Here is a 72,089-nt window from a genome sequence, read left to right as displayed (position 1 = left end):
TATAATAGTTTTTTTTGGGTCACATCTAACACATACAATTCTGTTGTTCAGTCTCATAGAGTGGGGTTATACAGTCATCAATGAAATCAGTTCCTCCTTGCTCCTCCCTTCCCCCCCTTTTCCTCTACCCTCAGGGATCCATTACTCCTCTTAATGTTTCTGAAGGATTGTTTATCTTGACTTTCATGTACCAAACTATCTTAAATATTCAATTGGACATAAGCAAATCTAACATATGTAATGAGTTAAAAAAGTAAAAACTGCAGCAGGAAAGGGGGGGATATTAAAGAACTAGCGGATAGTTATGTGGTATATCAGTCCCATAACACACACTGGATTTCTCATTCCTTCTGTGTGGCTCTTCTAAGAGGTACTGTCCAATTATCTTACAGGTGGGTCTTTAGTCTCCACTACATCCATGCCCCTTCACTTAAAGTTGGTTGCTTGCTTTTGAACTTCTGATAGTTTTTCCCGTCCACACCTCATGATCACACAGACTAGTGTGCTACTTCCATGTGGGCTTTATTGCTTCCCTTCTAGATGGTCGCTTGTTTACTTACAGCCTTTAAGACTCCAGAGCTATATCTTTTAATAGCCAGGCACCATCAGCTTTCTCCACCACATTTGCTTATGCACACATTTTGTCATCAGCAATTGTGTTAGGAAGGTGAATATCATATGTTGCTGCATTATTAAACTATTCTTGAAATGAATTAAGGTTTAAGTAGAGGCCCAAAGTCCATCTTTTTTGCATTTGCATATACATACACATCTATAAACAAATACACACACATGCACGTGTGTTCACACATGCACACACATGTTTTTCTTCTTTCCTCTTTTTTCCTCCACCTACCCTACTATTTTGCTCACCCATTGTTCACCTCTCAGTAATTCCTCTCAGATACAATTCAGTTTTAGAACACTTATTATTCACCTGTATTTAAGAAACTATCACTTGTCATTTGAAATAACAAGAAGACCAAATAAAGTCTGAGTGTAAGTAAGGAGAAGTACTATGAACAAGAGTGTGTTTAAGCTTTCTTCTATCTCCATATGAACCAGTGGATTTTAGACCCTTCATTAATTCAGTGAAACAATTATAGATTTTTTTGTTACTTCAGCATTGCAGACTTCATAAATATTTTCCTAATCTTTATGGTTGTCCTTATTTGGCGGGGCAGGAGTATCACCTGGAGTTGACTAAGGATGTACACTCCTGAAGGCAGCAGAGAAGGAAGAGGGCTAGGAATGCCTATCATTTAATGTAGACAGTATCTTAATGATTAGGCCATTTTTCTTTGGAACATACAATTTTACTCAGTTAAGAGACATCTACAGAGATGATTCAATTATTATTTCATATAAGAATAGTTTCATAGTAAATTTTGTAATTTCAAGATGATAATTTCTTAGTTAAAATGGAACATACTCTTTATTCTTGAATATTAATATTGCAAATAAACCTTCAACTTAAAATTTAAAATCCTGTGAAAAATCTAGATTTGATTTGTATGCACTTCTATGTATACAAGTCTTATTCAATTTCAAGAAAGATTACTTAGGTTTACAAGTGATTAATTTATTTCTTGCCAAAAAGTCACTATGTGTCTTAAATAGAAATCTTTTATATATTCTTTAAGGAAAAAAATTTTTGATCCATTTACTCCTCATTAAACTTGTTACCTTTATGAGGTTTGATAGAGTATGATGATATCAAGTTCCTGTAGTTGTGAGTTTTACTGTTATTTTTTGAATATTTGTTTTAAGGTTCAATAGCATTTGATCAATGTGTTGTATGCATTTGCATTTTTTCATGTTATAAATTTTTCAGGTCGTTTTCATTTTTCTATTATTTCCTTTAATTAGTACTCGCTTAAAGCAAAATGAGAATTACAAAAGAGTTTTATGTTATCCAATGGTTGATTTAATTATTTATGTTTTTCAAAGTAAATATGTGATCATATGCTTAGAATATATTTCAAGTTTAACAATAATACATTTCAAAGTTTCTGATAAGGTAAAAAAAAAATCAAAATCTTCCTACCAAAAGTTATTGGGAAAAATGAATCTTTGAGGCACTGATGTTGCTCAGGGTGAAGTTTAGCCACTAGATGGTGTATCTAACCCAACAATCCATAATTTCCACACTGCTTTTAATCCTCTTTAACATAGTCAATTTAATTTTTGAATCAACTTCTATTTTTTCTTTAATTTAGCTGAGCAAATTAGCAATTTCTGGTTGTATGTTTCCATTCATTCCACTCTAATTAGTAAGCTTTTAATTTATGTACCCATGTAAAATAAATTGAGAAAAATAGAACAGTATTTTTATCCATTTCAATTCATATCATTCTCTTACACATTAAAACTGTGTATAAGAACGATGAAACTTTTGTTTAGCTTTATTTATTTCTTTTTCCTTTAGAGAAAACTACAATGATCACTAAATAAGAACAAATATTTATAAAAATTATACATAATGTTTTTATCCTGCTTAGCCTCCATATTGCATATAATTCAATTTGCTATTCCAAATGCATAACAGATTGAAAACACAGATCTAAAAATAACAAGCATAGCATTTTACCACGTGACCAATGTAAATAACTACAAGACCATCATCTAAAACAAATATTTGTGCTATCCCATGAAGAAATGGTTTCAGCATTAATTTTTACATGTTTTGTAAGCATACATATTACAAATCAGTAAATATAATGCACAGGATCAATGCAATGACATTAGTGACATTATTCAGGACCTATTGACGATTGCTCTTTATTATGAAACTGAGTTTAGGAGCACACATACTAAAAGGCTTATCACAACTTATCAGAAATCTACTCTTCACAAGACCAGATTAATGAAGAAGAAGAAAAAGAGAGAAAGAAAACTCTACATACACAATTCAAATCACTCCTTCAAACTACCTTCCAAACCAGAGCCTTACAAACACTCACTGCCAGCAGGTCGATGCTGGCACTGGGGTAGAATTGCCCTAGTAAGTTTCCAAGACTGCATCTCTAGCCTTTTTCCTGCAGAGCTGCTGGTGGTTTTGAACTGTTGACTTGCAGCAGTCAGTGTCCAACCTGTAACCATGAAGCAACCTAAATGGTTAGTATCTAAAGGGTTAGTAGTTTTGGTGCTACCTCTAAAATGAAATTTGGATATAACTTTCAACTGTGCATGCTAAAGAACAGTGGACGTTGCAATATTTGCCTCTAATAACCCTGTCTTTGTTTCTAGCCACATACAAGGATGCTTATGTCTACCTAAAATTCTCAGCAAATTAATTGGGTACTATCTGAGACATTGGCAGACAAATAAAAATATAGCTTGTAGCTCTGTTACTCAATTTTGTAACAGAAATGAAATGAACTGTTCACCTTAACTTGGGACCCCAGTCTCAATAGTTTGCTATAGTGTTTGTTCCAAGAGAACGAGAATAGGACACCTCTAGTTGTTACATGTCGTACACTTGACGTTTGATACCTCAAGGTAAATTTTTGAAAATTGTTAAGTACTTTGATAAACCTACTAAAATATTGCTGGAGTATCTGTTTTAAGATTCTAAAAGACCCACAGTATTTATCTGATTGCATCTAGACTTTAGAAAAGATGTAATTCAATTAAGCAGTAATATTTACTGTAATGTTAGAAACAAAAAAGTTTTATTAAAATTTTCAAGTTTTAAGATTTAGTCCTAACACATAGGTGAACTGAAAATCAGGCAGTCAAACAAGAAGTCTGATTTGATTCTCAGCCAAGTTAATCACATAACCTAAAACTAAGGGGAGCACGCAGATGAGGAAGCACGTGATTCACAACACTAGTCTGAAGGAAATTCTCAATCGACAGAAATTCCTTTTTCTCTTACCACTCTTACCACTACTGGGGGGACAGCATGCTTGGGAAGCTTTCTTGAGCTGATAAAAGAAAACGCACAGAATTTAAGAATAAGTGGACACCCAGCTCTATTCTGAAACAAGGCATGTGATCGCTGAGTGATGGCTTTTCCCAGATGGATGTCGATTTGGGGTGGCAGGTCCCTTAGACAGGTGTAAAATCATCGATTAGTCAGAGTATATGGCGACAGTGTCAGAGAAACTACTTTGTCAGTCAAAGCTTAAAACTGTAAATTGTTACTTTGTTGTCATCTGTATGTTCTCACAGCAGCTTCACTTAAGACGGTTATTTAAAATAGATTATTTACAAGTAAAATAGTGGTACTTCTTCACTAGTTGAGATCAGGAACTAAAGTGTGCTCATGCTCGATTTTATTGTCAATTTTGAGTTCACTACTTCTGTTGTTAGCTGCCTTCAAACCGGTCTCACGTATGTTTTTAACCTCACAGCAGAAACATTTATAGAGGAAGTTGAAGAATTTTGCACTTTATTTTGCAATGAGATCATGCTGGTTTTTTCATAAGTAAATATCCTAGAATTTAATTTTATTAAAGTATCTTTAAGAAGCTTGGGGAAAAGTTATGTACAGAAATTGTCCTTTCAACCTTCCTTGGGCCGCACATATGAATTTCAATAGCAGCAAGAGGGAAATTAACATTTATGGATGTTGAGAAACAGCCCTCAAGAGATGCTTTAAAGCACTAAGGACAAAGGAAAAGAAACCTTTACCCCAGCTCCCTCCTTGTAAGATAGCTAAAAATAGTTGGCTGTTTCAAAGAGAAGCATGAATTCAGCCTTTCTTGTGGAGTTGATAGAAAAAGCAAAATATATCAGTGATCGCTAGGTAAAGGTAAAATCTAATCTCCTTCAGCCAAAGGTTTCAGTTGTGCAGGGGGTCGCAGACAGTGTAAAGGGGTAAGTGAGAGGAAAAACACTTGAAGGATGCAATGAATTCAGGGAGTCATCTCTATCCACTGACTTCTGTTTCTTAGGTTGTTGTTTTTTTTAATCCATATAAATTTGAACTTCTTTAGTTCTTTAGGTGGCTCAAATGGTTTCTCTCATCCAAATGAGATAACTTTCAGAAAAATCCACGCATCATTTTTATAAATATGAATCCAATTTTCAATATTTCAGATGCTTTGCAGCTTTAAGTAAAATCACCCCAATCTAGTTAGGCCTCCAACTTACTTAATTTCTCACACGTAAATCTTATTTTTCTCAAGTTATTAGCTATCTCGTTTTTTAATGTTGTGTATAGTTACACAAGGATAACATAAAATGTGTTGCTGCCAGGGTTATAGTTCATAAGTGCACAGGTTTATTGCAAACTAAACATATCTTCTGATCAGTGGAAGGTGGCAAACGCGTTTCTCAACAATACAATATTTCTAGTCTCTAGGTGCATTCAAAAAGAAGAAAAAAACAGTGCTTTCTCAAGACTGCCTTTTAAGGTCTTCTTCTAGGAGCGTTAACTGCGGAGCATAGAGGTCAACTCAGCAAATGTTCTGAGAAATTCCAAAGAGGTAACCTTGACAAATGTTCTCCAAAGACACAAAATGATCCAAATCAAACCAAACTCACTGCCATTGACTCGATACTGACTTACAGCAACCCCAGGTCAGAGTACAGCTGCCTATGGGAGTTTCTAACACTGTAGCTTTTTATGGGCGTAGAAAGCCCAGTTTTCTCCCAAGGAGCTGCTGGTGGTGTCAAACTGCTGACCTTGCAGTGAGTAGCCTAACGTATCACCAGGACACCAGCAGGGCTTCTACAGAATGATCATGGGGGCATTTCAAGAAAATAAAAACCTCATTGGTAAGAAAAAAGCTGGAAAAGTCGCACTAAGGATCTTTACTTTTTCATGAAGACAATGCACCTACCTTTTTATTCAAGGGCAGCAAGGGCGGTCTATTAGAATCCAGTGAAGACACTACGTCCCACACCCCTGATTTGACCCCTTAGTCTGCTTTTTGTTATCCAAACTCAAGGAACATTGGAAAGGAACATTACTTGAGTCTCCCAAGGATGCCAACGCTGTCGTTTCGATGCGATGCAAGTTGAAGAGAAGAGAATTTCCCTGGGAAAGATTCCAGAGGCGGGTGGAAGCACCACCACTGGAGGAACGAAGGCTGCAGGGTGGCTGCTGAGGGAAACAAGGAGCAGCTTTAGTTTGGATAGTTTTCTTTAGTAAATCTTTTGTAGCAGTTGTTCTCCCCTTACCCTAGTACATACTGTGGGAATAGTAAGTTGACATTTTTCACCAGCTAAAATATATGTATATGACTGTTAAATAAACACAAACAAATGTGCATCTATTTGTCCACCGAGTGCTGGTCAATCTAAATAGATCTTTGAAAAGTTCATTCAAAACTAGAAAATATAAAGCTTACATGTTGAGTTGAATCCTCTCCAAGAATGAATGTTTTCTTCCGTGTTAAAAAAAAAGAGATTGCATGATTTCCAGTTTAGCAGATGTTAATTATCTAATTACCAAAGTAATTGTCAGATTCTGAAAGAGCTCATAATATTGTTAAATTGTTGTTATAATGTACACCTCTCCTGCTTGTGTTTCTAAAATCAGTTCCCTTAATTTCTGATTGCAAGTAGATGGGTGTGAGGAGGGGTACCATTTATGTTTTACTTTGTTTTTAAAGCTCTGGGAAATATTTAATGCTCTCTGTATCTATATCTAAATATGGTTCAGAGTTTGAAATTGCAGAGTTTTGATGCTATCTAGATATAGATAGTATTACATTTGTATCTCTATATAGGAGGCCTGGTAGCATAGCAGTTACATATTTGGGCTTTGATCCCAAAGCTCAGCAGTTCGAACTCACCAGCCCACTCCTTGGGAGAAAGACAAGGCTTTCTACTCCCTCAAAGTCTTACAGTCTCAGAAATCAGAAGGGGCAGTTCTACCCTACCACAGGTTCACTGTGACTTGGCATCGACCCAATGGCTGTGAGTTTGGTCTTTTTAAAAACAATATCTATATCTATCTATTTATCTTTGTAGAGAGAATTAGTATGCAAATTATAGTCTTACTCTTGAAGTTACCTAATAGAATAGAGAGGGCAGGGACACCGTTATGTCTTTATTTATATTCACATGATTCATACTCAAAAAAGGAAAATCTTTTAAAAAGTTAATATATCAATATAGAAGATAAGACTAGAAAAATCACGTGAGGCCTTGAATTATAGTCACCAGGGATTATATTTTTAAAGCATGTTCATTTAAGAATCCTTATGGAATCTAAAGTTTGAATAAATAAGGTAAACTCTTTAATTTTAGGTTTAAATTGAACTATTCTTTCTGTTTTTGTAATTATATATATGCATGTATACAGCAATTTATCTATCCTATCTATCTATCTATCATCTACCTATCTATCATCTCTTTCTCTAACTTATCTATCACCATCTATTTATTCCCATGTCTTCTCAGAATCTTTTGTAATTTCAAACTCTGGACATTAGATTTGATTAGAGGAAGAAAAAATTATATGTTGCTTTAGCCTGAATTTATTTTATGACCCTGGGAAATGGAGGCAACTTTATCACCGAGTCCATGTTTTTAAACCTGACGCTCATTCTAGAATAACACTTTCTGTTTATTGCAGTTCTTCAGTGAAACCTTTGCCCTCCCACTCACTTTAACCATTTCTCATGGTTTTCTGCATTTTTCTATTTTCTGCTTGTTGGTTTCAAGATAGAGATTTATCGTTTTCTTCTAGGTTGGCTCTCCTTAAAGTTAACTGAAACAATTTCAACTTTGTTATTTCATGAAACCATTTTTTAAAGAAAGTGTTGGTATTGCCATTTTTCAACTGTTATGATTCGTATGCTTATCCCACTACTGTGAGTTGCAGTAAGCAGATTGTGATCGGGGACAATATCTCACTCCTCTGCGAAAATGGTAAACGTAATATCCTGTTCTACTTATCTTACAATTTTATTGGGAATAACAGTGCAAAATTACTTTCTAACCTGCAATTCAGTATTAAAGAAAATTGTTGCATTCGCTGCATTGATTAGGGTCAGATGCTAGTGAGAGATAACTTGTTTCAGCTCTTGTATTTTCTCTAATTGCTACAGGATATCAAAAGCCAGTCACAAACTGTCTTGCAAACAGCTACCATTCAGAAGAGAAGGAAGACAATGCTAAGTTGAAATCTCAATTCAGCTTCAAAATGCTATTATCTTCATTGACAGAACAGCAATATTTACCACAGAGAACTGTGATATAAATGAAGTGAGATCAAACATAAGGAAAAATATAGAGAAAATGATAAACATATGATTAGATCAGTCCTTTATTCCTTCCTGTTCATTGTTTTCTTTTGTCTCCAAAATCATAGATGATGATGATGCGTTTGAAAGTAGCCTGTCCTTCACCGGTAGCATTCCTGCACGCACCCCCTCAGTGCCCAGGAGCTCATGCTGACTCACAGGGATTTACATGGAGGACAGGGTAGCACTGCCGCTGGGGGCTTCCAAGAGTGAACTCTTTAAGGGAGTAGGAAATACCATCTCTCTCCCACCCAGCTGCTGGTGGTTTCGAACTGCTAAGTTTATGGATCACAGCCAGTGTGCAACCACTATGCCATCTGAAAATACATTTCAGAGTGAGTAACGGCCACACTCTTCTGACCTGTCCTGAATGAAAAAGAAAGACAAACTCACTGATATGGCCTTCATTTGGAGGTTCTACAAATGAACCCATGGTTTACACTCTTTCAAACAGACTCGTTTTTAAAAATTATATTTTTATTTGAAGATCATACACTTACAGAATTGCTTCCTACTGCTGGTTGAGTGACACAGAACCTCTTAGTATTTTTTTGTATAATTGATTCCATGGCAAAGAATTTGGATTTTTTAGATTGTGGCATTTCAAAGTTTCGAAGTCCACACTAGAAGAAATTGCTTTATTCCTACATCTTTCTGGAATGTGTGCATTTTTGAAGGCAACAATATATTTACTCTATTTAAATAACAAACCCACAGTTGTTCTATAGCTGGCTGGCTAGCCATTGGAAAACAATAAATCTCCCTGCGTTGCCAGAGCAGGCCTCCATCACACACTGGTGCACGGCAGGGAGGTGGTTGCTGCCTGGCGTTAGTGTTCCAGTGCTTTCTAGTCAGCTGACATGTGGGCCCTGCAGCGTCGGACTTCCTCATTTTGTGATAATTCTGGAGACTGTCAGGTGGACGGGCGTTGTTTACAACTTCAAAACACTGGGCATGTTGCTTGCTTTAAAAAGAGTGGATTGAATGCTAACATAAATGTTCTGCATGCAGAACAAATACCTACAACGAACGTCTGAGACATATTTTGTTGGGGTGGGCGTTGGTTGCTGTTTTCATTTCAGAGAGTGAAAAACAGTCTGGGGATAGTACTAAAGAATAATGGAATGATGTGTTTTAAATTGTAGTGAAGAATACAGATTATATTAGTATGTTTTAATTTCACTCCCTAATCTACAATCTCTCTCCATAACGCAAGTCTCCCCACCTTCTCTTTTTCTCATTACAGTACTTAGGAATTATTAATTTAGCAGAAATTGTACAAAATTCATCTTAACAAAATTTTATTTCAGTTACAAGAACAATCCAAGAACACATACCAAACATTTCTTATTCATTTTTTTAGTCTCAGCTTGCTCAAATCGAAGTATTCCACATACCAATACACAGGGAGATTTCCACACACCCTTCATTAACTGGCGAAATGATTGCAGATGTTGGTAAACACTAAAGCACTTGAAGCCCAAGGAGTTCTTTGAGATCCTCAAGTTATTCTGTGCTGATGAAGCTCATGGAAGAAGAATTGGTTACGCTTTGTCAAAATTATTCTTCATCATCAAAGCTGATAGTATCTTCACTTTTATACAGTCATTTTTATATACTTGAAGGAGACGTGTGGCCAGGTCCCGCATAGTAGAATGTGCTTATTGTCAACTTAGAAACTCTTAAAAATGTAACATAGAGTACTCCAAAGTCATTTGTCAGAAGAGCCCTTTTAGAGTTACTCAGTCACATGCCCTTGAACTTAATATGCTCCAGCCGGTGTGTATCAACAAGAATGTGGAGGGCTGGGCGGCAGTGTCGTTTCTCAACACAAAACCAGGTTCAAATGTATTTCAGCATATACTGTGTTATAAATACGCCATCGTTGCTTTCGTTTAGAGACAGCAAAACAGAGCCAGGTCTGAATTTATAAATTACTTGGACCATTTTAATTCAAATTGTTCAAATTATTATGCTACTTTAAATGGTAAACTAATGGTACAAATCCTCTGACCACTTGATAAATCCAATAAAGTAAAATTATATAATTATCTAGTAATAAAATATTAATAATAATTGAACATTCACTATTCTCTTTCTAATCTTAAACATCCAACATTAGATATATATTATTTAAAATATTTTATTAATCAAGGAGGCAGTGGTGGTTCTGCTGTAAATTTCTTGCCGAAGAACTGGATGCAACATGACATTTAAGAACATAGTAAAAGCTTGGATGAGAGTTCAAACATTCACTTATTAAGGAATTTATATATACACATATATATTCATTGACATCTGAACCATCAAACTTCCATCAATTTCAACCACCAGAATTCTGGACTTTTAGCTACTCGGCCAAAAAATAATGTCACAATAGTAACTCACTCTGTTTCATTGTGCATATTACAGGAAAAAAAATGATCCCAAGTAAGATACCTGCATTTATTCTCCTGAAGAATTATTCTAAATAATGGAGGGGGAAATGCTACCTTCAAGACATACACTCCAAGAACTAGAGAAACAAACCTACAGAGTAAGAAGCACTAAATATCCTTTGTAGTAGAAAGAAGGTCTGAAGTAAAATTCCTTCAGTGATAGTCTACCTCCCTAGCCACGGTCCTTTCTGTCTCGTCAGTAAACTGAAACTTAACCACCTACATGGAATCCTGGGGTTCTCAATGTGTCTACTGCTTTTGCACTGGTGCAGATCTCTGTGATCTCCTGCCTGAGTAGTGATTCAATAATAGTCTATTCTTTCCTCCCGACGATGACAGCGATCTAGCATGTGCCTTGCTTCTTGTCTTATCTTTCACAACTGAGAATGGGATTAGGAACTCTGCCTTCCATGTGTTTTTCATCACCGAAGCAGTGCGTTGCAAGTCGTCAGCACAGTGCCAGCATCCTCAGGAACCTGACCCGGTCTCTATTTCACCCCAGTGCTCACTGCTTCTCAGGGTTCCTGTCTGTACACACACACACACACACACACACACACACACACACGCGCGCGCGCCTCCCCCCCCCCCCGTTCTTTCTTCTGCCATGCTTTTTAGTCACTTCTTTTAAAGCCATTGTTTGGAATATACATTTTCTTCTCCGTATTCTGATAAAAATATTGCCCTCTTTCAATTCTGACTGAATATGATTGTATCTGATGATTTGTCTTCATTTTGCTGAAAGAGTTAATATACTGCATTTGGGCTCTCGTGTCATTGTACTCACAATATCTACTATAGTTTACTACACTTGTAAACATGCTTTTAATTTATTAGACTTAGGCATTAAAAATTAGAAAATATTTTAAAGCTTTGTTTTCCCATTTTTGAGGGCTGATGAGTCAATCTACTTTTGCCAATGGATGGAGTAAATGAGTGAATGAATTGGAGTAAAATAGAAGATAGAATATATAAATATATTAAATTTGGAATAAAAATTTTCTAATATTTTTTGTAATATTATCCATACATCTCTGCCATCAACTAAGTTTTAGGTAGAGTTAAAATAAAACATTGTTAATTTTATTCACCTTGCAACATTTCTTTAGAGAAATTAACTTTACATTGTCATATTTTTATTTCTGTTCAATTCACTGAAAACCAGATTATTTTTTGTCAGTGACCAACTAATTAAATCAACATGGGTATGTGCTTAGCTGCTTGTCACATAAGTAACTATTATATTTAATAATTTGGAGTTTTTGTTTATTTAGGATATTTTCCTTTTTGATTTTCCAAGGTGCATTACCTAAAAGATAGTATTTATGAGAGTAAATACAGTGTCCCTTTGGCAATGACAGCGTGTCTTAAAAGAATTCAATGAATAATATGTAGGCTTAAAATAATCAGTCAACTTATTAAAGTTTATTTATTATTCATTGGGGAAGTGGCTTTAATAGCTAATCTAGGAACAACTTTTACCAATCACGATTATTTTGGATGTTTTCAAACAGTGTTTGGAGACCATTACAGGACCCCTGGCAACAGAGGCAGCAGTTCAAGTTGACCAGACACTGCCTGGGTGCAGGCGAGTCTTCTCTCGTACAGAAGGACAGTCTCTGACCCGTGGGGCAATGCTCCCTGTCCTTTGGTGTCATCATGAGTCAGAATGCACTCTGTGACAGTGAGCTGAAAAATGTGTTTGTTTGGTTAGTTTATCTCAGAAGCATAGACTGGTATCTAAGGTCAGAGTTTATCATTGACTTGTTAATTGCTCATGATTATTATACAAGTCCAGACTGTTGCATGACTTTGTGTGTGGAACAAATGCAGTGTTATATTTTGGCATGTGTGTAGAAAATATTCTTGTAACATGACTAGCACATGCTCAGCAATTCCTAACCCAGGAGCTAGTGGATCAGATAATGCAAACCACATCACAGGTATTCCAAAAAGAAAAACGATTACACACACATGCACACTACATTTGCTTATAAGTTCAGGACACCTATTGATCTGCTACAGCCTGTGCTTACGTTAACTTTGGGTCATAAATACCAATTTAAAGACCTTTGATTTTTTTCTCAGCAACACTTGCCGGTTGACGAAACATGAAATTATTGACATATTTCGTGCACACAGCTGTCAATGGAATAATTTCCATCTAAAAGCTTCCAAATGATGTTACCAGGGGACAAGATTGTTTAATGGCACAGATGTTATCAATTCAGTTGATGATCACTGAGGTGTTAGATGAAAACTTACTTTAGTAAGTAATCTGGTGTAACAAGTGAAAATACGTGATAAATCATAGAAAAAGTGAAGGCAACAGAATAATTAAATAAAAGTAAATGGCAAGATGGTGAAGGAATCAGTTTGAAATACACAACAAATACAGTCAAGGTAATGAAAGTTACTGGAGACAAGAACAAATAGTGACTGTATAACATTTGTAACAATAGTGCCAAGGCGTAGGAATATTTTGTTTAGTTCTCACATCCTAATTGGAATTATTGTTCCAATAAACCATTCCTGAGGAGACTAGAGAAAAAAAAGTTTAAAAATTCAGTTTGAAAATGTTATAAAATCTATCAAAATATTTGTCAATTATGCTAAAATTTATGAAAAATACAAAATTTGAATGATTAAAGGGTAACCTTTAAAAAGAGGCTAGAAATGGATACAAAATGGTAGCACTGAACTCATATTGTACCTCAACAAAGTATTTATTTTGTAAAATGGAAGACCAATGCTTACTATATTTTATCTATGGTAACATAAATAATGAATGGTAGTATTGGGCATAGAATCATATAATGCTTGTTCAAGTCAAAATTGGAAAATTCTTTTTAAATTTCTTAGGGGAGAGCGCGAACGCAGTCCCCAACTACCACAAATTATGCAGTCGAGTTTCCCACATTTGGGGAAATCGCAGGGGTCAGCACATCCGGAGTGCAATGTATAAGCCTCGCCCTGGGAAAACCACCTTCGTGATCATGGTATCTCCCCTGCCAGGTAAGTATTCAAAATTGGAAATTTTTATAACAACATGAACTAATACTATTCTATTTTCAGACTGTAAGCAATAAACCTAGCATGAGGCAGTGACTTTAAATAAACTATGCTTTTAAACATCGAAGTCCAGGTGAAAAATATTATCTAAATGAGTGAACATCTATCATATTTACTGAATGAAACAAAAAGAACCAAAAAATGACTATTTAGAGAAAAAAATACACTTATATAATGTTTGCCAGAAAAACGGAGCCTCTCTTTAACAAGTCAGGTAATGACTTCTGCCGTCAGCGTGGCTTGGTTTTACGCAGCCACCGACTTATTGTTTTGTTCTTCCCTCTGTCAGTTGTACGGTAAAGGATAATCTATCATCAGTGACATTTATATTTTTGCCTGCAGAATCTGCAATATGGATAAGTAGAGGAATGGCCACTAGGGTAATGTGATCTATTAAGAGTCTTTCATCCTAAAATAGAGATCCCATCTGTGAATTTGTGTTTGAAATTCCTCCCATTACACTAAAATTGTCAGATAAGAGTGCACCTCTTGGAAGCCCTAGAGAAAGCAAACTATAGCAGCTAGTCTCAGACTGTTAAGAGGAGCTGTTTCTTAGTCCCTTGTGATATTGTGGACCTGTCCTGGCATGCAGAAGAAAATGACGGGGGATGTGCAGTCACCCAAGCCTTCGGGTGCAAAATCAAAGAATGATATGGGCAAGAAATTGATTGACTCAAGGGTATCAAAAAGATGGCAGGGATACATAGTGTTTGTACAAAAATAGAAATGGTTCAACAATTTGAGGAGGTTTGATTTTAAAAAAGGGATAGTACTTAATGGATTATCTTAAAATAAGCAATCATATGAGGTGTCAACTAATTCATATGGAAGACGCATATCAGCCTCTGTGATCCAAGGATTAAAACTAAAATCCAAATCAAGAGGATGAAATGGTATCAAAGCTTAAATTCTGAACACCCTTTTTCCAAAAGGCTGAGGATGGCAATTGAAACCCCAATCCTTTGGCAGGGTCCTCACGTGGATGGAGTAAGCCTCAGTGAACCCCTGCTGAACACAGGCCAAGGATGTGGTAGCTTCGCTGACAGAGGTCACGGCCAAGTCTAGTATGACAGATGCAGATGGGCTAGAACATGACAACTCATCATTTTATCATCGTTTGTCCCATCTTAAATTTGTTCCAGTTTTTAAAATATTTTCTGTTTCCTTTTAAAATGTTTTATTTTGTCATTGTTGGTTTAAAAACATCTTTTGTGTGTTTTCTGCATATGAAATTAAAAACAACAAAAACCAACTGACTACCATCAAATAAATTACTATTTAGAGTGACCTCATAGGATAGGGCAGAATTGCCGCTGTGAGTTTCCGAGACTAACTTCTTACTGGAGTAGATAGCCTTGTCTTTCTTCCTCAGAGCAGCTGGTGGTTTTGAACCATTGAGCTTGTGGTTACCAGCCCAATGCGTAATTACTACATCAAGAAGGGAGGCTTCAGGGGATAGGGAGTTAGCAACAGTAACAACAAAAAAGCATTGTTAAATTCCTCTTAATGTGATTGAATTTTTGAATTTTATGATATGAGAATTATGTATCAATAAAAATGATGGTAATGAAAGAAGACATTTAAGCTACACTGAATTCAATATAAAAATATGCTAAATGAACAATAAGTGAAGTTGTCTAGGATTCTATTTTATTTGGAATCACTATCAAAGTCTGGAAATCAAAAAATAAAAATATGTACAGGGTCAACTAGTGGTGCAGTGGGTTATTTTTTGGGCTGCTAACTCCAAGGTCAGTAGTTTGAAGCCATCAGCCACTCAGCAAGAGCAAGGCCAGCCTGTCTACACCCTCAACCCCTTGGAAATCTGCAGGGTCAGTGTCTACCCAGTGCTATAGGGTTACTATAAGTCAGAATTGCTTCTATGGCCATGAGTGAGTAGAAAGTTTGATAAGTAGTTTAAACTATTGAATAAAAAATTGATGTTCAGAAAGGTAAGCCTCTATGTTATTAACAATAAAAATGTTCTAAAAATGGTAAAATGTGCACCTGACTCAAGGCAAGATGTTTTTAATTACCGCAAAAGCATTCCCTAGTTGAACAGTGCTTTAAAAAAATCATAGTGGCAAAGAATATTGAACTGGGAAAGAACAGATCAAGGAAGCAAGATCCATCGCCAGCACATTACTTAGAAGCAGAGAGAGTGAAACTTTGTGTCACATCCTCTGGACAAGATGACTACATGCAGAGAGACATCATAATTGATAAAATAAAAGAGTTGCAAAAAAGAATAAGCCTTCAAAGAAATTTATTGGCACAGTGGGTGTGGTAGATATATACTCATTTGCCAGTTTGAGGATTAAGAGTGTAGGGGTGGAGTCTAGCCTGTCAATCAGATCATAGCCAATGAGGCCGCTGTGTGGGCATGGCCTTCTCCTGAGAATTCTGGGAAATCCAGTACTTCCTCCTCGGAGGCTAGACACCCCCTCTCTGACACTCCCTGGGAGACATTGCAGTTGACAAGATACATGGAACTACCCTAGTGCCCTGAGCTGGAGAAGCCACATGGATGCAATCAGATCTCTGAAGCTGGAGAAGCCACACAGAGAGACCCCTGCCAGTGCCGAGATGTTTATAAAGCCACTGCACTGCACCCAAAGCCTTTCTACACACTGGCTTGCAATCACCTGCATTTGGTTTCATTGTGTGTGTTTCATGAGTCCGAAGAGGACTTTATAGATTGGTATGGGACATATGGACTAATATCAGACCCATGGCCTTGGACTGGACTGGGTTGGGATGTTTTCTTAATGTACAATTGCCCTTGTATATAAACCTCTTCCTTCTATACATGTCTGTCCATGGATTTGTTTCTCTAGTCTGCCCAGACTAACACAGTGGGTGCTACAATGGACTCAAATATGGCACCAAGTATGAGGCTGGTGCAAGACTTTGTAATGTTTTATTCTGTTTTACATGGTGTCATCACACATTGGAATTGATCCATGGGCATCTAACAATAACAGCAAGAAGAAGATCTGTACAAAGTACTACAGTTGACTGGATTGCAGTTACTCTTATTTTTTTTTAAAGGAAATCTTTATATTGTTTGTTAAGGAGCATTATCAGCACTGCCAGGTAAGTCAAATTGCAAGGTCTGTGGGTGGAACCATAGCAGTTCTGTGGAATAAGGATTTACATCTTGAAAGATTTAAGCCCCAGAAGCCCCATAAATGGTGACTATGAGTCAGGGTTGACCATATGGCAGTGCATTTGGTGTGGTTTAATTCTGCAAAATGTGTTAGTAAATTATTCCATTCAACCCATTTCTTTCTACTATGTACCATTTTTAGCCTTACTCTGTGCATTATTTTACCTTTGTTATTAGAATGCACTATTATTTTTTAATTTTTCAAATTTGCCAACTGGGTGACAGGAGCATGAGACTCTGAAGAGAAATAGCAATGATTTACATATCTATTATTCATATTAATTAGGAATAAAACATTGAACAAATTTGATAAATTCTCTATAATTCCAATCTTAGAATCTATCAAGTGAGGGTATCAACTATAAATCCTTAGATTTGAACAGGTAACTACAATCAAGTTTCAATTAGGAAAATGTTATTCATTTCATATGATTCAAAGAAAAGTTTAAAGATGAGAATCAAATATCAAAGATTATCAAAGTATACTCAAACTCACTCACTGCCATCAAATCAATTTCCATTTCTGCTATGACCCTAGAGGACAGAGCAGAACTGCTATTGTGGATCTCAAAGATTCTAACTCTTTACTAGAGTAAAAAGCCTCATCTTTCTTGCAAGGATCTGATTCTGTTTCAGCTATCTGAAATTTGAAAATTTGACAAATACACCTTAAAATACCAATTCCTGGAAAATAGAGGGGGGGAGGATAAATTGGGATTTGGATAGTATGGGCTACAACTTAATGAGGAAAGATATTGTTGAAATTAAAGGACTTATGACAATAAAGCCCAGGAGAAAAAAATGAGTAAAGCTGAACTTAATGGTCATTTTTCCTTTCCGTCTCGAATACATTTACTTAACTTTATAGAACAAGGAAGATCATTCAACTGGCCAATAACAGTGAGTTGGCATCAGCTTTCCTTTCTGATTGAAAATCTCATAGATTTTATTTTCCTGTAATTTAAGTGATTTTAAAATGGCCCAGCATTATGTTTCGCTGATTAATAAGATATATTTACTTTTTTTCAAAGCACACAAACAAAAAGACCAGTTACAAAATTGTTTCCAAAATTCTTCCAGTAGAAACCCACAATGAGAAGGCATTCTAAAATAGGGTGGGGTTTATATTTTTCAGTCCGACATTAACAGAATTGAAATAACCCCCAAATGGTTGAAGTATAACACTGCATAATATACACCATCCCAATCGTCTTCTAATCTACGGCCTTTATAAGTGGAGTATATTGGATAGCTGTGGTGACATAAAGGGGAAGTGCAAGAGAGGAAGAGTCTCAAAAGCCGACTTAACACGGTGACTGCAAGGATGGGCCTGAGCAGAACAGCTGCTCCCGTGTGGCACGGGATGGGTCAGTATGGGTCAGGACTGACTCAATGGACCTCGCCACAACTGTGATATGGTAGCATCTGACTGCATATTCAAATAAGTTGAGACTGTTTTGCTTTTAATTTTGAATACACAGAATCTATAGAAACTTCAGGGTAATCAGGGTAGATTGATGTAGAATTGAGGAATGAATAACTATTGGCGTTAAAGAGCTCCGAGACTTAGAAATTACTGATTTAGATCAACATCAGTAAGTAATTGCACTAAAAGCTCACTACCGTTGACTTGATTCTGACTCTTAGTGATTCTAGAAGACAGGGTAGAACTGTCCAGATGGGTTTCCAAGTCTAGAAAGGGCAATAGAAAGCCTCATCTTTCTCCCACAAGAAAATAGTTTCTGACTGCTGATCTTGTGGTTAGTTAGCTTTCGAACTTGAAATCCATTACACTGTCAGGGCCTTCATATTTTGTATGAGTAATTAATGCACAAAAATGCTGGGCTTAAGGTTCTATTAACAAGATCTGAATTTCAATACATTTCCAGTGTGTGAATTTAAGAAAATGATTTAACTCCAAGCCTGGAGTTCCTCCTTGTTGAATTAGGAATAGCAGTAAGTAGTCACTGCTTCATAGAATTGTTTTAAGGATTTGCTTCAGTGTTTCTGAAAATAAACCAGGTGTTACTGGCATTAGTATTAACTGGAAAACATTAAAAAATAAAACAAACAAACAAAAGAGCAATTCCTGGACCTGCGTTAGATCTTCCAATGAAAATCTGTTTGCAGTGGTCTGGAATAGACTTTTTCAAACATCTGCTCAAGGATCCTTTGCTTAATTACTTATGATAGCAGTGACTTCCGTCGCTAGTAGAAGTAGCCATTCAGAGAATACCTCATGTATGCAAACTTTTCAATACATATAAGTACCAGTAGCAATGGCTATAGAGTCCACTCTGAAAACCAAATTGGAAATGTGCACCAGAGGGTTTTAGATGGATCATAGAACAGAAGTAGTTATCCAGAACTTCTTCAGGCAACCGCGGGAGGCCTTGAACTCCCGATGTTTAGTTGGCAGCCTAGCGCAATGACATTTTGTACCATTCAGGCTTTCAAATCCAGATCATAAACTGGCAAGTAGAACTTTCCAGGGAACTGGTCTTTTCTTACCTCCTCAAAATGCTCGTTTTAAAATTTAAATTCCGTTTAAAATTACTTGCCTCCCATCCTGGAGCTTCTCATTGCGGAATGAAGAGTAACCAAACCTAGTACCATCAAGTCCACTCTGACAGAGGAGAACTGCGCCCGCGATCTCCTAGACGGTAACTCTGTATGAGAACAGAGTCTGCTCTTTCTCCCATGAGTTGAACAGCGATGGATTTGAACTACTGGCCTTGTAACTACAAGCCCAACGTTTAATCCATTCCACCTTAAGGACTTCTTAAAATCCAGTATTAGATCAGACATGTCGTGTTCTGTGGCTAAACGACCAATTAGCAGATTTGGAACTGGTGTTACAAAAGACCATAATATTGTTCCTGCATTCGGCATTAATGCATGTGTTGTGTGGGTCTGAAGAGGAATTTATAGACTGGTATTGGACATATGGGCTAATATTGGATTTATGAACTTGATCTAGACTGGGCTGGGAAGTTTTCTTAATACAATTACTCTGACATAAACTCTCTTACACACATATGAGTGTTTCTGTTACTCTATTGAACCCAGATGAACACAACGAGAAACACATTTTCTCCGTTAAAATTAAACTAAAAACAAAACTTTAAAATCGCATTTATTTTTACAATTTATTTCACTGAACTCCAGCACAACTTGGAAGGATGCCCACCCCGTCTTAAACATTTTTTTTTTTGTATTTTAAGAAGTGCCATTAAATGTGAGTACAGTAAGAACACTTCAAGAATCAGGAAATTGAATTCTTTGAATTAGTACTCTGCCATCATCATCATATGAGGAGCTTTTAATTCTGACAAGACTTTCACAGAGTAAACAGACCATCATATGATGAATGAATTCAAAACAAAACTCCCAACAATTGTGAATTTCTTGTTACTCTGTTTTTAATGGAAAGAAACCCCTTCCTTGCAACCTACTATAATTGTGCCTCCTCTATATTCAGAAGAGGCTATTTATGTGCTGGGCACTGTTCTAGATGCTGAGGAGTCAGGAGTGAACAAATCCTCCGTGCTGCCTATAATTAAAGGGTATGTAAGTGGGAGGAATGGTGTCTTTGGGTCTGGACTTCTATCAAGTTGTCTTTTCTTTGGAACTAAGTAACTTCGTCTCACTCCCTAGCCTCCGTTTGAGTCTGTAACTATAAAGGGGCTGCAGTACTGAGGGCAAACCTCAGAGCCATTGTGAGGATGGCATAGGACCAGGCAGTCTTCCACTCTAGCGCTGCCATAAGTTGGACACTTCTCAATGGTACCTAATAACAATAAATATACATAATTAATATAGTGATTTTGTTACTCAGTTTAAAAAGTAAATATTAGCATATCCAGTCATATAATTAAATTCATTTTCTAGGGCAATCAAGGTCATTACATTGGAGCAAATTCAGTAATTCCTCCGGTGTTTTTTCCTTCTGTAATGACTAATACATAATGTTTCACCTTTTTATTTTTCCCTTAATACATCAATTGTCAGTTTACCTACAGAATGAATCAGCTGGTAAATTCTAAATCAATTAAATCCACTAAAAAAATAAGCTTTTTACAGAATTGACAAACAGCTTTTTGTATTGACTTGGAAATGTAACCTAAATTATTGGGTTAAGACAGTGAAAGTTATTAAACTATATAGACAAAATTTAAAAAAAAACTCTACTGTAAAACTTGTGAATTCTTTGATGTTATATCTGGACTATTGCTAAGTTTTTAATGGGTTGAAATCCCTTCCTTGCTAATACTATTAAATTATTTGCTATTGTATATAAAATATTAGCAAGCTCCTAACTATATTTGCTGTGCTTAAGTTATTCCAAATCCCTAAATACAGATATTCTTTCACTTTAAAATCATATCAGGCAACGGTGTTCAATTGAAAAGAAAGTCAATGTTTTTTTATTATACTTGAAAATGCATTGCCCCAAAATTAACTAGTTTTCTATAGTAGAGTTGGTTTTCTACTTTTTAAAAATGTGTTGTATAAATATAAAATTTTACCTTCTGTGAAACATCAAAGGTAAGTGCTTTAAAAAGAGAACCTTAATCACATAAATGATAAAAGCAGTGGTACAGGTATTTCTTTTGTTTTGAGAAATACCATACCTTGAAAAATCTTACACTGTAAGAGTAATATTCAAGTTTAATTGATATAATAGTTATTAAATTTACTCATATAATAAAAATTTCAAGGAATATTGAGCTTGATAATATAGTTTTATAACAATAAATAAACATTTATAATGATGTAAGAATAAAAGTTATTATTAAGAATAAATATGTTTACTATAATGAAATACCTGCTATCAAAATTATTTATCCAATATTACTATATTTTTGTAAAATAACTTACTCGATATATTTAGGTGAACCACCATGATAGTATTTATGGTAGCCACTTTTACTTGTGCACCAGAACATAATTTTCATTAAGTTCCTAGATTTTTGTGTAATATGCTGGTAAAACATACTAAATTAGCTATATTAAAACTAGTTTGCTTAGTCGGGACATCTAATATAAAAAGTATACATAATATGAAATTTGCTATTACTTTTAAAAGATGATCAGTTTAATTTGCTTTTATTGGAAGGGCAGTTACACTTTAGGTCCATTTGTAGAAAACACATGAATAAGAAGTCATTGCTCAAATAAATTAAGAAATCTTGTTGATAATTTCCCATTACAAAAAGTAGTATCCACTTAGAAAAACAGAATGCAAAATAGAGAATCATGACTAACTTTTAATTCTGAAATTGCTGTTTTTAAATTAAAATGAATAAATTATTTGATTAAAAAACATGCTCTAAAACAAGATTTGTACCAAAATTGTCCTCTGATAACCCTCCTAAAGAGAAATAAAACTCATAGTAACTCTATAGGTAAGAACAACACTGCCCTTTTGCTTTTATTTATGATGCATTGAACCTGTATAATAGACACTCTCACATCACACCTGCATAGTGGCTAAGAGGTTTGAACAAACAATCCTGTGGTTAGCAGTTCAATGTGTAATCCACTATGCCACTGGAGTTCTGCATCTTTTGTTACTTTCAGGTAAATAAATTTTGATTTGCTTGAAAATATATTCGAGGATTACTAAAATTATGAAATAGAAGAGCTGAACATAAAATTTCAAAGGGCAAATTAAGAAGATAAAGTAAAATAAAATGTGCAAACGCCTAGAATTAGAAGACTACAAAAGGAAAATCATACTGAATAAAAAACTGAAATATGTAAAGAAAAAATTCAAGTGTGGAATTGCAACATTGTAAGTTTCTATGGGGAAAATATACTAGGAGGCACCCCACCCCCAAAAGGAAAAACAGCTATGCTGGACAGAGCTATTGTAGTGCTCATTTTTCCCGGTAGGTGAGCATCAAGCAACTCGCTCTCAATTAGTGCACCCAGTGGCATCACCCGAGAAGGTTCTGTCTGGTCAGAGTGATTTTTTTTTTTGGCAAAAGCACTTTTGCTCAAAACTTGCTTTTCTGTGGTGGCCCTGAAATTTTATTTCCTTCTCAGAAAAAATGCTGCAGAACTATTATGATGTTGAACACAGCTTACGAAGAGAGGAATATTGGGAAAAACTCAGTGATTGAGTGGTTTTCTCATTTCAACAATGATGAAATGTCCATTGATGACAAACTTCATTCTGGACATCTACCAACTTTCCAAATGGACTACAATGTAGACTCTAGTGATTTGGAATTTGTTCCACCAAGTCAGACTGTTCATCCAGCTTGATTTGTGGCCAACGAGGTCTGGTTTTGCTACCACAACAATGCACCTGCTCATGCAGCCATCTCAGTGCACCACTTTTGGGCAAAAAACAGCATGCCTCTCTTGCCCCAAACACCGGACCCACCTGTGCTCACTCTGTACCACTTCTTTTTGTTTTTGGAAAATGCACAGGGTCATGAGGGATACTGATTTGATGACACAGACAGGTGAAGGGAAGAAAAAAAGAGGGTGGTGCTGTCTACCATCCAAACAGGGGAGTTTGAAAATGTTTCCAAGAATGGGATTGCAGATTTGACGATTGGATAAAGTGTAATGCAGTGTTTTGAAGGTGATAAGGTTATTTTGTAAAAAAAATTTAAATACATAGCTTTCAAAAAAAATCCCATAGTACACCCTCATCCATTGATGTAGGAAGCATTGAAAGAAGACAGGAAAATATAGTCACTATACCGAAAAGAATAGTGAGCATTCAACCATTTCAAGAGATAGTACATAAGCAAGAGCCGTGGGCCTGACAGACAAAGTTCAGACTGTACTGCAGGCACTAGCTGAACACCAGGCTTCGGGAATGTACAGATAGATACCAATTAAAATGTTTCGGCAAGTTGATGAAGCACTGGAAGCACTCACTTGCTTATGCCAAAATGTCTTACAAGACAGCTACTTGGCTAACTGTCTGGAAGAGATCTATATTTGTATCCAGTCCAAAGAAAGGTGGTCCAATAGAACATGAAAATGTAGAACAATATTATTAATATACCACGCAACCAAAATGTTGCTGAAGATCGTTCAAGAACCATTTTAGTAGTACATTTACAGGGAGCTTCTGGAGGTTCAGGCCAGATTCAGAAGAAGACACGGAACAAAGGATATCATTGCTAATGTCAGATGAATTTTTTGGCTCAAAGCAGAGGATACCAGAGAGATGGTTACCTGTTTGTTATTCACTCTACCAAGACACTGACCTGTGCGGATCCCAGCAAACTATGGATAACCTTGAGCAGAATGGTAATTACAGAACCCTGAGTTGTGCTCTTGTAGAACAAGTACCTGGATCAAGGGGCAGTTGTGCTAAGAGAATGAGGGAATACTGCGTGGTTTCCAACCAGCATCCGGGTTATTGTTCTTTGGTGGGGGCCACCGACTTGCTTCCACCGCATAGACCCTATGAAAACAGAATAAAACGCCGCCTGATGCTGTGCCACCATCGCAACTGGTCTCCTACTTGAGCCTCTTGTTGCAGTCACTGTGTCCATCCTTCTTTCTTACCAAGGGCCTTCCTCTTTTCGCTGGTCTCCCCTTTACCAAGAATGACGCCCTTTTTGGGGAAATTGTCTCTAAGGATAATATGCCCAAAGTCCTTGAGACAAAGCCTCACTATCCTTACCTCTAAGGAGCATTTTGGCTGTACTTCTTCCAAGACAGATTCCTTTGTTCTTTTGGTAGCCCATGGTACCGTCAATGTTCTTCTCTAGCACCCTAGTTCAAATGTATTGATTTTCTTCAACCTTCCTTATTTAATATCCAATTTCCATATGCATATGTGGCAATTGAAAATACCATGGCTTGGACCAGGTGTAATGGAGTCATCAAGGTAACATTCTTGCTTTACAACAAGCAATGTTCTAGTGCAGCGGATGTGCCCAATGCACTGCTTACTTCATTTGACTTCTTGACTACTGTGTTCATGAGCATTGATTGTGGGTCCAAGCAGGTTGAAATCCTTCCTTGACAAGTGGAATCTTTTCTCCATCTACTATGATATTACCTATTGATCCAAGTTGTGAGAATTTTGGTTTTCTGTAATCCACAGTGAAGGCTGCAGTCTTTGACCTTCATGAGCAAGTCCTTAAAGCCCTCCTCACTTTCAACAAGCAAGCTTGTGTCACCGCATACTGCAGGTTTTTACTAAACAGTCCTCTAGTCCTGCTGCTCCATTCTTATTCATATGACCCAGACGATTTATAATGTTAGGTATACGGATTGAACAAGTGTGGTGAAGGATACACCCTGGACACATACCTTGCCTTATTTTAAATGATGAAATATTCCCTTTTGGGGTGAGTACAACTGCCTCTTAATCCACGGTCAGGTTCTTCATGATCAAAATTAAAGATTCTGGAATGCCCTTTCTCTCACAACTATTCATAGTCTTTTTTATGATGCCCACAGTCCAATGTATGTCAATGAAACACAAGCACAATATTTGTAGTACCCCTTCTTTCAGCCAAAATCCACCTGACATCACCTATGATATCCCTTGTTCCATGTCCTCTTCTGAATCTGACCAGAACCTCTGGCAGCTCCCCATTTGTGCATTTCTACAAACTTTGTTGGAGGATCTTCGGTAAAATTTTACTTTCAAGTGTCATTAATGATATTGCTATACAATGTACATAATTCTTTTTAAAAATCATTTTATTCGGGGCTCATACAACTGTTATCACAATCCATACATTTGTACATTTGTTGCCATCATCACTCTCAAAACATTTGCTTTCTGCTTGAGCCCTTGGTATCAGCTCCTCACGTTCACTCCCTCCTTTCCCACCCCCCTTCATGAACCCTTGATAATTCATAAATTATTATTATTATTTTGCTATGTCTTACACTGTCCAACAACTCCCTTAACCCACTTTTCTGTTGTTCATCCCCCAGGGAGGGGATTATATGTAGATCCTTGTGATTGGTTCCCCCTTTCCACTCCACGCTCCCTCCACCCTCCAGCAATTTATACATTCGTTTGGTGGTCTTTCTTTGAAATGAAGGTGTTTTCCTGTCTATTGCCATGTAACTGCCCTCTCATGTCCTTGAGAACGAGGACTGCGTGCGTATCAACCTGTGATATGGAATGACTAAACAGTGCTGGCTGAAAGTGAAGCAGACTTGAAACACTTGTTGATTAAGGTCAAGGATTTTAGCCTTCAGTATGATTATAATTCCATAAAAATAAAACAAAAGTACTCACAACACAACCATTGGGTAACATCATGATAAAAGGGGAAAAGAAGGAAGTTGTCAAGGATTTTGTCTGGCTTGGAGACACAATCAATGCTCATGTTAGCAGCAGTCAAGAGACCAAAGGATGCATGCCACTGGGCTGCACATGACCTCTTTAAGGTATGGAAAAATAAGGGTGTTACTTTGAGGTCTAACCTGTGCCTGTCCAACGTCATGGTATTCTCAATTCCCTCGTGTGCACAAGAAAGTTGGACATTGAAAATGGAAAACTGAAGGATGCATTTGAATGACGGTGCTGGAGAAGAATATTGAAAGTGGACCGTAGACTGACAAAAGAACAGACATTGGGAAACATTGAAGCAGCATTCAAACAAAGATGTCTTGGAGGAGCACATCCAGAATGCTCTTTAGCGGCAAGAATGGTGAGTCTTTGTCTCAAGTACTTGGGACTTGCTGTCAGGAGACACCATTTCTAGGGGAACGACATCATGTTTGGTAAAGTAGACGGACAGCCAAAGAGGAAGGCCCTAGATAAAAGGATTGCCAGTGTCTGCAGCAACGGCCTCACACACAAAAACTATTGCAATGAGGGTGCATACCTGTCATCGCCTCCTCCTCAGAGGACCCTGTGGGACTGTGAGTCCAAACTCGAAGGCCCCTCAGAACAACAAAATCCTAAAATGCCGCCAAATGGAATTTGCCATGTTGAGAGGAAAGGGAATTACTTTCTTCAGGGAAAATCATGAAGTAAATCCTTGCTTTCTAATCCTTCTAGGTCAAGTATGTAGCATTTGTGATGGTTGGTGCTGTTCTGCTTTTTTAAAACCAGTGTGAGCTGCTTTCTCCCGTAAGCAGCTCTGAATAACCAACCACAACTCAACACTTAGCCAAGGCCAGCACCTTCAGTGATATATTCAGTTCTGAATATTTATTCAATACCATTTTCACCTGTAACTAACAACTAAATAAAGTTATAATCCTCGGCCTATTAATGTACTGAGCATATACCTCGTGGAGATTTTCATTTAGTAGAAAAAAATGAAAATCTTATCGCTGTATCTTTGACTCATTTACTTTGAAGGGATGACTCTTTAGGCCAGGGTATCGTTTTTCCCCTCAATAAGACGTGAAAGTTTGAACACTCTTATATGACCATGACACTTACTTGCTGTAGGTGAAGGAGAATAGAAACACTGACAAAAGTCAAATATTACAATTTCCATGTAAATTTTACATCAACATAATGAAAAAATATCACAATTGGGACACTAATCAGCATCATGATAAAAGAATATTGAATATATCATGGACTTTCTGAAGAACAAAGAAGTAGTTCTTATTTTTAAAAAGTATGGCCAGAATTCTCCTTCAAAGTGAAGGTGAAAAGGTTTTATTTCACATGCTTCTTGACAAGCTATCAGGAAGGATCAGTCCATGCAGAGGCTATAAATCTTGGAAACCATAAAAACCCACTCACTGCCCTCGAGTCAGTTCTGACTCAAAGTGACCCTGTAGGGCAGGTGAGAAAACTGTCTCTGTGAATTTCCCAGACTCTAACACTTTATGGGAGTAGAAAATCTACTCTTTCTCCCAAGGAGTTGCTGGTGGTTTTGAATTGCTGACCTTGCAGCTAGAAGTCCTACATAGAACCGCCATGCTCCTTATGCTTAGAAAAGTTGAGGGCACAAAAGAGGATTTTCCATGTAATAGATTGACACCGTGGCTGTAACAGGGCCTCAAACATAACAAAGGCATTTAGGATTGAGCAGGTTCGGACAGTATTTCATTTTGTTTTACATAGGGTCTCTGAATCTTACCCCCCCTGCATGTAACAATGACAACATACATTTGCACAAACATCTCACATGAGCCCTGGTTTCAGAGACCATCATATTTAAGATATGTAAGTGAAGTTATCAAGCTCAGAAGGAAATACGTGACCAGAAGAATTTGCGGGGAGACAGCTAGCATCGCCTACTCATCTCTCTTTTTAAAATCATTTTATTGGGGCTCATACACCTCTTATCCCAGTCCATCCATCCATCCATCCATCCATCCATCCATCCATCCATCCATCCATCCATCCATCCATTGTGTAAAGCACATTTGTACATTCATTGCCTTATCATTCTCAAAACATTTGCTCTCTACACCTACTCATCTCTTAAAAGACGGTATCTTCACTCAACACTTTACATTTATGACAGAAATGAAAAACAAAAACTTGGAAACAATGCCTGCAACAACAGCAGCCAAAACAACTAATTTCAAAGCCAGGTAAGGAGCCATGTGCTTTGACTAGCTCCCTTCTAATACCCAAGTTCGTTGCCTTCTGTGTCCCTGGCCTCCTCCCTCCCTCTAGTGTTGTATGTGAATTAAGTGATAATGGGACCGACATGGGACCCCTGGTCATAAACAGCATGAATGTTCACCAGGCTCTGGGAATAAGATTGGGTTCACACTCTCTCAGCAGAGATGTGCCTTCAGGACTCAAGGCTAAGATAAGGGAGCAGAAGGGCTCAGATAAGACAGGAGGCAGTCCCTTGGCCTGAGCTATCTGTTTAGATGCTGGAGGGTTGCTGGGCAGGAAGGTTAAGGTCCGGGGTGAGAGGAAACCAGGAACTCTAAGGGATTGGACAGAGTCGGGTCCCCTCCTCACTGAAAATGCTAACCAATTTACATCTGCCTATACTTAAAATAGGGCGGCCTGGTGTAGTGGTTATGTTTGGGCATGACTGGCAGTTTGATACCAGCAGCTCTCTGCACAAGCACAGTTCACCCCAGCCCTACAGGGTTGCTATGAGTCAGAATCTACTGGATGGCAGTGCATTTTGAGTTTGATAGCATAAAATTGCACAAGCAGAGCTGACCAAAGTATGCGGTGGGACTGGTGTGTGGAGCATCCCGGCCAGAATACCTCCAAAATAATTGCTGGCACCTGAGGGCCTTCCCTAATGCCACTGTCACCTGAGGGCCTGGTCCCGATGCCTAACAATACACCAGGTGATGTGTGGGTGGGAGTGGAGACTAAACATACAGAAAATTCTGAAGATTTTCCTCTTCTGCTCTCTCTCTCTTTCTCTCTCTCTCTCTCTCTCTCTCTCTCAATATATATATATATATAACATATCTCCAAATTTGGATAGTTATATACAATTTGGAAGTAACGGTAACAAATTCTTCTGGTTGGAGCACATTAAAAATGTTACAAGCTAAAAAAACTAAAAATAAAGCGCAAGAACTAATAAATTGTATGTTGTTACTCTTCCTTCTTAGTAAGAATGCTTAGAATTGGAATAAAGAGGAAGTTCAAGATAGTGGGCATGAAAAGTCAACATAGAAAAGGAGATACACTACCTTTTGTACAACATGGCTTCGGTGTTTGATAAGTCAGGGTACTGACAACTTGGCATGCCGATTTTTTTTTTAAGCAAGAGAAAAGATACAGAGAACAGGAAGCTATTAAAAATAAAGATTCTGAAAACTGTATCTCAGTGACTCTGACACAGATTCTGAGGAAACCTTTAATCCTGCCATCAGATCCATGCCTGGGGAGTAAACCTTTAGAACCTTAAAGAATAAAAAGAGAGAGATTGTTCCATGTGATTTAAAATACAAACAAACAAACAAACACACTACCATCTAGTCTATCTAACACATAGAGACCTGACCTTACACCCCAAAGAACAGAGTACAACTGTCCCGGTGAGTTTCCTGGGCTGTGACTCTTAACAGGAGTAGAAAACTTAATCCTTCCCCCATGATCGACTGGTGGTTTCAAATCAGTGGCCTTGCAGCTAGCGGTTCAACTCTTAACCCCTCTGCCACCAAGGCTCCTATAAATGGATTTAGAATCCTTTCAAAAAAAAGAAATAGGGTTATAATGGGATCATTAAGAATCAATTATACATTTTGTAATGTTCATGGGCAATAAATTAGGTTAGAGTTCTCAGAGTGAAATAAACCCTGATTTTGAAAGCTGTTTACACCATTCTGTGTGCTATTCTTTTGGGCGAAATATTTTAAAAATGGGTAGGGTTATATTTCTAATGATCAGTGAATTATGTGATTATTATTAATCAGGATAAGCACCTCGGTAGTGTTTATGGGGCCATATTGTTTTTAATATAATTTAAATGCATTTTAATTGTGGTCCTGATGAAAAGTAGTGAAAACACCATGGACTGCCACAAGGACAAACCAATCTCTCTAGGAAGAAGTTTGGCCAGAGCGCTTCTTAGAAGCAAAGATGGCGAGACTTCACGTTACATATTTGGATATGCTGTCAGGAGAGACCAGTCCCTGGAGAAGGACATCATGTTTGGTAAAATAGAGCGGCAGCAAAAAAGAGGAAAACACCATTGCGAAGGACTGGCCCAGTGGCCGCAACAATAGGCTCGGGGCTTGGGAATACTGCTGAGGGTGAGTCCCGGAGCGGGCAGAGGTCAGTTATGTTGCACAGAGGGTTACTATGGGTCAGAACTGATTCAAGAGTATCCAACAACAACAATATCAAACAGTACACTGGAACGTGGATTACTGCAGGTGCAGTACGCTTAACAGCGAATGAGTTCTCATTTGATCTTTCTTTTGACTGATTATATATTTCTTCTAGTTTTTAACATTTTCTGCTTTCTCTTTGATTGAAGTTTTCCTATTTTACTACGTCATTGTTAGTTTTTGTTGCCTTTTTTCTGTTTTGTATGAAATCCAGGACAGGTCAATCTATAGATACGGCAACAGGATTGGTGGCTTCCTAGGGTGCGGCAGGAGAACGTGGGGAGAAATGAGAAGCTAATAACAGTGAGTACAATAAAGAAGAAACTTTTCTAAATTGATCATGATGATCATTGTACAATTCTTCTGAATATGACTGAACTATTTAATTGCATGATATATGAATATTTGCCAACAAACATATATTTTTTAAAATGACAAAACAAAAAAAGAGCTCCAAAGCAGAACAGATTGACCAGAGAACTAGACAACTCCATCATACTAGTAGGAGGCTTTAGGCACACCACTTTCACGAAAGGGCAGAACTAGGAAGAAACTCTGAACAAAGTTATAGAAAATGTAAACAACACAGTTGTGGTAGTTACACAATTTCGTGTCAAGTGAAGTGTAAGGTCGGAGCCTAGCCTGTCAATCAGGTCACAGTCTGATGGTGCGTCCCCCGCCCCACCCCCACCACCACCCTCGCTGACTTCATTTTCCTGCTATGGAGTCACCTGGAGAGCTGCCGGAGCCATCGCCATTGGATCCCTGGGACTTTGCCCCACTGGCCAGTGATTCCTGCATTGTGCATCACTGCGTGTGGCTTTGAGAGTGACGAGGGACTGATGCACTTGTATTAGACAGATGGACTCGAGTGGACTGGGCCAGGATGTTTTCTTGATATATACTGACTTCTTGATATAAAGTTCTTTCATACACTTAAAAAAAAAGAATGAATTATGCATTTTGTAATGTTCATAGGGGAAAAGATTAGGTTAGAGTGCTATAATGAAATATACTCTGATTTTGAAAGCTGTTTACACAATTCTGTGTGACATTCTTTTGGGAAAAATATGTTTCAAATGGGTTGGGTTATATTTCTAATGTTTGTTGAATTATGTGATTACTATTAATCAGGATAAACACTTTTGGTAGTACTTATGGGACCATGCTGTTTAAATTATATTTGAATGAAGAAAAAGAGAGAGCTCTTAATTTATAAATCACTAACTGTAAGATGAACTGTAAGTTTGAATCCACCAGCGACCCCTCAGGGAGGAAGAGAGACTTTCTATTTCCACAAAGAGGAACTGTCCCAGAACCGCACAGAGGCTGCCCCACCCCAGCTATGAGGTTGCTATGAGTCTCCATCAACCCAATGGCAGTCAAGTTGGGTTTTTCTAGAGTTTGCTAGCTCAAACTATGCTCCTAACAGCATCGATTGTACATTTTTTCCTATTTCACAATGAAGGAACTGAATTTCAAAAAGGTTCAGTGTATTTCTTATGTGAAACAAAAACAAAACAAAATGAAAACAGCCATCAAGTTGATTCCCTCTCAATAGCAATTCTGACACTATAATTCACCAGTAAGTACAGAACGGGCTTCACTCAGCTCGTCAGCACCTTCCCGCCGCATCTACTCTGAGGACAAAAGGAATACAAGTCATATTTGTGGAAGCAAAGTTGAGAAATTATGTTAAAACACAGGATGGTAGATTCAAAAACTGGAAAAAAAATAGAACCGTGGATTAAAAGGCAGAAATTCTCTTAACTCTGGAAATATCTTTCAAAAAATAAATTACACTGTAAACAATGGTAAATAACTGTTTATCAATAGATAACAGTTTAAATTGAGTGTAAGTTGTTAGTCACCAGTATGATGATAAGAGAATGAATGTATCTTAGTTTGCATCAATGAAAAGTGTCCAGGAAAAGGAACAGAGTTACACTTCACTTATTTTTGGTCAGTTGTTATAATATTGAAAGCAATATATTTTATTTTAAACCTAAGTAGTATATTCTTAAAGAGATTTTGAAAAATTGGCAAATATCAAGTAAACTGTGCCATGTGAAAATTCAGGAGAACAGGTACTTTCCCTACCACAGACAATAGTGTAATTTATTAAGTGATAAATAACTGTTTAATTAATATAAGAAGCACTCACCTGATAAAGGTCAACAGTTTGAACCCACAAGTAGCTTGCCAGAGAAAGATGTGACAGCCTTCTGAAAAGATGGCAGCTCTAGACACTCTATGGGAAGTTCTACTCTGCCCTGGAAGGTTGCTATGGGTCAGGATTGACTTGATAAAAATGAGATTTTCCAGACTTTCATGAATATACCACTGTTATACAGGGCAATACAAAGAATTCAAAAAACGACCAGTCAGATAATAAATAGAATGTCCTAATTTCCCCACTGTGGATAAATGATTTAAATCATTATAAATGATATGTTTGTTTCCAAATGGTATTCTTATACTTGGAAAAGATCTACTTTATAAATTTCAGATGGTAGTAGTTTTTCAATGAAATTGTTAATTGTGCTTTTAGTGATGCACTTAAAAATCTACATTTATTGCTGCTGTTAAATGTATATTTTCAAAACAAATGCGTATCTTCCAAATCCATTCTGCTTTGATATGCTTTTCTTCAATACCCATGAATATGAAATAAATAAAGCAGCTCACTTTCTTCTTAAGAAAAAACATAAATGTAATTAAGTTGGTTTTTCATTAATATATACATTTGATACTCTAATTAATGTATAGGCCTATTCTAGGGGAAAGCTGTCGGCATCATATTATCCTAGTAATTAAATGATAGCTGGCCATTTGTGGCTCATGCCAATGCTTCTGAGAATGTATTTAACAAGCAATGGTATAAGAAAACAGCTTACTTTATAATGAGGAGGATCGCACAATGCCTAGAAAAGGTTGAGCATAGTTAAATACATTAACTGTCTTTCCCACTGCTTCTGAAGGAAGATTATTGGAGTCCTATTCGGAATTTTAAAATACGGTACTTATGTGATTCCACTGGCCATCAGATAGTCTTTTTAAGACAGGTCTCCTAACTGCACCCACCGCTCAGTGGAAGAAACCATTCTGAAGTCTCGGAAAGGTTAAAGAGGAGGTTTGGGCCGGCTTCACAGGGACCACCGGAGGAGGACTAGGCTGCATGGAAGTGAGCTGCAGATTAGAGCCTTCGTGAAAATGCTTTCTTTTGAAGGTGTGCTGCCCCCGCCCCCTCCCAACACACACACACACACACACACACACACACACACACACACACACACAGCTGCCCAATATTGATCTGTAAAGAAAGCAAACACATTCTAAGGGGATTTGCGGGCTTTTTCACAACTCATTTTCGGTATTGATAGATTAAATTTAAGAATTATTCCACAACATTTGCATTTATAGTTTTCTAGCAAACATTAAATTCAGTGTTACCCCATAAAATCTTTGGTGACACACTGCCAAGGACTGGATATATCTGGCCAATGGCTGGTCCTTGGAAATCCACTCCTAGACAGATGTAAATGGTTGCAGCTCACTTTACAGAGTCCGCATAGATCTTGACCTTATTCGTCCTTAATACAGTGTGTACTTTTTTCATTGGAAGTTTAGGAAACAAAGGCTTATTTTTAATTTTCTGAGACGTGTATGATGATGACACTAGCTGAGTGGCAATTCTCAGATTTCCTTTGACTTTAAAGATGGGCACAAAATATTGACCTGATGCTTCTTTGAAACAGATCCATGCTTCGCTCTCTGATATTATTAGACTGCACAGATAGTGCACAATTGTTGTATCAATAAGTCAGCAATAAGATTTACTCATTTTTATCTGCGTTTCCAATATCATTGATTAAGACTTTTCACCTTATTGGGGGTGGGGTGGGGTGTTGTAGTTTACCAGTGAAATATAAGGATTGTGTTTTGAAATACCATGGAAGCAGAAAGAACTCTTCATTCTTTCTCACCATGGGCAGTCCTCACCAGTATACAATTAAGCACACAAATTCATCTATGTCAGAATATTTTTGTTTCAGTACAATCTATAAAGCATACTCCATATTTATTTTCACAATAAAATATTTTATCCATGTCACTCAAGAAGTAAATAGAAAAGATGAGTAAAACTGAGGATGTTCTGAGAACCTATGTCTTCAGGATGCCCCCAGAATGCCCTCAGGTGCCTGTATTATAGTCAAGGACACCTGGCACACACAACACTGTTTAGCCCCTTACCTTACCTTCAAGCAAGGCTGCTTGCCATTAGATACAGAAATGGCAAGAGCATCACTAAGAGTATGTTAGTTTTATTCCACAAGGAGATGATATGCTTTATAGAAGAATTACAGCAGCTGTTTCCAGAAACTATAACATATTTTCTGAGGCTCAAGTAGTAAACAGGGCGGGGGGGGGGGGAGAGAAAGAAAAACTTAAGTTACATGAGTCACCAACTTGATACTTGGGAGCGAGCATTGTCTCGAGTTCAGAACATACGCCCTCTCATTATCACTCTGCTGTCTAAGAATTATTTGTGTTTAAGAAAGTGAACACTTCTGTGCTTCTTACTTTTTGCTCCTGTATAAGTTGATGTATCTGTTTGAACTTCAAAAAAAGTATATGATAATCTACAATTATTTTAATCACATAAATTTTAATACAAAACATATAAAATCAATTTTGAAAGATTTTCTTTTGCATATACTGAGAAGATCTGTAAGAATGAACTAATTATAGATCTTCTCTAACTTCTTCTACTAAATGCAGGTACATGATGTAACCTGAAAATAATCCCTTCACCTCTTATTTATTTATTTATTTATTTTTGCAAAAGGGAAACTAGAAAAGACTGCTTCCCACAGAAACATTATTAACAATAGTGCTCAATTAAATGCTTTAAAATAGTTGACCGTGTCCCCTGTCATATAAATAAGCTGGGGAGACAGTGTTGATTCTATTCTCCCTTCAGAGCCCCACACACGCGTACAAGTCTTCAGCAAAGGCATCATGTCCATGAAGAGGTATTCAGTGTAAACATAAAGACGTCAATGGAAGCTTAAGTTTATAAGGAAAAAAAGAATCAAACTATCATTCTAACCAACTGCATCTTCGCACAGATGCTTAATAAGAGCTACCCAATGATATATTTTTTCTTAAAGAAGTGTGTACAGTTGGTAGCATTTTACAACAATCTTCATCCAACAATATTTATTTTGTCATTTTCGATTCAGTATGCCACCTTTTTAAAAGTCAGTTGCAATTTTCAAACAACCACGATAATATCAATATTTGAGGGGGTGTCTACAAAAGGTGTATTGAAAATGGAATTGATGGTAGAATTTTTCTATGAATTTTTGTATGTGTGTCTGCCATCAACTATGAGCTGCAATTCAACTTCAGAAATTAAAATAATTACACGAGGGGGCTAGAATCAGTTTATGTTGGTGATGTTTAAAACAAAACTGCCATGATGACTAGCATTTCTTTTAATGGATTTTACTCATCGCTTTCCCTCCAAAAGACAAAGGTAGCAAAAGGGGACGGTGGCACAAACGAACCAGGGAGACCTGTTTCTGTAATGGAACCCATTAGTTTAATTGGTTAAGAAGTCCAAATGCTGATACTCCTAATGATCAGCCATTCTTTCTGTGTTTTGGTGACATGTATCCTTATACAATGAATGTTAAATGGAACTTTTTGGTTCACATCTGACATCTCAAAGTTCCCATTTCGGAATGCCCCTAGTCTTAAATAAGTTACACATTGCTTCCCTATTTTGCTAGTCGTAGCTTCTTCCCCAACATCCAGTACTCCGTGATGTAAAATTTCATTTTGCCGGTCTAGTGTTCCAGTGGTCACTTTAATTTTGCTGATTATAATTGGGTTTTCAAACACGATTAAGAAGATGTTTCCTGTTGTTGGTGGTTTTCCCCAAAAGTACTCATCAGCACCACTATAAGCCTTGCTGGCGTCATAGTTCTCGAATACATTCATGTTGGTGTACAGCTTTGCAGGAGGGTTATCAGGAATGTCTAGAGACTCTTCTTCAAAATCATCATCCTTCAGCTTGTTGTCAAAGCCTTTGTAGGATGAATAATAACCCATGTGCTGAAAGAGAGAAGGTTTGAAACGGATCACATTTTTCTGAGCCAACAGAGTCCGAAAATAAGGCATTAGCCAATCACAAGGCATTTCTTGATAAAACATTAATAAAAAATGTGCCAAGCGTGGGAGATCATGAGAATGATAGAGTTTTCCGATGTAGCCCAGCTTAGAAAACTCAAGGGTGACCCAGTATGTCCCTTCTAGGGATGTAATGACTTTCCTGATGGCAGTTAAGAAGTTTTTTGAACATCGGACGTCATCTTCAAGCATTAGGTAATAATCTGATGTATTGGCACAAAAATTAAGCAAAAAAGCATAATCTACATTTTGCTTGGAACGGAATTTGACTCTATCTTCTGGGTCATTGTAATTTCTTTTAAGACCATCCAGGGTTGGGTAATATTCCTCAGGCGCATGTATAACCATTAATCTCCCAGCAATAACATGGTGGGCAAATTTTTTTGTAATTTCCTGGATCATGGTCTCACGCCAGGATGAATTGAAGTCTGATAGAGAAACCACTACTGAAATTTCCTTTAGTTCTTCATAACTTGACTGTTCAAATATTGACTTGATTGTTTCAAGTAAATAGTTTCCTTTCTTTCGTTTCACTGATGAAAGTCCAATTGTAAGGTATCCTAAGCAAAATAAATGAGGGAGAAAAATTAAAAGAGAACTAGGTTTTGAAAATCATAGGGAAAATTATATAATATTGCTCTTAGGGTTGCTACTATATTAATAATTTCTGTAAAAGATAATATGTATTTCAAAAATCAAATGATTAAACTGCATAAATCTTAAGGTCTTTATGTATAATTGATTTTTTGACAAAATATATTTTGTCTTAAATACACTGAAGTATGAGCTTTATTTCTCTAATATTTGTTCATACAATATAAAAAAATGGTAACATGATCTGTAGCATAATGTTGTCATACATGCCCTTTAGAGAATACAGGTATATATTTGGTTAACACAAAAGTTGTAAGAAATAACTGCGAAAGAAAAAGGGAATTCAAATGTAAGGCTGCAAATTAGCCTCAAATTAATTTTAAAAGATAACTCAGTTTTTAATAATCGTATTTTCATATAAATATGTTATATATATATTCTTCTCTTTTTTTAGTTATTACATGCTATTAAGCCAAAATAAGTCAAAGTTTAAATTTTATCCCACGTCTTATATAAGAAGCAATTAATATCATAAAGCATTTCTGATAAGTTACATGATTGCTCAAATGTATAGCACATTGTTTCAAGATTCAGGCATCAATATTTTTCTCAATTTGAAACATATTTTATAATAATTATATTTAAAGGAAGTTTTTTTCATCAACTCACACTAAAAATTTAAAAGTTGGCTATTTTTAGGGACATGATGGTTATCTGGGAAGTGCTAGCTAAATCTTTCTTAATGAAATCATTAACATTTTGAGACTCTCATATCCATCATGATTCAGAACTAAATGGAATTTTTGTATCTCCATTTTGGAAATATGGAAATGTTTATATTCACCTAAACTATTGCTTACACACACACATTTGTGATTTGTGGAATATGGAAACATTCACATCCAAACAGATAGTTCTTAGTAATGTGTCAGAGATTATCTAGAACCTTAAAATGTTAAGCCACTTGAATTCATTAATACTCAGTAGACAAAAATGATAGAGCCTTTTTTCCACCTAAGAGGGAGAAGTCTATGTATGATAGATACATGCAATATACATTTGAATATTCATAACAGATTTTTGGCATAGATTTTCTATTATTATCCTCTCTGTTTTACATTGAGGAAACTTGATGAAATAACATGCAAAGAATCATACTTAGTATGTTGTGAAGGACTAACATTTAACCTCTTTTGCTCTTATTCTCTGTTTTTTACTCTCTCTAGCCTAGAAGAGTTAGTTTGTATGCCAGTAGACGTTAGCAAATTTAGCATGGAAAAGAGAAATTAGTAGCATTTGAACAAAGGTCGTGTAGCAGGTAAGAAATAATAGCAGAAGTTTTACACAATTAGAAATTTCTTTGAGAGCAATATACAATTAAGTTGGTGGAATAAAAGTGAGCTAGAGCTAAAGAAGTCTAAATTAAGATAAGTCATAATTTGCTCACCCCAGAGATCACAAGCTCTTGGTATAAACCTTTCTTAATAGAAAGCTCAAATGTGTATTCTTTATACATTTTAATGAGGACTCTTAATATTTAGTCTTGCAATCACTGTATTTCACTAATTATAAGATTTACATTATGTCATACTAAGACATTTTAAAATCAGTTTGTATGTATACCACTAGTGTCATTTTATTATTAAAATATACAATTGGGTACTTTTCTTAGTGGACCTGCAGTATGACTCGTCTCAGGCCTTACCCTTTATGTCTCTTAGCTTGTATCTTTTGTTTGTTCTTGAGGTAAATCTGCACTGAGTACAGCATACTTGTTGTGGATTCTGTGGGTCATTCAGCAATTTGATAGACACAGTCGAAGAGGGAAAGTTAGGTGGTGTGAAGTGGGGTAAACATGGGGATTAATGAACTTCTGGATAATCTTCGCTGATTTCATCCTGCGAGGCTAGGGTTTAGAGAGAGGAACACTGCTTGCGTAATTTGGGTCTAATTGATCAGAGAAAGGAAAATGAGACTTCCAAATACACAAGTGGAGTATTGAATGGTGTGCATTATCCACCGCACAGATGTCGTGCTTTCAGTCTCCTTACAGGATTGCAAACTTCACTATTGACAACTTGATGTAAAGACCCAAATTCCCACAGCTTGACCAATAGCTAACATCATGATAAATGGAGAAAAGATTGAAGTTGTCAAGGATTTTGTCTTGCTTGGATCCATAATCCATGCTCATGACAGCATCTGCAGAGAGCTCAAAAGATGATTTTCATTGGGTAATGAGCCACCCAAGACATCATTAGAGTATTGAAAAGCAGGGATGTGGAGGACTAAGTGGTGCCTGGCCCAAGTCACAGTATTGTCACTCGCCTCTTGTGCATGTGAAAAATAGACAGCGATGGAGAAGAAAGACCGAGAAGAATCAGTGCATTAGAATTGTGGTGCTGGAGAAGAATATTGAAAGTACCAGGGACTGCCAAAAGAACAAACACATCTGCCTTGGAAGAAGTATAGCCGGAATGATCCTAAGAAGTAATGATGGCAAGACTTGTCTTGCAGACTTTGGACATGTCAAGAGAGACCAGTTCCAGAGCAGGACATCATGTGTGGTCAAAGTAGAGGAGCAGAAAAAAGGGGAAGGCCCAAGAAGAGGGACTGACACAATGTCTTCAAGAAGGGCTCCAAGACCCCTGTCAAAAGGCCTGGACCTCAACCCGGATTTCTGCACGAAGCAGCTTATCCTCTATGCCCACTGGACTTTTTGTGCAAAAGGAGGGCAACAGGGCAACAAGGGGAGTAAAGTAACCAAGTCCCCGAGGGATCCTGAAAATAGCCTTCTGACTTGGGGGAACAGGGCTTGGCACCTCATCAGACTTGATCGGAAAACATACATAAGGGTCAGCAGCAGACCTGGAACTAAAAAAAAAAAAAAAAGGGTTTAACCCTTGGAAAAATTGTGAGGATGATACAGTACCGGGCAGTATTTAGTTCTGTTGAGCATAAAGTCACTATGAGACGGAACCTACTTGATGGTACCTAACAACGGCAATGTACTTGGCAGGACTCTTAGTGACTACAGTCGTAAAATTAGATAATGATCCTTTTTATAATCTTCTGTGTTTTAGAATTTATGAAATATATTACATTTTTTCTTGGCTGAAAATATTTTTCCAAGCTTACTTTCATTTATTCATAACCCATAAAAATTAAGCTAAAACCATGAAACGTATAGAATTCATAATATAGGAATATTTAGATTAGAAATTAACTTATTAAATTTATTTCCCCCATCTCTCTATATAATTCTACAGCTAACTGTTGAAATGTTTATACTATACATAGGAATTTTAATGTTTTGCTATTAAAGGAAATCAATGCATGAGAAATTGCATTTTCACTAAGCTATTTTTGTTTAAAATCTAGGAACCATTAAAGACTTTCCAGAACAATATGAGCAAAGTTCTTAAACTTTTAATAACTTATAAATGCAACACAGTACTATTTTGAAACAAAGCATTTTGTGTGTATGTCATTTAACGTTCTAAGGATACTCACGTTTTCTTTGTAAAGGTGTGACTGCTAGGTAGCGATAGGTGACATTTATGACTCCTGAGAAATTAGATAAATCTTTGAATTTATGTACATAGCGTTCTGGATTCAGTTGATGACTAGAAGTTTCCCTTAAAAGTTGTTTATCTCTTTCCTGAATGCCAAAAAAAAAATAGGCGGAGAAAAAAATGAATAATAGATGATTGTGAGTTAAATAGTTTCTACTTAAGTATGGTTGGGATATATAATATAGGGTATTATATTAGAGAGCTGTAAAAAGCACATGGATAGGTAGAACTAAAAAGGAATAGGATTTTTACATTAACTTTTAAGGATCTCTCACGTAACCCATAAAACATAAATAATCACCCCTCACCTGTTTTCGTATCTAGACTCTTTCAGAATCGCTCTTTTATTCAATTCTTTATACTACAATTACATGTTATTCACTATGGATATTATAATTAGGGAATTTTATTGATTAAAAAATCTCTGAAATGTAAATTTCCTTTGATAACAGTAACCATCCTACACAAGAACTCCAGCACTTTCATATTTTGACAGCAATCTCTGACAGTTTCAATTAACAGTAGTTTTCACCCAATTCTACATATTTGAGCCACAGTACGCTATTTTCTCTTTGCCAAGCACCACCAAAGACATGAGCCATGTAAGTTTCATGAATCAGAAATGTTAAGAATGATCATGAGATGTAGGATTAGGATGATGAATATGGTATTTGCATTTTGAATCAAGAAACGATCTTAAGCCTTGTATATGCCACTGCCATTAAAGACATTGAAAAGGGCCAGACCTTGATAAAAGGAGATATGTTGTTGTTTTAAAATATTTAGAGATGCCATAATTAGGATATATTTGTTCTAAAGCTAAGAAATATGAATACATGAATTTATTTTCCAGTGACAATATATATATTTTTTTGTATATGTGTTACCCTGTTGGAGTGAAGTCTGATTCTTTTATATTTAAGATTTCATACACCCTATTTGATAGTAGATTTATGTTACTTAATTTTCAAAATGATTTGTGTGCAAGAAAATATTACTATTAAGGTGAAAATATACTTACATGACTATTTTTCTGATTTATTTTTCTTTGATATAAATTCAGTTGTGTATCAAATTATTAATTAACAATTGATCAAATTCTTACTGGTTATATGTTATTAACAAAATAAGATTATGAATATAATTCACAATCTTTGAAATAATATGTTTTGAGCTATCTAATCAGGAAGAAATATTCCTTTTTGTTAAGGTGCATTGATATATCTGTACATTTCTACTATTATCAATAGGCTGCTAAGCATATGCAAGCTGTTAAAAATGGATTAATGCTTTGGTTCTGATATTTTTTTGGCCATGGCAAGGGAAATTAATGAATCTCCAGCTCTAATTGATCATAAAAGACTAATATACAAATTTTACTTCCATTTAGGATATTCAATTTTTAAATTAAACTCATATAAAGGAAAAATGAATAATTTATCATTTAAAATCTGTAGCAAGATAGAAATTATTTTAGGAAAATTATTAATTGGAATTAGGGGAGATGACAGGTTATTTACAGGAGTTTTCCATGTGGTTCTTACTAAATCAAGAATCACTCTGAACATCTTCTTTTTAATCAGTTAAAACACATGGACCTACATTTGGTACTAGGTATTATATTTCTGCATACTATGTTGCCTTGGTTATTTGGAAATTGAAATACAATCAAGAGATTCTACCCTTATGTAAAGAAGTATAAATCAAATAATATGGTTACAAAATCATAGGTCTCTTTATTAGTCAAAAGCATCAAAAGGTGAAATTGCTTTTCTTTCTTTTTTTATGTATAGTATTATTTTATTCTTTGGCATATTTCTCATTTGAGTAAATTTTTAAAAAATCATTTTATTGGGGCTCATGCAACTCTTATCACAATCCATACATGCATCTTATCACAATCCATACATGCATCAATTGTGTAAAGCACACTTATACATTTGTTGCCCTCATCATTCTCAAAATTCACTTTCTGCTTGGGTTCCTGAAATCAGCTCCTCATTTTCCTTTTTCCCTTCCCCCTCCCTCCCCACTCCCCCCTCCCTCATGAACCCTCAATAATTTATAGATTATTATTTTATCTTATCTTGCACTGCCCAGTGTCTCCCTTCACCCACTATTCTTTGCCCATCCCCCCAGAGAGGAGGTTATATGTAGATCCTTATGATCAGTTCCCCCTTTCTACCCGCCTTCCCTCTCGGTATTGCCACTCTCACCGCTGGTCCTGAGAGGTTCATCTGTCCCAGATTCCCTGTGTTTCTAGTTCCCATCTGTACCGCTGTGCATCCTCTGGTCTAACCAGGTTTGCAAAGTAGAAGTGGGACCATGATAATTGGGGGGAGGAAGCGTTTAAGAACTAGAGGAAGGATGTGAGTTTCATTATTGCTACACTGAACCCTGAGTGACTCATCTCCTCCCCACTACCCCTCTGCAAGGGATGTCTAGTTGTCTTCAGATGGGCATTGGGTCTCCATTGCGCGCTCCCCTCATTCACGATGATATGACATTTTTTTAATCCTCCACTGATTACTATTTACATTGAAAGGCACTGTTGCTTTTTCTCTAACCCTTTCCCAAAGAAATCTGCACTCTTTGGTTCACATTACATAGAAATGACCAGTGTGGCATCATTTAGAGACTCCTTTTCAATGCAGTTTGAGTTTTGGAGAACACAAGAGAGTTCTCAAGTTATAATACAAGGGGGAAAGAGTGGATGAAGGAAGCTTTCCCATCAAAATTCTCACAATACAGTTCTTGCTAATCTCCAAGGTTGATGAAGTACTTTGTCTTTTGGGAAAATTTCTTGGTACAGCTTTTCTGACCTTTTCCTAACCAACACAGTTTTCCACTTTCTTAAAATCTCTCCTTAATAGGTCCACTGATTGTCTTTTGTTCTTGGGCAAAAGCTCTCAAGATTTTAAGAAATCTCCAAAAAAAAAACCAGGCGCCATAACATCAAAGCTAACACTTCTGCCTTGAATTTAGCTAGACCATCAGGTCCCCTGTGGAGCCATTCTTTTCAATGTACCTCATTTTTAATGTTTTCTAAAATGCATTGTGAAACGTCTTCCCAAGCTTGTGCAGTGGTGGAAGTATTCATTAGTCTATTCTAAGGAATGTGGTAGAGAGTTACCTAACCCGCTGACTGCAAGCGATCGACATTTGTGTTCATTTCAAGGAAAAGTGACCCAACAGAATAGGTGGACAATATAAAAAACTATCAAGATAAAAACTATATATATAAAAATATCAAGTATTATAACTTGAGAACTCCCTTGTGTTCCCCAAAACTCAAACAGCATTGAAAAGGAGTCCCTAAATGATGCCACGTTGGTCATTTCTATGTAATGTAAGTCAAAGAGTGCAGATTTCTCAAAGAAAGGGTTAGAGAGAAAGCAACTATGCATATAGCACATGCAAATAAAATTTAATTGAAGATAATAAAAAATGACTGCATCTGTACATTGATAGGGAACTGCCAGAAATTCAACCACATTCAGAAAAGCATTTGAAACAAGGATTACTATATTGGTGATAGCAGATGGATCTTGACTGAAAGCACAGAATAACAGAAACAGGTTACTAGTGTTTGATTGACTACGCAGTCATTCAATTGTATGTATAACCTTGCGAAGAATGAGAATTCCAGAACCATTAATTTTCCTGGTGCAGAAACTATATAAAAGGCAATTGTTGGAAAAGAACACAGGAATCCTTCATGGATTAATATCATAAATGTGTGCTTCAGAGTTGAATCATTTAACCATAGTTATTAAATCTTTATGCTGTGCAAATTATCAGAGAATCTAGACTGTATGAAAATAATAGGATAACAGATTACACAACTTGCTGAAATCCAGGACTTAAAGCCTTTGCCGAGAAGATCAAGGACTATAGTGTGCAGTATGGATTACAACTCAGTATAAAGAAGACCAAAAACCTCACAATTGGGTTAATAGACAACATAGTGATAAATTGAAGAATAAAAGGATTGAAATTGTCGAGAATTTTCATTTTACTTGTATCCACAATCAATTCACCTGCAAGAACTAGTCAAGAAAACAAACCAAGTATTGCACTGGGCAAAAGTGCTGCACAGATCTCCTGAACGTTTTGTCTTCGGCTGGATTCTCTAGAGAAGCAAAACCAGCAACACTTTAGATAGATAGATAGATAGATAGATAGATAGATAGATAGATAGATAGATAGAAATTTGTCTCAAGAAAATGGTTAATATAATTGTAGAACTGGGAAAGTTCAAGCCCAGGTAGGTCCCAAGTCCATGGTTCAGATGTTAAACTGGAGGCTTTGCCACACTCACATAGCTGCAGAGGACAATAAACCCAAAATCAACAGGAAGAAGACAGGCCTGCAGAGGTCAATGAATCTAAGGTCAAGCTTGTGACTATAGAGGTTAACATATTTAAGGAGGTCAGCTAGCAGGCTGATGTTGACTCTTAGGGCTGGGGGCAATATGGCTGGCCATTGGCTCAAGTCCACAGAACCAGAAGACAATGAGTCAGATGCAAGATATATACGAAGGGGTACCCCCCACCCCAAACTGGTATTTTTTCAAGTCTATATATTTCAATTTTTTAACAAAGCGATTACCTTCAAAATACTCTTCATTACATTTTGTTAAATCTGCAATTCCATTCTTAGAAACATTTTTCAAACTCATCAGTTTGTATGACTGACAGCACCACCCTTGTTTTTTTCTTCACTTCTTTGTCCTTTCATGTCCCTCTTCATTCATGGAGTCAGGTGCTCTGGAGGAGAGGAATGCTGTATTTTACCTAAAACTGGTGCACTGAGATGGCTGCGTGAGCAGGTGCATTGTCATGGTGGCAAAACGAGTCCCCATCTGCCATAAATCAGTCTTTCTTTGGTCACACAGTTATGCAACTGTTTTAGAACCTCTACATAGAAAGTTTGATTTGCAGTCTGACCTGGTGGAAAGAACTCCAAAAGACCTATGAGTTGACATTTTCATCCATTCAGGAAGTTGACGGATATCCACAATGCGGTTACCATCAATGGACACTTCACCTTTTTTGAAACAAGAAAACCACTCATACACTGAGTTTTTCCCATAACACTGTCCTTGCAAGCTGTTGTGTTAGTCTGAGTACAAGGACAAATCCACAGAAACTCATATGTATAGGAGAGAGTTTTATATAAAGGTTAAGTGCACATCAAGAAAACATCCCAACCTAGTGCTGCCCAAACCCACAAGTCCAACATCAACACATATGTCCAACACCAACTCACAAAGTCATCCTCCATCTCACAAAACACACTATGATGCAGACTGCAGGAGGAAAGCCAAATCAGTGAGTGTTTAAGTATCTCAGCACTGGCAGGGGTCTCTACACGGCTGCTCTAGCACCCAGGGCTGCATTGGGGTAGGTACATGCGGCTTCTCCTTGGGGGTGTCTTGCAGGATGTGAGTCTTGCAAGCTTAAGTAGGGAACTGACTAAGGCAGCTGCACCCTGGTCTGAGCATCATTGAACAAGAGACCTGAGAACTCGAAAGGCAAGGCTCACCAAGCCATTTATCTCTTTGCCCTTCAATTAACCTCACATATGCTTATTGGCTAGGTTGTCACAATAAACTTTATATCAGCTGTGTTCAATATCACAACAGTTCAGTGGCAGTTTTCCTGAGCAGGAAACAAAATTTCACAGCCACACATTGTTCTCTTAAATCAGCCATCACAAAAAGTAGTGTGAGTGAAACTGTTTTAATGAAAAAATTCAGTGACCAGAAAGATCCTTCCCGGGTGATGCCACTGGGTGCACTAACTCAGAACAAGTCGCTTGATGCTTGCCTAGTGGGAAACTACATACTCCAAAAGCTCCACTCTGCCAAGCACAATTCTGGTTTTTTGGGGGGTTACCTCCATGTATTTAGCAAGAGCAGAGCAAATGTTTCCACAGTGTCCACTTACATTGGAAGCAAGTCACACTCCCAAGGAAACCTTTCAATTATATCAGGGCTGTGACATAATCTATTTACAACTGATTGGCTGTTCATAGTGGATCTCATTATGGAGGTGATTACATTGTATTACATCACATAATAGGGGATTAGTATGTTTTTAGTGAGAAACCATTGAGAATCCACTCAGCGAAACTGACGCACAATTTAAATTTCAAAAGTGTTAAAGAGCAAAGCTATCACTTTGAGGATTGAGGTGCCCCTGAATCTAGTCGTGGCATTTTCAACCACCTCACATGCATGTTAAAGGTGAATAATCTGTAAGGAAAACCAGAGAAGAATTGATTCCTTTGAATCATGGTGTTGACAAAGAGTAGTAAGTATACTATGGGTTGGCTGAAGAACAAATAAATCTCTCTTGAGAGAAGTATAGCCAAAAAGCTTCTTAAAGGCAATGATGGCAAGAATTTGTCTCACATCACTTGAACATGCTATCAAGAGAAACCAGTTTCTGGAAAAGGACTTTATGCTTCTCAAAGTAGAGGGTCACTGAACTGGCGGAAGGCCCTTGACTAGATGAAGTAATACAGCGCTACCACAAAGGAATCAACCAGAACAACGGCTGTCGGGATGGCATGAGACCAAGCCATGCTTCTTTGTGCACACAGGGTCACTACAAGTTCAACCAACTGGATGGCACTTGCTAACAACAATGGCATTCTAGCGAGACTAAGACAATTATACAAGGTTTTTATAAAAATTAATGATAAGGAGTTCCATTTCATATACACATGGGTTTATTCTAAGCAAAATATATTTAGGCAGGTCTCGGTGACCTGTGGATGGCTGCAGATAATATACTTGTGTTAGTCTTGCTAGTGTGCTTTGAAAAAGGTCTAATCCAAACTGTGACTTCTAAGTTAAATTGAAGACTTGGTCAGTTAAATTTCACGCAATGAGGTTGCCTCAGAAGGTTAGGGCAACCCTTTGGGGCATCCAACCGATGGTCTCCGTCTGTTGTGCCAAAGGTCACCGTGCGTCAGAACCAACTCAATGGCGCCTAAAACAATAATGGGGTGATCTTGATAGAGGTCATTCAAAGGTCACAAACCTTATTAGAAAAAACGTTCTAAGGAAATTAAAACCATCTTGGATGAGGAAGTTTCACCAATGAATGGTTTTGCATCATGAGAGAGCATCTGCTCATTCTTTAATGGAAACAAGGACGGTCTTACAAGAATTTTGCTGGAAAATGTGAAAGGTACATAGTTTGCATCTCTCAAAGGGCCATTTGATGTGATGTTAATCAAAGACTCAGAATTTTTCAGGGGAGGCTTAGAGAAATGGAATCACTGCTACCTAACATGCACGGTCCTTATTTTTATATAGTTTCCACAAATTTAAGATATTGGTCATGCACCAAAAGACACAGATTTTGGTAGTTACCAGGGTTGGGAGAGGGAAGAAGGGAAGGAGACATAATTGGGCTCAGGTCAGACAGGTACAAACTTGGTGAATGGACCGAAAATATCCTATAAAAGGGAGATGGATAAAAAGGAAGGCAGGGAAAAGCTGTTGAAATGTGGATAAAATGTTTAAATTGTAAAATACATAAATGATGATCTAATATGTAAGCATCCTTCTAATTCCCAATAAAGGGTTGTTTCAAAGCAGCAATAGTCTTACATGTTGATTCTTTTAACAATGGTTTCTATGATTTTTATTTTTACCAACACTTTTGGACTTTCACTGGTATTAGTAAGAGAGGGTGTCTGTAGCCATTCACTGATCACACAGATAGGCTTAACCACAGTTTGTTTAGAATAAGCCAGTATGGGTGAAGTGAAACTCCATAGCAATCTTTTTTTGGATTAACTTTGTATATTTGTGTCATCGCATTAGTGTGTGGTTTTCCTTGCTTGTAAGTACTATCAAGTTGGATCGAACTCATCTTGACCCCGTTACAACAAAGTGAAACACTGCACGTCCTTGGCCATTCTTACAATGGCCTGTAACAACATTTTAAAACGTATCCTTACATACCCAAACTAATTGAAAGTGGAGTTCAACACATGATATTGATAGATGCGGAAAAGCATTCGACGACATCCAACACGCATTCCTGTTTAAGACACTCAAGAAGATAGGAATGGAAGGAAAATTCCTCAGTATTATACAAGCCATATATGGCAACACAACAGCCAACGTGGAAATCAATGAAGAAAAGACAGAAACAATTCCAATGAAAAAGAGGACCAGATAAGGATGCCCCTTTTCCCCACTCCTATTTCACATCATACTGGTGGTGCTAGCTAACAACATAAGGCAAAGAAAGACATCAAAAGTATTCATCTAGGGAAGGAAGAGGCAAAACTATCATTTTTCACAGACAATATGACTTTATATAGCAAAACCCCCCAAACTCCACAAGTGGAGTGTTGGAAGTGATAGTGGAATGTGGCAGAGTGGCAGGATGTAAGATCAACAAACAGAAATCTATGAGACAGCTATACACATCAGACAAGATCACAGAAGAGGAAATTAAAAATGTAGTACCCTTCACAATAGCCAGCCACAAATTGAAATATCTAGGGATATAACTGACTTAAAAAACAAAAGATGTATACAAGGAAAATGACAGAACACTATTACAAGAAACCCAGAATGACCTCAACAAATGGAAGGCTAGCCCATGCTCGTGGTGCAGAAGACTCAATATAGTAAAGATGTCAGTTCTTCCTAAGGCACTATATAAGTTTAATGCTATCCCAATATGAATACCATGGTCCTTCTACAAATAATTGGAAAAACTGATTATCAACTTCATATAGACAGGGAAGAAGCCCAACATTAGCAGAGGCCTTGCTCTACCACACTTTAGCACATATTATACAGCCACAATGCTCAAAACTGTGTGGTACTGGTGTAACAACATATATTCAGACCAATAGAAAAGAGCTGAAAACCCAGAAATGAAAACATCAGCGTACAGACAACTGATTTTTGGTAAGGGCCCCAAAAATAACTGATGGGAAGCAGATGCCCTATTCAATAAGTGATGCTGGAAAAAATAATATCTACCTGCATAAAAATGAAGCAAGACCCTTACCTCACTCCATGCACAAGAATAAACTCAAGGTGGACCCCAGACCTTGAGGTAAAACCCCAAACTATTGGGGCCATTTATGAGGCAATTGGGACTAACCTGAGAACCTTGCCACAGGGAATAGATAGGCTATCGAAATAGGGAAGGATACAAAGCAGAGTCACAAATTGACAAGTGGGATACTCTGAAGATATATCACCTGTGTACATTGAAAGGATTCACCAAGAGAGTAATAAGAGAGCCCATAGACTGGGAAAACATCTTTAGCAATGACACATCAGACAAAGGGCCTTATTACCAAAATCTACAATACTTTGGAAGCTTACAAAAAGAGAAAAAACTAACTGCCCACTGAGGAGTTGGGCAAAGGACCTGAACAGAAGTTTCTCAGGGGCAGAAATCCAAATGGCCAATAAACATATGAAAAAATGTTCCCGATCACTATATCTATAAGAGAAATGCAAATTAAAACAACTACAAAATACCACCTAACACCTCAAAGATAGTCTAATTCAAAAAATCAGAAAGTAACATGTGTTGGAGGGACTGTGGGGACATAGGAATGCTTGAACATTGCTAGAGGACCTGTAGGTATGTACAGCCACTGTGGAAATCAATTTGGTGATATCTAAAACATATGGAAACTAAGCTACCATACGACACAGCAATCCCCTCCTGGGCATATACCCAGAAGAGGCAAGGAAAAAAAAAACACGGCCAGGCATCTGTGCTCCAATGTTTTTCACAGCACAGTTGACAATTGCAAGGAGTTGGAAGCAACCCAAGTTTCCATCAATAGATGAATGGATCAAAAAACGGTGGTACATACGTACAATGGAGTATTATGCATCCCTAAAACTTGGTGATGAACACGTGAAGCACATTGCCGCATGGAAAGAACTGGAGGAAATCATGCTAAGTAAAGTAAGCCAAGCACAAAAGGACAAGTACAACATGAGTTCACTGAGGTAAGCTTAAAAAAAAATTAGGCATAGGGGAAAAGCTACTATATACACACATCCTTGGGGTGAGGTCCAGCATCTATGGCAGGGCCAAACCCAATCCAGGGATACATGCAGCAGCCAACTAAATAAGAGGGGGAAAGAAAGATTAAAAACAACAACAAAAAAAGACATGGGTAGGGGGGGAGCAGGACATTAACCCACCCAAGGGAAAGCTATTGTTTATATCTCCACAGGAGAGGGAGAGACCAAGTTTCAACCTGATGATGCACCAAGACATGAATACAACATACAGGCATGTACAAGGGAATAAACAGAGGTCTGCAGGGCAGGCCCCAATCCCTACTATGTGGGCCTCCCTGCCCTTCAGAAGAATGCACTTGAGAGGACCTTACTGAGGCTAGAGCTTGGGGAGAGGGCGCTTCGGATTACAGCACACGGGAGTAATGCAAAGGGATGGAGAGGGAGGGGAAGACATCCTGGCCCACCAAGCCCTGAGGACAATGTTCCTGCTCAGAGCAGACAACACACGGGGAGGACCATAGGGCCGGCCCCGCCATGAGACATGATGACCCGAACTGAACCATGGCGCTGCAGGGACAGCACTGCAGACACAGTGCAGGAATAGTGCAGGTCTGGCCCCATCACGTGGGGCGAGGCACTGAGGGTGTGCAGCAGAGCAGCAGGGGGAGCAGACTGATGAAATTCCCAGGGAATACCAAAAATAGACTTGGGAGATAGGGTGTGGCACCCCATCAGACTCGACTGGAAAACACTCGTAAGGCCAACGAGCAGACCTTGAACTATTGATAGGCCTTTCCATTTTTGTCAGTGGCTTTCCTTTCATTATTGTTATTTTGTTTTTGTTTTGTTGTTGTTGTATTGTTGGTTTTTCACTTCCTTTGTTGTTTTATTTGACTTTGCCTGGTTTTTGCACTTATTAATGTATCTGCATGTCTATCTAGATAACATAGGCGGGATAAATAATTCAGGGATGAAAAGAATGGGACCAATGGTTCCGAGTGGATACATGAGAAGGAGAGGTTGGAGAAAGGAAGGGGGTGGGGGAACCAACCCAGGGACAAGAAAGCAAGTGAACTAAAATCAATGGAAGGAAGGGCATAGGATGCCTAATGGGGCTTAATCAAGGGCAATGTAGCACTTAGGAATTACTTAACCCTAAAGAAGGCCAAACATGATGGTGAAACAAGAGGGAAGTAAAAGGAAAAAGAGGAAAGACCCAGGAGAGAAAGGACATTTATAGAGGTCTAAATACAGGCATGTGTGTGTGTATATATATAAATGAATAGAACTATGTACTCATATCTATATGTTAAGAATTAAGTTTGAAGATGGACATTGGGCCTCGACTCAAGTACTCCCTCAACACAAGAACACTTTGTTCTAACAATTTGGCATTCTGTGATGCTCAACTTCATGTCACAATCGCTGAAGACAAAATGGGTGCATAAGCAAATGTGGTGGAGAAAGCTGATCATGCCTGGCTATCAAAAGATATAGCAGCTGGGGTCTCAAAAGCCTGAAGATAACAAGTGGCCATCTACCTGAGAAGCAACAAAGCCCACATAGAAGCACACCAGCCTGTGTGATCATGATGTGACAATGGGATCAGGTATCTAAGACCCAGAATAAAATCATATCCAATGTGAATGGGGGAGGGAGTCATGGAGTAGAGATCCAATGCCCATCTGTAGACAATTGGACATCCCTCACAGAGGATTCACAGGGAAGAGGTGAGCCAGTCAGGGTGTAAAACAGCACCAATGAAAGACACATAGTTCCTCTAGTTCTTTGGTGCTTCCTTCCCCCACTATCATGACCTCAATTCTACCTTACAAATGAGATTAGACTAGAGCATGCCCACTGATAGAGATAAGAGCCTGAAACACAAGGAATCCAGGATAGATAAACCCCTCAAGGTCAATGATGAGAGTAGAGGTACCAGGAGAATTATGGGAGGCTGGAGGGAGAAGGCGGAATCCATCACAAGGATCAAGCTATAACCTCTTCCCCCAGGGAGACAAATAACAGAAAAGTTGGGGATGGGGGGCAACAGAAGACAATGTAGAGAGATGAAAATAATCATCTATAACTTATCCAGGGTTCGTGAAGGAGGGAGGGTTGGCGAGGGATGGGGAAGAAATGGGGAGCTGATATCAGAGGCTCTAGTGGGAAGAGAACGCTTTGAAAATGATGATGGAGGCATATGTGCTTGACACACTGGATGAATGTATGAATGGTGATAAGAGATGTAATAGCACCCAATAAAAGTATTTTTAAAAAGAAAGCAGAATTTAAAAACACATGTACAGAATTATTGTTGTTTTATTCACAATAGCTAAAAGAAGGAAACCAAGTGTCCATAACAGACGAACAGAGGAGCAAACTTAGATATAATCACAAAATGGAGTGTTCTTCACGTACATGAAGCTCTGGTACATACCAGCATTTGGATAATATTGTAAACATGATTAATCAAATAAGACAGACACAGTAAGACAAGTATAATCCCACTTATATAAAATATATGAAATAGGTAAATCAATCAACACAAAAAATATTGGTGGTTAGCTTGGCATTAGGGGAAAATCATGAACGTTGATTTTTAATTGTTGAATTCTATTTTATGTAATTTCTATATTAACTACTCAAGAAAAATCTTAGCAATGAGCAAAATTAAAGGTAATGTACAGAGATCAAAATCTATGTAATTAAACACATATATAAAAGTTTAGAATAAAAAACTAATTTAAGCAATTAGTCACTCTGGCTTGTGATTATGAATAAACTTTTATTTCAGTAAGTTTGATAAGGTTCCAGTTTTTAAGTGGTTTAGAGAAGCTTATCTTTGTTTTATTATGATTAAAAATACTTATATCTGTAAAATAGGAAACATTATTTATAATATATAATTAACTTTAATGCACATTTAAATATATACTTTCATATTTTCAATAAAATAAGCTATGACCTAGAATATTGCTATTGTTGGTTACTGTCAATTCTGACTCATGGCAATCCCATGTGTTATAAAACAGAAAGGCACTACAAGGGTGTTTCTACTCTAATCTTAATCTTAGGTCTGAGTCTTGAAAAACCACTGAACCATCTTTGTAATCTGGCACCTCTGTTGTCATTCTGAGTCTGGATTGACAGGATAGCAGCTAACGAGATGCCAACACTCTAAACTGAAATAGAGCACCAGGCCTTTTCTTCTGTGGCACGGATGGCTGTGTTGGAACTGCTCATTTTAGTCTAAGATTTGATTGCAAAGTCTTTGCAACACCTAGGAACTTTATGCCTCAGCAGGTAAGCATATATTAGCCTTGTTTTTGAGGTAAATACACATATATTGTATACAGATATGTTGAAGAGTATATGCATGGCCATTGAATCAATTCCAACTCGGAGCAAGCCTTTAGCACAAAGAAAAAATGCTCTATAGTTTCCAAAGCTGTAATGCTGATGCAAGGAGCCCCGCTGGAGCCATGGTCCTGCACTTGTTGGCTACTGAAAGTTATCAGGGTTGGAGACCCACTGGGGTCTGCACTCCGATCTGTAGGGTCCCTCGGAGTTAGAAAGAGCTGGAGGGCAGAGGTGGACTGGGGCATCTTTTTCCTGGAGGTAGCTAGTCAGTCCAAGTCACCATCCTCCTGTTTGCAGCAAAGCCCTTAGCCCCCGCACCACTGAGACTCTTTGATGGGGGAGCACACCTGTAGGCATGTGTTCTAGAAAGATAAGATTAAGGGCCTTTTCTACACTTTTCATAACTAACAAACAAACTAAAAACCCTGGAAATATGTTGCTCTCTTTTATATCTGAAATGATAATGGACTGATTTGTGATTTAAAAGATGTTTAACAATTTATTTTGAATAATAAAAAATATATGTTTAGAGACAAGTTGGCATCTAGTACTCTAATATTCATACTCAACAACTATAAACATGACTGTAGTCCACATGGTGTGTTCACTTTACTATTCTGTGATTGTAAAAATCTTTTTAAGAATGTATCCTGAGATTCTTATACCAAACACGTAAAAATCTAGACCTACTCGCTGTAAAAGATGGAATGTGTTGATCCTGATCGAAGAACATGCCAGAACATAAAATAAAGTATAACCTATGTGAAATCACTTTGTTAAAGTCTGAAGAACAAGCTTCTTTACACTTTGGGGCATAAATAAATAATGCAACTTTCACCTAAGGCAGTCTTGTTGGCTGCTCTCCCGAGGGGTCTACCTGAGCAGCCAGACTGTCCCTAGATCCCTCCTTTTTGTAGCTACTGCACTTTGGTGTATTTCGCAATAATAAGACAAAGCTTTATGGCAATCATTTTCTGGATGAGGATGCAATGCAATGGACTAGCTACAGACTAAATATATACCCTAGTGACTACTTTGAAGATGCACACACCGAGAGGATAAGTTGATTGGGCATGCAGCATCTCCTCCACTTAGTTTGCCTTGTGATGGTATTTATGTCTGACACTGGGTTCGGTTTCCATTCTCACTAAAAGGCAGATATGTCTCTAATAGATAGGCAAATACACTAAACCTGTGAAAATGCCCAGGATTGCAAGCCACAAATGCCTTTTATAATAGAGAGAGCAGAAGAAAATGTGCTAAAATAACGACAGAGCTCTTGCTATTCCTAGCTCTCGTCTGATTTCTCTGAACTGTAAGATTTCACTGAAGAAACAATTTAAGTGGAATTCAGAAAGAGCTACGAATGTGTATGCTTCAAAAACTGCTTGTAATATGGCCATCTGGAATTCGAAAGGAAAACTAAGTCAGATGAGTTTAAGGAAAAATAAACCAGAGATTTTCAATTGATTAAACAGTGTTTAAAGAAATTATGTTAGTGGGGGACTCATTTTTCCATGACTGATACAATTTTAAAAAGTGTTTTCACTAAATTAGATGATCCTGTTGCTGTTGTCATAGAGCCTATTATGGCTCTTCCCAACCCTTTGTGACAGAGCAGAAGCACCAGTGTTTCCTGGGCCCTCGTCCCCGCGGAGCTGCAAGCGCGCCCAAACCACAGGCCTTTCACCTAGCAGTCAAGGACTGGACCCCTGGTGCCTCCAGAGGCCTGTCAAATAATCCCGCAAAACACGGTGTCAAATCTTCACACACAGCAAGTCAAATCTTTAGGCAGCCAGGACTACTTTAATAAGACCTAGCTCATAAAATAGGACTATTTAAAAATTCACAAAACTGGATAAGGAATGTTTGATTTTCTTATTGACATATACTCTCTCTATATGTATATATTTCATCAAAAATTTCAAGTAGTTTGCCTCCAGAAGGATTTATAGAAGTTTCTTTCAGAAAATGATGTTTTGTGTGTTGAAAGTTAAAAACTGAAATTTCACTTTGATATTACTTCATTCATGCAGTAGAGAACTCACAACAATAAGTGACTTACATACACCATATGTTTATTTTTAAAGATACCATTTAATATCTACCTACAACACTGGGCTCCAAGAAATATTTTTGCTACAAAACTGAATCTTTAAATGAGGAATCTCTGTTTATTTCACAATTTTTAATTCTGTAAAGTAAAATAAAAAATAGCTAGGTCTTCTGAACCTTGTTCTCTTGTTTTTAAGTCTGATGCCTTATGATCATGATTTTGAAAATCCAAAGTGTCTGTTGTTAGTGAATTGCTTCTGCTTACTAAAGCATGCTCGTTCAAGTTCTATTAGTCTAGCACTTACAGCCGTTGTAAAATGATGTGGCAAGTAGCATAAAGGGTTTGGAAATCTGGACTCACGGTTAAAGACAAACAGGCATAGGCAGGGGCAAGTCTATACATATGGAATAAGTATACCATTAAGAACATATTATACCATTAAGAAAATATTATACCATTAAGAAAATATGTACAGCAAGTAAAATGCTATACAGGAAACACCTAGGAAGTTCTACACGAGCTAATAATAGATAGATGGTCAATAAGAGGCAGAATAGCATTTGGCACTGACTACAAGGGTACAAGGGTAAGCTTAAACAAGTTTCATTTGCTAAAACCTGTGTGTATATGGACTTCACTTCTATGTCAGTTCATCTTACTGTGGTGACTTTGTGCGTTCACTGTGTTGGAGGAGATCTATATTTGTGTCGAAAAGGGACTTAACAAAATGCAGAACACACAAAACAATATCATTGTTATCACATACAATTAAAATTTTGCTGAAGATCATCCAACATTTGCATTAGGACATTGACAGGGACCAGCCGTTGGTTCAGGCCAGTTGCAGAAGAGGACATAGAATAAGGAATATCATTGCCAAGATCAGATGGGTCTTGACTGAAAGCAGAGTATCAGAATGATATTTACTGGCCTTTTATTGATTATGCCAAAGTTTTGAACTGTGCGTATTCTAACAAGTTATGGATAACCTTGAGAAAAATGGGAATTCCAGAACACTCTTTTTCCTCATGCAGAACTTGTACATGAGTCAAGAGGCAGTTTGCTGGCAAAACAAATGGATACAACATGATTTAAAATCGTGTAAAGTGTGTAAAAGGGTTGTATCCTCTCACCATATTTGTTCAATCTCCATCAGAGAAGCTGGATTATATGAAGAAAATGTGCATTGGGATCGGCAGAAGGCTTATTAACCACCTGCCTTATGCAAAAGACAACAATCCTTGCTTGCTGGCAGCGAGGAGGGTTTGGAACACTTGTTGATGAAGGTGAAGGTTCATCACCTTAAGTAGAGATTATGACTAAATGTGAAGAAGATAACATCCACACAACTGGATCGATAGGTAACATTGTGATAAATGGAGAAAAGCTTGCACGTGTCGAGGATTTTGTCTCACTTGGATCTACAATCACAGTTCAAGGAAGAGCAGTCAAGAGATCAAAAGAAGAGTTGCAGTTGGTAAGTCGGCAGCACAAAACCACTTTAGAGTGTTGAAAGCAAGGGTGTTACTTTGAGGAGCAAGGTGAGCCTGACCCAAACCATAGTAGTTTCAATTGCTTTATATTCTTATGAATTTGGACTTTGAATAAGGAACACCATAGAAGAATTGATGCACTTAAATTGTGGTGTTGGAGAAGAATATTTAAAGTACCGCAGACTGCTAAAAGGACAAACCTATCTGTCTTGGAAGAAGAATAGCCAGAGTGCTCATAGAGGCAAGGATGGCAAGCTTTTGTCTCACATACTTTGCACAGATTGCCAGGAGACACCAGTCTTTGGACGAGTACTGTATATACTTGTGCATAAGCAGAGTTTTTCAGCACATTTAAAAAAATCATTTTTTTACAACTCTTATCACAATCCATACATCCATCTATCGTGTCAAGCACATTTGTACATTTGTTGCCATCATCATTCCCAGAACATTTGCTTTCTACTTGATCCCTTAGTATCAGCTCATCATTCCTCCCTCCCATGAACCCTTGATAATTTATAAATTATTATTATTTTGTCATGACTTATACTGCACGACATCTCCCTTTACCCACTTTTCTGTATCGGTGTACATCCACTTGTCTAGGCAGATTTGTAAGGTAGAATTGGGATCATGATAGTTGGGGGGGGGGTGGAAGTATTTAAGAACTGGACTGAGGAAACTTGTACCTTTCATCGTTGCTACACTGCACTCTGACTCACTCATATCCTCCCTGCAACCCTTCTGGAAGGGGATGTCCAGTTGCCTACAGATGGGCTTTGGGTCCCCACTCTGCATTTCCCCTCATTCACAATGATATGATTTTTTGTTCTTTGATGCCTGCTACCTGATCCCTTCGACATCTCGTGATCACACAGTCTGGTGTTTCAACACATTTTTTTATGCAGTTTTGTTGTAAAATTAGGTGCCTCTGCTGATAGTCGGGCCAGCTTATACCTAATGTATACACGATACACCATGCTTGGTAAAAATAGATGGGCAGTGAAAGGGAGAACCCTCACGGAGATCGATTGGTACAGTGGCTGCAACTATGGGCTCAAGCATAGGGACAATTCTGAAGATGGCATAGGACTTTGTAGTCTTTAATTCTGTTGTGCACAGGGTTATTATGGGATGGAACTGACTCATTGGCACCTAACAACAACAACAGCAACAACATACATGAACTGGCACCCTAACAGCAATACGCTTTGACTCTTAAAGTACTAATTGTTTACATACTAATTTAAATTGAGGTAATCTAGGACAGATGAACCCCTCAGGACCAACAGTGAGCGTGGTGATACTGGGAGGGAAGGGGGTGTAGAAAAGGGGAACCTATCTTGGGGATCTACATATAACCTCCTCTCTGGGGGATGGGCAACAGGAAAGTGGGTGAAGGGAGACGCTGGACAGTGTAAGATAAGATAAAATAATAATTTATAAATTATTAAGGGTTCATGAGGGAGGGGGCAGGGGGGAGAGAGGGGGAGGGAAAAAAGGAAAATGAGCTGATTCCAGGAACCCAAGTGGAAAGCAAATGTTGAAAATGATAAGGGCAACAAATGTATCATGGTGCTTTGCTCAATTGATGTATGTGTGGATTGTGATGGAAGTTGCATGAGCCCCAATAAAATGATTTATAAAAATAATAATAATAAAAAAAAGAAATTGAGATAATCTTTAAATAATAGTAATTTAACTTTTCATTATTTATATATCGATATATGACTACAAATAATGGCTAAAGATTGTGTGATTTTTCAAAATATATTCTTATTGAAAAAAATAAATGCCAACATCTATATTATTCTCCTCATACATGGGATATCATACTTATAAAACCAACAGAAATTAATAAATTAAATTATCATAATTAGAATAACTTATTGTCTGTTTCACTTAAGATTGTTTCATATTTAGTATGTACTCATTTTCTATTTCTATTAACTACTGAATAGTTGATGTGTAAATACTTTTAGTCTTTAACATATTTTCAGTGAATATAATGTATAATATAGTGATCTTTTAGAGGCATTCAAAATCCAAATACAGTCCCATAATTATAGTAAGATATAATTTCCTTCTTAAACACAATAGTGAAACCATTCACTTCATTAGTGAAGTGTTTGAAACCTTGATTATCAAGTAGAAAAGGAGGAAAAGTAAGAATAATAATTTTAATGTAAACTCTTCTTTATTCTATGTACTTCAAATTAAAAATTTTGAAGTAATTATTTTGCATATTAATTCACCATAGTTAAAATTACTAGTTTATTTGCACTTATGTGCAAATATTTAAATTGAAATATGCAAATCATCCACTGCCATTGAGAATTGATTCTGACTCATAGCTACTCAATATAAGTTCTGTAAATCTTTTGAGAACGGATAGTTTCATTTATTTCCCCAGAGCAGCTGATGGGTTTGAACGGACAACCTTAATGTTTAGTGGTCCAACACTTACAGTACCACCAATGCTCCACATTAAAGATAACTGAAAAATATAGGCAATTTAATAGTAGAAATATTTAATGAACACTAAAATATAGACAGGAAATGTATGTGTTATAATTTTGCTCACCCTGTCACAACAATATGCTGGGAGTGAAGTAAGTTTATGATTGGACCAAGTCTCGGCCTAATTTCAAACAAAATATTCAGCTTCCAACACTTACCAGAACATAAGTATCTTCCATGTATAAATTCATAAACAGAAGGAAAATGACAAGAACTCCCAAGAAGGAAACTGCAGAACGTTTCCGCAAGCATCTCATTTTATCCAATATTTCAAAAATATGTTTCATTTGATGAAATGTAAACATTCTCTTCTGTGGAAAAGAGGGACAGACTCACAGTTAATTTCAGATGCAAGTGTCTTTTTATATTGCCTCTATTTAAGCTGTGCTGTCATTAGGTCCCATTCAGTCAGTTCCGACTCACAGTGACCTTACATACAACAGAATTTTGTATAACACTGTCTGGTCCTGGCATATTTCAAAAATAATTACCCATTATGTGTAAACTAAATTTGGTTTCAAATTTCACACATAAATTACAGGCTATAAATTCATTAATGTAAGTCAGCACACTGCTTTATATGGATGCAGAGTTAAATACTATGAAACGTAGGTCTTCGTTCTCTCTGGAAAAGTGAACATCAGAAACAGCAATTTGAGCAGAACATCATTTATTAGACATGGAATGACAATTTGAGAGAAAAACAGAAAAGTCAACTGTCATCCAGAGATATAGCATTGAGGGATTTTTAAATGTAATATTTCACAAATACTGTCTTGACCCACTTTTGAGATCATGACAATAAAATCTCTATTAATTCTCCTTCCCAGGCAGTTTGCAAAACTTACACCCCAACCAGTTTTTCCCTTATCAGACTCCAGCACTCCTGAGTTACAACACTTGCACCCCAACCAGTTTTTCCCTTATCAGACTCCAGCACTCCTGAGTTACAACACCGACGTGTCTCACTGCCCCAGGCCCCGGGTAGCTTTCACTCAGTAGAGTCTTTGTGCCGCAACCAGGGTGATTTTTCAAAATGCCCAGTTCCCAGAATCTCAGAAACTCTTGCTAACCCCACTCTCCTCACAGACATAAGACATTTCCAACAACTTTGTTCCCATCTGCAGCCTACGAAGGACCCCTGCGTTGAAACATCTCTAGTTAGCGTTCCATCTTTGGTCTGTACGGGTGACTTTGTGTTACAGCCTAACGTTCAAAGAACCTATGCGGACTTAATATCTTCTTATTATAAAGCAACCATCTACATTCCCATATTAAAATATTGTAAAATGGAAGATACAAGGAGTGTAGGCTGACATTGGCCCTGAATTGAAGTTTTGGGAAGGAATCGCGGATGACTGAAACTGACAGTGAAATACCTGGGCTCTTGTGTTACAAAAATGCAAATGTGCGTGCCAAAGCTAACTTCATCTATGATAAGAGACTCATAGCCTCTGTGTGTGTGTGTGCGTGTGCGCGTGCATGTGCATGTTTTATAATTGAAGTGAGATGTGAGGTCAATGTGATTGCTAATCTTTAAAGTATTTAATTTTTATTTATTTATTTTTAGTCATTTTATTGGAGGCTTGTACAACTCTTATCACAATCCATACATACATCCACTGTGCCAAGCACATTTGTTCATCTGTTGCCATCATCATTCCCAGAATATTTGCTTTCTACTTGAGCCCTTGGTATTAGCGCCTCATTTTTTCCCTTCCTCCCCACCCGCCCCTCCCCCATGAGCCCTTGATAGTTTATAAATTATTATTACTTTGTCATGCCTGACACTGTCTGACGTCACCCTTCATCCACTTCTTCAATAGCCAAATAAAACTGTTTTGTAAATTAAGAACTGCAGCAGGAAAATTAGGTCGCCACTGGAAGCATATAAAAAACCAGTCGCAAAATAGAACAGTTATTTTGCACCTAAAAGGACAAAGACAGGTGTAACTAGGTCTGCATAGAATCAGAACACAGATATGGTGGAAAGCTTTAGAAACCATGCACTGTGGAGAAACACGTATCTTTGAGTTACTGGCCCACTGCTCATCCTCACTACCTCCTAAATAACTCGCTGCCTTAGAATCATGCTGGCTCACACGGTCACTGCCACAGGAGTAGCAAGCTCGGTCTTATTCCCGCGGAGCTGAGGGTGGCTTCAAATTGCAGACCAGGTGGACAGCAGCTCAACACGTAACCACTGGTCAACCAAGACTCCTCTACCTCACACATAGGAGCGTATGTATTATTCTGTCATCAAACATTGTGAATATATATTATTTATCTCATGCTATTGATCACAGAGGCAGATAAACTATTAGTTATACAAATATTACTTTGCATTTCTTCTTGGGAAAATATGTATGGGCATCGTGTGCTAGTTTCATCATCCCAGGAAAAATGCAAAGGACTGATGCTGATATGAAGTGACAAGGAATTACACCCTAGAGCTGATTACTGGGAATGTGTATGTGTGTGCATATTATCACAAATGCTACTGGAGTGTATGTGGCTAAACAACGAATATTAATGAATTCAGTTCTCTCCCTCATTCTGTTCTTCAGGGTAAAATCACAGTCTATCAATGTAAACGATGGCTCTCTCTCTATAAATAAAAGATGAACTTAAAAAAAGATATAAACCAGTGCCTTGTGTTGGCTGAGAGCCACAGAGATGCTGCATAACACAGCAGGAATATCCCACAGTGTTTCCCAGCCGAGTGACTCATGGGAGCAGCTCGCCGCCTTCCGTGGGCTTAGAAGTGGTGCAAGAGCAGGAATCCAAATTGCTACCCATCTTAATAAGTGTGGCTGTGCTGATCGCCCCCAAGGAAGGCACTAACCTGTGAGTTATATCTTATTTATTAGTTTTTTCTTAAATCAACATGTAGCATGTAGGAGTAAATAATGTCCCCACGTGGGCTTGTCTTCAGCATTTGCTTCCCATGAGGGAAAGCATCAATCCGACAATCAAGGCTCATCTCTCTGGCAGGAGTCGGGAACTGATGTGCTTGGCTCGCCTTTTCTAATGCACGCCCAGTTTGTTTCGCTGCTTTGCTTGGTGAATGGCTGCCCATGCCCCAGGGCAGTGGTCAGCACTCTCTGATGCAGATGCTGACTTAGCAACGCTTCAGGAAGTCGCCAAAGGAAAAGGATTTTACAAAACATGATTTTTCAATCACATCTTGCACAAAACACCTAGAATTTAGGCAGTTTATGTAATTCCTTTATCATATATAATTGAAACATATCTCAAGCAGCTTTGTCCATTCTTATCTATAAAACCCCAAACGTGTTGCCATAAGGTTGATTCTGACTCATTAATACCTTGGAGATAGGGTTTCTAAAGCTACACATCTCCATGGTAACAGGCAACCTCATTTTTTGTCTTTTGAAATAGCTGGTGGATTTAAAACGATGACTCTCCATCAGTCCAATGCTTACCTGACCTCACCAACAGAACTCTTTCTAGCTAAAGGTTACTGGGAGGAAAAAGGGAAAATGATAGAATTTGTCCGATTTTGTAGCATTCACAGTGAAACCCAGCGAGATTTCTCTCCTGGGTCACATTAAGCCTCCACATAGACACAGAAAGCATAGCATTGGCTGGATGGAGGCTTCCTGACCCTGACTTTAAAGAAGTGAAACTCGAGGTGCAGATTTGAAGACGGAGTTTCAACAGTGAAGCTAATACAAGAAATGTTACGCTTTATTTACCAACTTTTAGAATATTAACCAATTACCAATTTCGAGTTTCCTCTCCAGTGAGCTGAAAAGGTCCCAGCTAGAATGAGTTCAGTAACAGCAAACATTGAAATAAGTACCTAAGTTTAAAAAAAATCAGTGCTCATGAACGTTGTAGCCATCAACCGCTTTTGAGCTGCAGTGAAGAAAGAGGACGGTAATGATGGGGATAGCTTAACTCCTTCAGAGAGTGGTCACGTGTAGTTTGTGACAAATATCACTAAAAATGGTCGTATTATTGGCACAGGTATTTTTACTTATTCCCACATTATAGGAAAGCAGCTAAAGGTCAGTTGGGTTCAGTAGTGCACTCAGTCAAGATGGAGCATTTGTAGGGATAATTAGTAGAAGTTATGACTTACGCTAATGGAAGCAGCGGTCAAGAGATCAAATGACAGGTTGTATTGGGTGAATCTGCTGCATGAGACCTCTGTAAAGTGCTGAAAAGCAAGGATGATATGCGGAGGAATCAGGTGTGCTTCATCCAACCCATACTACTTTCAGTGGTTTCATCTGCATGTGAGGGTTGGCCATTGCATAAGGAAGGCCTACGGAGAATCGATGCGTTTGAATTTTGGTGCTGGGGCAGAGCATTGTGACTGCCCAGAAAAGAAACATATCTGTCCTGAAGACATATAGGTAGAACGCTCCTGAAGGCAGGAGAGTGAGATGTAGTTCACATACATGGGACATGTTGTCAGGAGAGACTAACTCTAGAAAAGACATCACCTTGGTGTAGTAGCAGGTGAGCGAAAATGAGAAAGACTGTTGGCAACATGGACTGACACAGCGGCTGCCTCCAAGTGTGAGCATGGCCCAGGGCCGGCCAGGGTTTCTGTCTGTTGTGAACAGGCTCACTGTGAGTCGTGAACAAGTAGATAGCATCCAAGAATAACCACAACATGATTCACTCACAGGCGTTCTGTCTAGATCCATGCCTTTGTGAAAAATGTATACTCCAAGAATTTTAACAGAGGAATGTAAAAATTAGGCACTTTTAAGTGAAGTTAATATTTTCTTTAATCAGTAATATTGAAGAACCTTAGCAATCATATTTCTAACTTTAATACAAATAGAAATTACCCAGATAATTGTTTTCCCCAAAATGGATAGTATTATGGATTAAATTAGCCCCTCAAAAAGATTTGTCGAAGAAGTTCTGCATATTTGAAAGTAATCTTGTTTCAAAATGCAGTCTATAAATATGTAATCAGGTTAACATGAAGTCACACTGGAATATGAAGGATCCTAATATTTTATGACTGTTGACATACAGTTATTTGTTGGGCCAATAACTGCAAGGTCAGCAATTCAAAACCCAAAGCTGTTACTGGAGAGAAAGACAGGCTTTCTACTCGGGCGGAGTTCCAATCTTGTAGGGTAGGGTTACTACGAGTCTTCACAAACTTGACGGCAGTGCGTGAGTTTGAGTTACAACTGGGATCATTGTAAGAGAGTGTCCAGAGACTTGAAAACAGAGGAAGTATGCCATGTCACCCTTAGCTACAATGCTACCTTACTCCTGGAATTAATAGAGGCAAAGAGTGAAACATGTAACAAAATCCACCTTCTTCTACATCTAGAAGTAGTCAACATGGCTAAAACCTTGACCTCAAACTCAGCCTCCATCTGAGACAATACACTTCTACTGCTTGAAGTCATCACCTGGAGTGATTGTTGTGGTTGTGGCTCTTGCTACAGCAAGCCTAGAAAATGAAGAGAGGTGGTACCAGCATTTATACACGATCACTCATATCGTAAAAAAAATAACACACTGTCTCACTGTTGCCATTGGTTCTTGAATAATAACAAAGCAGATAAAGTTCCATTTGAATTCAGTAATACCAGATAGCAAATTTGAATTGTTAACTACAGACACATGAATAAACGCATTTCTATATTCAATGGTGAGCTAAGTCCTTGAAAAAGGAGATCATCTCATTAAAGTAAGGGGACTATCAACAAGGAGGAAGGCCCTCCACAAGATGGATTGACCAAGCAGGCTATTAACAATGGGCTCAAGGAGAGACCAATGGTGAGGATGGTGTAGGGCTGGGCAGTGTTTCAGTATCTTGTTAATGGGGCCGATAGGAATTCAAAGCAATGAGATGGCGCCTCACAGTAAATTCAACGCACATTCTGTTAGTAGACTAACTGCAGACCTTTAAGAGCAAATATTGCTTTCCTTAAGCTTGATATTAACTTCTGAGAGCAAAAATAACCCATCGGCCTTTATTCATCCTTTTATTTAGGGTATGTTAGTTACCATTTTTATTAGTCTGGGTACTTTGGAGAAAACAAATCTACAGAAACTCATGTATAAGAAAGCTTTATATAAAGGTTGAATGCACATCAAGAAAACATCCCAACTCAGTGCTGCCCAAGCCCACAAGTCCAACATTAACCCATATGTTCAACACCAATCTACAAAGTCCTCCTCCATCTCACAAAACACACGCAATAACACCAACTGCAGAAGGAAAGCCAAATCAGTGAATGTGTAAGCATCTCAGCGCTGACAGGGCTGCAAAGGGGTAGGTCCATGTGGCTTCTCCTTAGGGATGTCTTACAGGAAGTGAGCCTTGCCAGCTGAAGTAGTAACTGCCTATGGCAACTGCCTCCTGGTCTGATCATCAGAAAGCAAGAGACCCAAGAACTAGAAAGCCAAGACTCAGGAGCCATTTATCCCTCCACCCTTCAATTGACCCCACATATGTTTATCGACCAGACTGGCACAATAAACTAACTACCTCACCATTTATCTTTGCTAGGTATCATAACTACAATTTAATATACAGCATAATTTGAACAAAGGAAAAACAACACAGGGATAATGTGAATTAAAAAATACTATGGGTAGAAATACTTTTTTGATTCAAAAACTTTTTGGAAATATAATAGTATAATTACATTGTTGTTTCTACGATGTTTCTCTTTATTTATCATGTATTGAAGCACAAGTAAACACATTTATTGCATTAGGAAGAAAAATAAATATAAACAAGCCCTTGACCATGCACTAATATCTAGAATAAAATAAGTAGGAGGTAAATGTGTGACAAAGCACATACATGAAATCCTGTAAGTGTGGTTTGAACCCTGTGTAGGTTGTAGAAGATGCACAAAAGAGAAACAAGGGGGTCAACTGGGCTAGTGGGGAGTGGTTGTCTTCAGGAAATATTCCTCAGAAGAAGTGATGGCAGACAGGGAAGGGGAACACTGTGAAAAATCCAAGCAGAAAGTACAGTAGAAGCTACACGGGAAGTACAGCATTTCTGTTTAATAGAGCTGTTATTTCTTTTGTCTTCCCTTAATCTACTACTTCTATATAAGCAGAGATAACACAAATTAAAATACAAATAAATGAACATAGCAACATCAAGCTTCTGTCCTGTATTTTTTTTTCAATATGAGACAATGTTTTAGAAATTAGAAAGAAATGTCATTGTTCTATAAATATAGGCTTACCCATTTGATTTCTTTTGTAGGTGCAAAAAGTAACATATTTTCTGATTTGTAAGGACTTGGAGAATAAAACACTTAAAAATCATTGTATTGGGGGCTCGTACAACTCTTATCACACTCCATCCATCCATCCATTGTGGCAAGCACATTTGTACATCGCTGCTGTCATTATTGTCAAAACATTTTATTTCTACTTGAGCCCTTGGTATCAGCTCCTCATTTCTCCCCTAACTCCCAGCCCTCCCCCTCATGAGCCATTGATAATTTATAAATTATTATTTTTTTCATGTCTTACATACACTGTCCGACATCTCCCTTCACCCACTTTTCTGTTGTCCATCCCCTAGGAATAAAACACTTTTGCATCTTTTAAAAAGTACTTTAAGATTCCTCTCAAGTTATTATTGAGTTAGATTAAGAAACAGGAAGTGAGAAATCATAGTAGAAAAGACCTTCAGATCCTTTTCTTAGTTTTAACCTAAATTCAAAAGTTCAATAGGATTTATATATTATTGTGTTGATTTCCTGCTGACTAATAAAACATAGGTTTGCATTTTCCTGAACCTCGGGTTTAAATAGAGCAGTTGTCCTCATTTTCTATAGTTACTTGAAGAGTAATTGAACTTTTTTCCTCTATCAACTTGCTAACAAAGACGAAAGCATTTATGCAGCAGTTTACAAGGTTGATTTTCAAACACAATTTTTGTTTCTGTTTCTTCTGCTCAGAAAATTAGAGATGAGTTGGTCAACTTCAATGTCATTGCCATATACCTTTCCCCCCTCATCTCTAATAGTCTTTCCAAATGAATGTGTCCAATATCCTCAAATTAATTTTATTTAACATATGTAAACATTATTGTGTGTTTACTAAAGACAACATATAGACTATAGAAACAGTGTGTGGAGAAAAGATCAAAGAGTGCAATGACATATTCATGTTCATTACCTCTATCATAACCGCTGAAAGTTTATCTGCAAACTGAAATGAGTGGGAAAGACCTCGTGATATGCTGCTGTCATGATGGGAAATTAGTTATAATTCTTCAATCCGTTTTCATAGAACTCTGTCCAAATGATTGAATAAGACTTTCTACCCAAGAAGGTGTAAGGTTCTATAACTCAGAGAAATGTTAGAGGCTTCAAGCGGAAACATCGGGTGATGAGACAGAGAGACAGGCAAGATTTCTTTTTTCAAAAGAGCAGAGGGCAGGCATTGTAAGCTATCCACTATCCTGACACAATCACTGAAGACAAAATGGGTGCATAAGCAAATGTGATGAAGAAAGCTGATGGTGCCAGGCTATCAAAAGATATAATGTTTGGGGTCTTAAAGGCATATAATAAGAGAAGCGATCTACCAGGGAAGCAGCAAAGTCCACGGGGAAGAAGCACACCAGTCTATGTGATCGTAAGGTGTCTTCAAGAAGGCATACAACCAAGTTGATGTGAAGCGGCATGGATACAAGAGACCCCAAACCCACCTACAGTGTAATTGGACAATTCCTCTCAGAAGGGCCACATGGAAAGGATGATAAATCCAGGGTGCAGTATGGCACTGATGAACCACTTGAGTATCTGCTCGTTCTTCAATATTTTCTCCCCTCATTATTAAGGATGTTTTTGTTTTTACCTCATTAAACATGTTATATTTGAATATGTTCATTTGGCACATGAAAGTCATGATGGATAACTCTGCAGAAACAGTCACAGGAGTAATGGTTCCCTGAGTGTAGGGGAAGAGGAGGTTGGGGGGGGGGCAGGAGCTCATAGCATTGATGAATGTATAACCCCACTTGAATGGTTTTAATAACAGCAATGCATGTGAACGGATATATTAGATTATGTAAGATATGTCAATAACCATTATTTTACAAAACAAAAGGGGAAAATCAGGGGTCAAGGAACCACATAAATGAGAGGCTGGGGATCAGAAAGACTTAACTGCTGATGAAAAAAAGACTGTAGCCTTATTGCTTTCTCATGCTGGCTTGTGGACACTTGATAACTTCCCTAATAAGTGGTCATAATCATGAGCATTTTCTGTGAATTCTATTAAGTCATTGCAATGGATTATCAAACCCAGCAGAAAAGTAGAGCTCCGTGGAAGGATTGATTGGCATCAGAATAGAGTAAAAAAAGGATGGTGGCATGTCTGATCTCTGCCTTGTGGTAATTGGGATTAGGTTGGGGTAGTTAGATTTTACTTCTCCCTGTACAACCCAAGGAAGTCAGATGTGACCCTCAACCCATTTCTTCAGGTCCTGAACATATAGTAGATGCAAGCAAGTAAACAAACAAACATAATAATAATCCATGGAGTAAATGTACTTTATCATAGAGGGTCATTATGAGTTGGGAAAATAAAAAGGAGTCCTGGGGGCATGTGTTGGGTTGTGATCCACAAGATCGGCAGTTGAAACTAACATCTCTTCACCCAAAGAGGGAGTCTCACAACCCCACAGGGACAATTCTACCTTGTCTGAAAGCATCACTCGGTGACATCATTGACTCCACAGCAGTGAGTTAGTGATGAGTTGGAAATTGACTTGATGTATTACTGTTACTTTATTCTTCATAAACTTTCGTATTTTCATAATTTTCAATATGCATTTAACTTTTATATATATAAAATATTGTGTTTTAAAATTCTACATATAGTGTATGATGAAAACTATGCAAAAGGTAACATTAAAATACCAGAAGGTACTATTTTTAAAGGCAAAAATGATTATATGCTAGACCTAGCAGTATTTTAATTCTTTCCCTTTTTAAATTTTATAAAATTACTAATGACCTAATCATTTTATAGACACTTCGATGCTCATTTAGAAAATGTTTATCATAACTTTCCTCTAAATATTGAATGGGCAATCTAGGCCAAAGAGATCTATGTAATAAAATGTGAACAGGAAATAATTTTAAATTTGTTTAATGGTGTTAATTCAGATATAGAAAGAAGAAAAATAAAACATGCTGACGAACAAATGAGCTGTTTACATATGCTCCTCTGGTTAGTAATTCTTGTTATTCGAGATAAGCGTGTAACTGAACTTCACTCCCATAGGCTTTCTTCCCTTCACATCATCCCGGCCAGCGGCACTTTGAGAAATCAGTTCCTCCTCAGTCACATTTTGGGTGCCTTTGACCAAAGGAGCCATGGGGCCACAGTTGCTAGAGTGGGGCTTCTGAACATAAGATCATTGAGTCAAAACCACCAGCGTGCTCCTGGGGAGAAGGACGGCCTTCTACTCCCACAGAGTTAACAGTTTGGAGAACTCACAGGGGGAGTTCTGCCCTGGCCTGGAGATTTTTGGTAAGTCGGCATCGCACGATGGCAGGGAGTTTCTAATCCACGCTGCTCATCCACTGGCAACCCCTACAGTGTTCGACTTCATTCCTCAGGCCCTGGCAGTGTTACCAAGATGCACGTAAGGTTGATACCACCATTTGCCTGTCTGTTTGTTGGACTTGGGTGACTTGGGTGTTGCTGTGATGCTGAAAGCAACGTCATTGCTATTTCAAATCCCAGACAAGCAGGATCATCAGAGTTTCCAGAGCGAAACAGACCAAGAAGAACTGGCCTGCCCGCTTCAGAGGAGAAGGTAGCCACTGAAAACCTGTGCAAACATAACTCTCTGTTGTTGTTGTTGTTAAGTCCCATCGAGTTGGCTATGATCCACAGGACCCAAAGTACAACAGAGCAGAACACTGCTCTGGTCACCATTGTTCCTATGCCTGAGCCTATTGTGTAAGCCACTGTGTCAATCCATGTGTGGAAGGCCTTCCTCTTTTCGCTGCCCTTCCGCTTTACCAAGCATGATGTTCTTCTCCAGGGACTGGTCTTTTCTAACAACATGTCCAAAGGATGCAAGACGAAGTCCCGCCATCCTAGCCTCTAAAGGGCACTCTGGCAGTACTCCTTGTTGCAAAGCATAACTTGTTACCGAAGCAAAAATCCACGTCTCTTCCCACCTTTGCTGGTGGTTTGAAGCTACTGTTCTTGAGGTTAGCAGCCCGATGTGCAACGAGAATGCCATCAGAAAACCAGTTCTTAGTGAAATTTAAATCGTCATTTTATAGTTGAATTGTCAACATCCTATAAGTCATTTGTGGCCGAAGGAGATCTATAGCAGTGACATCATTCACATTTTAAAACATATTGTATGTATTCATTTCCCTTTACTCAACATATAAGAAGTCATAAAACTTTCAAAAAACCAATTTAACAGTTTTGGACTCCTGCTCTCTTTATCTTAAAATTAAATGAAGTTGTATTAACAATTATATGGTAGCTTTACTTCATTTGGCTTACCCTCTGATGGGAAAATATTCAAGACTTTGCATTTTCCTTTAGTTATGAATCCTTTGAAGAATAATGTCCTATGACTTTTATTCAAAATAAATGAATGTAGAAATGGACTTCATCAGT

The 72,089-nt window shown here is 37.6% G+C and overlaps 1 protein-coding gene and 1 non-coding gene across 2 annotated transcripts; both read right to left on the bottom strand.

The window, feature by feature from the left end:
• Nucleotides 1–13,501: 13,501 nt before the first annotated feature.
• On the bottom strand, nucleotides 13,502–13,665 carry LOC142452123 (U1 spliceosomal RNA). The gene has a single exon (XR_012785170.1). It is a non-coding gene; the product is annotated as a U1 spliceosomal RNA (small nuclear RNA).
• Nucleotides 13,666–36,233: 22,568 nt separating this feature from the next.
• MGAT4C (MGAT4 family member C) lies at nucleotides 36,234–60,754 on the bottom strand. Its single transcript, XM_075552740.1, has 3 exons — nucleotides 60,608–60,754; nucleotides 40,923–41,070; nucleotides 36,234–37,375 (listed from the first exon to the last, which is right to left on the bottom strand). Exons 1-3 carry the CDS (start codon nucleotides 60,752–60,754, stop codon nucleotides 36,234–36,236), a joined length of 1,437 nt encoding a protein of 478 aa, XP_075408855.1.
• Between the last annotated feature and the right edge of the window lie 11,335 nt (nucleotides 60,755–72,089).

The sequence above is a fragment of the Tenrec ecaudatus genome, chromosome 6, assembly GCF_050624435.1.
Source record: "Tenrec ecaudatus isolate mTenEca1 chromosome 6, mTenEca1.hap1, whole genome shotgun sequence".
NCBI lineage: Eukaryota > Metazoa > Chordata > Mammalia > Afrosoricida > Tenrecidae > Tenrec > Tenrec ecaudatus.
This window is presented reverse-complemented; position numbering and strand designations above follow the sequence as displayed.

What these genes read in the sequence shown, in the direction of transcription:
- MGAT4C (XM_075552740.1), bottom strand. Translation starts at nt 60,754, where the DNA reads ATGTTTACATTTCATCAAATGAAACATATTTTTGAAATATTGGATAAA. An exon ending in TGGAAGATACTTATGTTCTG is followed by an intron (nt 41,071 to 60,607) that starts GTAAGTGTTGGA and finishes TTTGGCATTCAG; the next exon opens with GAAAGAGATAAACAACTTTT. An exon ending in CACACCTTTACAAAGAAAAC is followed by an intron (nt 37,376 to 40,922) that starts GTGAGTATCCTT and finishes TATTTTGCTTAG; the next exon opens with GATACCTTACAATTGGACTT.